The sequence below is a fragment of the Nicotiana tabacum genome, chromosome 7 (assembly GCF_000715075.1).
Source record: "Nicotiana tabacum cultivar K326 chromosome 7, ASM71507v2, whole genome shotgun sequence".
NCBI lineage: Eukaryota > Viridiplantae > Streptophyta > Magnoliopsida > Solanales > Solanaceae > Nicotiana > Nicotiana tabacum.
Genome location: NC_134086.1, coordinates 11,658,101 through 11,729,611, shown reverse-complemented (window position 1 = coordinate 11,729,611; position 71,511 = coordinate 11,658,101). Strand labels below are relative to the sequence as shown.

General features: G+C 34.9%; 4 protein-coding genes across 10 annotated transcripts; 2 read left to right on the top strand and 2 right to left on the bottom strand.

Annotated features, from left to right (window-relative positions):
* Positions 1-36,800: 36,800 nt before the first annotated feature.
* Positions 36,801-42,023, top strand: LOC107790924 (N-alpha-acetyltransferase MAK3). 2 transcript variants are annotated; one of them, XM_016612897.2, is made up of 5 exons: positions 36,801-36,937; positions 38,733-38,971; positions 39,057-39,177; positions 40,415-40,470; positions 40,968-42,023. In XM_016612897.2, exons 2-5 carry the CDS (start codon positions 38,786-38,788, stop codon positions 41,211-41,213), a joined length of 609 nt encoding a protein of 202 aa, XP_016468383.1. In that variant the 5' UTR covers positions 36,801-36,937; positions 38,733-38,785; the 3' UTR covers positions 41,214-42,023. The 2 variants fall into 2 exon arrangements, with proteins under 2 accessions (XP_016468383.1, XP_016468384.1); XM_016612898.2 differs by having other exon boundaries at positions 36,822-36,937; positions 38,771-38,971; positions 40,968-41,540.
* Positions 42,024-44,546: 2,523 nt separating this feature from the next.
* On the top strand, positions 44,547-50,823 carry LOC107805066 (high mobility group B protein 15). 6 transcript variants are annotated; one of them, XM_075256939.1, is made up of 8 exons: positions 44,565-44,702; positions 44,824-44,860; positions 45,976-46,229; positions 47,354-47,432; positions 47,591-47,750; positions 47,826-47,951; positions 49,372-49,775; positions 50,163-50,823. In XM_075256939.1, exons 3-8 carry the CDS (start codon positions 46,063-46,065, stop codon positions 50,652-50,654), a joined length of 1,428 nt encoding a protein of 475 aa, XP_075113040.1. In that variant the 5' UTR covers positions 44,565-44,702; positions 44,824-44,860; positions 45,976-46,062; the 3' UTR covers positions 50,655-50,823. The 6 variants fall into 6 exon arrangements, with proteins under 6 accessions (XP_075113039.1, XP_075113040.1, XP_075113038.1 ...); XM_075256938.1 differs by lacking the exon at positions 44,824-44,860 and having other exon boundaries at positions 44,547-44,702; XM_075256937.1 differs by lacking the exons at positions 44,565-44,702; positions 44,824-44,860 and adding an exon at positions 44,964-45,437.
* A 2,664-nt stretch (positions 50,824-53,487) lies between these two features.
* Positions 53,488-55,798, bottom strand: LOC107805065 (ethylene-responsive transcription factor ERF062-like). Its single transcript, XM_016629045.2, has 2 exons — positions 55,283-55,798; positions 53,488-54,691 (listed from the first exon to the last, which is right to left on the bottom strand). Exons 1-2 carry the CDS (start codon positions 55,726-55,728, stop codon positions 53,893-53,895), a joined length of 1,245 nt encoding a protein of 414 aa, XP_016484531.1. The 5' UTR covers positions 55,729-55,798; the 3' UTR covers positions 53,488-53,892.
* A 3,623-nt stretch (positions 55,799-59,421) lies between these two features.
* LOC142161985 (uncharacterized) lies at positions 59,422-60,012 on the bottom strand. Its single transcript, XM_075218279.1, has one exon. The coding sequence runs from the start codon at positions 60,010-60,012 to the stop codon at positions 59,422-59,424; it is 591 nt and encodes a 196-aa protein (XP_075074380.1).
* Between the last annotated feature and the right edge of the window lie 11,499 nt (positions 60,013-71,511).

Genomic DNA, 71,511 nt, shown 5'->3' with positions numbered 1-71,511 from the left:
TATGAAAGTATATCGAACCAAGCACATAGCAAAGATTCCATAACTATATATATGGGGGGAAATCTTCTCAAAAGGGGGCTTCTTCTCTTTCTCTTTCCTCTCCTCTGTAACTTTCATAGTAGAAGGAAGAAAAAAGCAATCTCCAAGGGAATATGTAAAATGAGGTTTTCTCCACCGATCAATGGGAGGCAAAATGAAAAGCATCAATAAGATTGATCACCTCTATTTCGTCTTATGCATTATTTTTTAATTAGTTTATAGATCTGGAGTTTATTACGTTTGACTAAGATTTACCTTTTCATCTTCTTTAATTGATTTAATCAAATGGATTTCAATATCTTTTGGGTCAAACAATGATGGAAGGCATTTTTTTTTAGAAGAATAGTGCATTTAAGAAAAGCCGAAATGTTTCAACCAAAAGGCGGAAAATAATTTTTTTCATTTGTGGTGCAACTCATTTTATTACAATTATCTTAACTTTTAACTTTAAGTTATTTTGTCTGACTAATACTTAAATATTATTATTAATTTTTGAGTTACAACTTGGCTTAGATTAGATCTTCTGGAAGAATTTTAAATGGTGTTATCAAATCAAATTTTCAATGAAAGTTGATTATGACGATTTTTATCAAGTAATACATAGTAGTATTTAATTGATTTCTCAAATTGAAAAAAATCAAAAGATTGTTTTTGTCGTTATTAGTTTACAAAGTCAATGGAAGTTAGAGGATGTGATGACTATAAGACCCTAAGAATGGGACCCTACAAAATTTAGCCATTTATTTAAATAAATATATAAAAATAACAGATTGACAAGAATCAATGGCGAAAGTATAGGAGATGTTTCTTTCAAATTTGAAAACAAACAACAAAGATGTACGTAGGCCAAACCAAATAAAAAATTGAAGTGTTACATTTTACTTTCTTTGTTCCATTTTCTTTGTTTCTTTTCTTTCTTCTTCTAGTTTTGTGGTATACTAATTGCTTATTATATAAAAATAAATTTTATGGTCTCGAGATTGGCAAACAACAATGAATAATAATTGTATAACATGCTCTCCTAGATTACACTCTGTTAAATTCCGAATCTATAAAGTTTAAATCTTGACTTCATCTCTAGATTCATAAAGTTCGTGCTTAGATAGAGGTTTTTGTTTTTCCGCTTATGGAGAAATGATCCTGGGCAATGTTGTGCTTGCATTTCGTTTGAGGAAAACTCGATTAATAGACTAAACTTCCGTAATAATACTAGTTAGCTCGTTAAAAGTAACAATTGCCTAATTAATTTACTAAAGAAGAAATTTATTTTCAACGATTTCTTACAAATCATATTTTGATTAGATCCGCTTATTCCATGTTAAAAATATAAAATAAAAAAATAAATAAACAAAATGATAGTAATATAAGAATGCTAGGGCAAAAAACCATCGAGATGAAGTATACTTATATAAAGTGGTAAAATATGTGTGTCCATGTCTAAGGGCGGATCGATATTTTTAGATATGCGTATACGTAAATTCAATAACTTTTGCTTAAACATATAATTATATTTAAAAAAAACTGCTCAATTAGTAGCGTTGACACGTCACTTGCTCCTCAGCTCACTTCGATCGCAAAGACTTCCTCTTTTGGTGCATGTCTCTGCAACACAAAACTAGGATTTCGCTCATTATAGGACTTGATCAAACATTATACGACACGAGCTGACGACATGCATGTAATACTTGTATAAAAATAAGTATCATCATGATAAGGACATATTTTCTTGTTCATACGTCAAGGACTGATAAAGTTTTGTACGTTGTATCGAATTAAATCATATGTTCCACCGCTTATATAAGCATAGTTATTATTATATATTAACTTAAAATTGCCACAGAAATCGGCGTGAATCTGCCTATGTGACTTTATGTTGTACTGCAAGGGGAGATTGGAATCTACCACCCAAAAATAGACTATAGGAAAAGACAATATTGGAAATATGATGTTAGGCTAAAGTTGGTTTACCCACTACCGGTCGAAAGCGGTTTCATATTCATCGTTTTCACGCGATTCAAGCTTCGTCCATTAGTTTTCTAGATACCGACCAAACAATTTCCCTTTTTTTTTTTTTTTTTTCTATTGTTGATATTTTAGACCTTTTTTCCATCACAACTTCACAAGTCAAGCAATAAATACTTTACTAAACCGAGGTACTTAGGTTTTATTATGCACAAATTAAAGCGAAAATACATTTCAATTAATTGTGAACTTGTAGCTAGTAATAAAAGTTTATATATAAAATATTTGTATTTCATTTATTGTATTGATACAAACATCGGGTATGTAATAGCTCAAGCAAGAGCGAATTTACAGTGTACCGAGGATTTACGTGAACCCGTTGGTTTTCAATAAAAAAATGTGTATATTATGTGTATAATTCATATAATTTGTCTAAATACTACCTTTGTGAACCCATGGTTAGATTTGTTGTGTTGGTTCATTGGTTTAAGAAGCTAAAAATTTCCCCTAGGGACCAGGGATCAATCCCCAAGAAAGGGAGTTTTAAGTATCTTGAGTTTATTATTCAAGATAACGGGAGATTGACGAGGATGTCACACATTGTATAGGGGCGGGATGGATGAAATGAATGTTAGCATCTGGCGTCTTGTGTGAGAAAAAGGTGCCACCAGAACTTAACGACAAGTTTTACAGAGCGGCGGTTATACCGGCTATGTTGTATGGAGCAGAATGTTGGCCAATCAAGAACTCTCATATCCAGAAGATGAAAGTAGCAGAAATAAGGATATTGAGATGGATGTGCGGGCATAATAAGTTGGATAAGATTAGGAATGAGGATATTCGGTCTAAGGTGGGGGTGGCACTCATAGATGACAAAATGCGGGAAGCGAGGCTTAGATGGTTCGGGTACGTGCGGAGGAGAAGCCTTGATGGTTAGGAGATGCGAGCGGTGGCTTTGTCAAGTATGACAAGAGGTAGAGGGCGGCCTAAGAAATATTGGGGAGAGGTGATCAGGCAGGACATGGCGCGACTCCAGCTCACCGAGGATATGACCTTAGATAGGAAGGCTTGGAAGGCGAACATTAGGGCCGTAGGTTAGTAGGTAGTTGAGCGTTTTTCTTCCATGTTGAGGGTATTAGGCTAGTTTGTCGTGTCTTGCTTTAGATTGTTAGTGGTACTTGTTGTGTTTGTATTGTTTTCTGCAGTGATTGCCTAGTATCTTTCTATTATGCTGATTATTCATATTTCTCTTTCCATTTATTTTTCTGATTCTTAGGTTGTCGGTATTGTCTTCTTGACGTATGTGATTGTTATTGTTCCATTGCCTCTTTTCATCTTTGTGTGGAGGATCTTTCGGAAACAGTCTTTCTATCCTCTGGGGTAGGGGTAAGGTCTGCGTACACTCTACTCTCTCTAAACCCCCACACGTAGGATTATACCAGGTTGTTGTTGTTGTTGTTGTTGTTGTTGTTGTTGGACCAAGGATCAATTCCTGTTGAGCTCATTTATTCTATTTTTTTATACTATCAAACTAGTGGTGAACCCATACTCTACGAATCCCCGAGTTTTAAATCTTGAACTCGCTGTGAAACTTAATTACGAAATATTCTCTTATAAGTTATAATAGAGCTCCACACAAGACTATTAAGTATAAAAAAAATAAAACAAGAAAAATAAAAAAGAAAAGGATTAAAAATTATGAGTAACACTAGCTTCACCGTCTATTTTCTTGATATAAATAAATTAAAGAATTTGACGGTCATTTCTCAACTAAAACAACCACCTCCTAAAAAAAATTTAAAAAATAAAATGATTTCGATTAGCCAATATTGTATACTAGGAGAAAAGTACTTTGAAAATTGATCACCTTGACATCAGTTTTTTTTTTAATCGCAATTACTTGATATCAGATTAAAAAATGAAAAAGTAACTAGCTTTAATATTGTTGATATTGTTGGAGCTTGAACTATCCTCAGCTTCAACAACCACCAAAGCTAATAACGTAAAAAACAAATAAAGTTTGATTAATTTATTGAAAAGCCCATCAGGCAGCTCTGCGAAAAAGACGTTTGGGAAAGAAAAAGGAAAAAATTAAAACAAATGACAAGAATTTCAACAGAGTTAAGTGGGGTTAGTAGTTTTATGAAGTGAGATTATACTTTATCAACTAAAACTAATTACTTTTTCAAAGGGAAATGGAAAGTTAGGAGAAAATGACTTCACAAATTGCATTTTTCCTTTTCAAAGAAAATTTAATTTCTCTAACTCTTGACTCATGTGGCACTAAAATGAAATACAAAGCATCAACAAGGGTTAGTGGTGGAGTGGTAAATACTTATTCATCCTTAATCAGAGATCTCAGATTCGAGCACTAGATATAGAGTCATGCGCCTTTGTTAGGAAGCGCATTATCCCCTAATGTAGAACTTCTCGGCGTGAATCAACATTTAATCGAGTTTTAATACATATATATGACACCGGAGAAACAAAAAAATACAAAACCAAGAGATAAATTAAAAAAAATTGTTGGACAATTACTTAGGTTTGAATATTGTCTCCTTACTAATAGATAAACAATCAAACTTTGCCATCAAACATTAAACCCTTCAAATTGTTAACATGGTGGAGCCCAAACGTCATATTTTGCCTTGTGTCATGATTCAAGAGTACAGTTGTGCCTTACATCTGTTTGATTGCAAAGCTGTTTATCTTCCTAATTTGCAAATTTTTATAAAATAAAAAAAAACAAATTGCAATTTTTGCATTCGAGCAATCCACCCTTTATATTTTTAACTTGCAACTACCCCCTCATCCTCTTGATAATAAGATTCAAATCCCATAACGACTTGTTTGGATATTTGTTATGTATCGTATAGTATTGTATTGTACTGTATCGTTTTGATGTATATAATGTTTGGATAGATTATATTGTTTTTCCATCGTTTCATAAAAACATTTACCAACAAATATGAAAAATAAATTTACAATATAATAAAAAAAAGGTAAGGTACGAGGTAGTATTATTATATAAAAAGGTAGTATAAAGGATAAATAGTATTATTCAATAATATGGAAAGGTATGATGAGAGAGAAAAAAATAAGGAAACAACGCGACCGCACCAAATTGGTCGTTCCAAAATATTTCGACATTATGTAACGATGGATTTAACGATACGACACAATAAAATTTAAGTAACAATCAAAACAAACGTTGTATTTAAAGTAACTATACGATACGATGTTAGGTGTATGGTCATGGATTATCTACTCCTCTAGAAGTGCGATAGGAGTCTGTGCATGGATTGCAAGATTATACCAAGCGAGAATCTGACAACTCAACATAAATTATTAGTGATAGACTTAGAGATCGTGAGGAAGATGAGGAAGAGGGTCGTGTATGGTCAACCCAAGATCAGGTGGGTGGTGTTAACGAGAGGCTGGAGGTTTAAAGACAGACCCTAGAGTCTAAGGATTTCATGTTGAGGAGGACCAAAATGGAATACTTGGAGTGCAAATTCAGCAACGGTACCCAGGAAGGGGATATGGAGGTGAGGCTTGATACGCAAGTCATCCCCAAGAGAAATAGTTTCAAGTATCTTGGATCTACAATACAAGGTAACAAGGAGATTGATGAAAATGTCACGCATCGTATCGGAACAGGATGGATGAAGTGGAGGTTCGTTTCCAGTGTCTTGTGTGATAAGTGTGTGTCGATGTGACTTAAAGGTAAGTTCTACAAGGTTGTAGTTAGACCGACTATGTTGTAAGGAGCAGAGTATTGGCCGGTCAAGAACTCTCATACTCAGAAGCTAAAAGTAGTTGAGATAAGGATGTTGAGGTAGATGTGTGGGCATACCCGGTTGGATAAGATTAGGAATGAAGTTATTCGGGAAAAGGTGGGAGTGGACCCTGTGGAGGATAAGATGCGAGAGGCGAGGTTGAGATGATTCGGGCATGTTAAGAGGTGAAGTATAGAAGCCTCAGTTAGAAGGTGCAAGTGGTTAGCCTTAGTAGGTGGCAGGAGGGGTAGAGATAGGCCTAAGAAGTCTTGGGGAGAGGTTATTAGGCGGGACATGGCGCAGCTGGAGCTGACTGAGGACATGGCCCTAGACAGGAGGGTGTGGAGGTCAAAGATTAGGGTAGAAGGTTCGTAGATGGTCGAGTATTTCTCTTTGTTTTACTCAGTTCGCTAGCATTAGAGTTAGTATGTTATCTTTTATCCATTGATGGCTATTACTACCTAGAGTTTGACTGCATTCTTGAGTTCAAACTTATTTCATCTTGTTGTTATTCCTACTTGTTGCAATTACCTTTTCTTTTTTAGTCGTTCAGAAACAGCTTCTTTGCCTTTTCAGGGGTAGGGGTAAGACTGCATACATCTTACCCTCCTTAAACTCCACTTGTGGGAAATTATTGGGTTTGTTGTTGTTGTTGTTGTTGTTGTTGTTGCATTGGGTTTGTTGTTGTTGTTGTTGTTGTTGTTGTTGTTGTTGTTGTTGTTGCATCACGTAAAAGTTTGGTGAATAAAGTTATCTGATATATATGATGGTGAGAGTTAGGTTGTACCTGATGAAACATTCGAAGTGCACGAAAATTAGCACAAACACTAAACGAAAATAACTCTAATTTTTCAAAAGTGGAATTCTTCAACATTTTGAGAAGGGTATCTTATTATTTTATCTACTACTACTAACAAAATAGTAATTAGTCAAATTAATTCTAAATATATTTGTCATCGCAGTTGGACAAATGAAATATCAATTGTAATCGAATTCTTTTTTAGGTGAGATTTGAGAGGACAATTAAATCACATTCCCAATACTAATGACAAGATATTTGGAAATAATTTTCCAATATAGATAAGACATAATTTTCCAGACATTCTTGTGGAATGAATAATTCAATTGATTGAAATTTCTTGATTAGAACTTAAGAAGTCATTTCCAACTATTAAAGTTGTCAATTTAATCCAATAAATTCCAATAAGTCATTACCTTATCCCTTTCCTAGCTAGTGCTTAACAACTTCAAAAACTTTGATCATTAAAATCAATCATTTTTAATTTTTAACATAGAGGAGCCCCCAATTCATGTTTTTGCCTTGTTTTTAGGTTTACAGATGTCACTCCCCATCTGTTTTTATTGCACGTGTTTGGCTAGGTTAGGCAAGTATTGGAAAAGTTTAAAAGTGGTCCTTTCAACTCACCCCCTCTACTTTGTTAAATAGTCACAAGACTCACAACCACTCCTAATTCTCCCTTACAACACTAATAACATACTCAATATGATTTCACAGGTGCGTTCCGGTAAGAATGGACTGTATGGAGACTTTACTCCTATCTTGTATGAAGTAGAAAAATTGTTTTTGATTGAAAATAATTTTCAAAATAGATTTGAAAAATACAAGAGTAAACTACTTTTATAAAAATACTAAAGAGAACGGAAGTACTGACAACAAAAAATAATAAAGATAGCCAATCCTTAATGTATGGGGCTAAGTTAAAAGTAATACCTTAACTATATTTCTTAGCATTTTTGGTCCTTTATATTTGTCAAAATTGAGCACTTTTGATCTTCATCAAATATTTAATAAACTTTTACTGTTAGATTTAACGAAAACACAAAAATATTATGAAAAAAATAGAATGTAAAAGAATTTTCATGTTCCCTCTTTTAAATAGAAAGAAAATTCAAAAGGAAGAGAAGACGGTGTCAATGGGAAATTTAGGGGTTGACTAATATGAGAGGTGAGGTGACATTAAATTCAACCTGAAAGTTCGACCAAGGGCAGCACACTATTGTTGAGGAAATTGAAATGAAAATGCACACATTAAATCGAACCGACCAAAATACACGCTCTTTAATTGAGAGCCTATGTAATGTTCAAAGTGAACACAATAGTACATAGTTTTTAGAATAATAGGTGTAGATTCGATTTTACGGTGGAAACAACCTCTTGCAGTAATATAGGATAAGGCGGCGTAAAATAAATTCTTGTGGTCCGACCTTTCTTCGAATCCCGCAAATAACGAAAGTTTAGTACACCGGGCTGCCCCTTAGGTGTAGATTCGATTTTCGTTATTCTCTTTCCTCCCCATGTAATACGAAATTTAACCCAAAAAAAGGGTATTGAATAAAATATAATATCTTGCCTCGTGGTACACTAATATATGTTACTTCATTTAGTAGTGAAGGCAAAATTCAATAAAGGTGTTCAAAATAGTTGGCTATGTAAGTGTGTTCAAAGTCTAATTTTTTTTTAATCAAGAACAAGTAATAATTTATCTTATACGTAGTATAATTTTTCGGCGAAAGGTGTTCAGTGTGCAGGAATGTAAAAATTGCAGGGGGCACCCTATTTGGTCGCCCCCATTTAACCTATACCCATTTTTTTTAAAACTTTTAACTTGTACCCACTTTTTAAATAACTTCAGCCCCTTCGTGTTCTTCTTCTTCTTCTTTCTTCTTCTTCTTCTTCTTCTTTCTTCTGCTGCTGTTGGTGCTGCTATGAAACTTCAGTTCATGGGATGATTGTCATAAATATGGGCTATAAAATTGAAAAGTAGGAAGCCCAATTATTCTTATGAAATATTTCCTATTTTATCTTCTTTGGATTGGATTGTGCATAGATAGATACTTTATTTTGTGTCAACTGATAAATTAGCAGCTGAAATGAACAACTCCTGGAGTATAAGACAATATGCTAGAAAAGGTGACAATAGAGCAATGGACAGTGTCACAAATTTAACAGTGAAAAAGGTTTATGGTAATATTTCTCAAGAAATTCCAGGTTGCAGTAGAAATTATACAGTTCCTGCTATTGTTTTTTCAACTAAAGGATATGCAGGAAATCACTTCCATGATTTTACTGATGTGTTAATTCCATCATTCCAAACTTCGCGATATTTCAGCAATGAAGTTCAGTTTCTGGTCACTAACATGAGGTTGTGGGGGATTAACAAGTATAAACCAGTGTTACAAAAATTATCAAAGTATGCACAATCCAATCCAAAGCTAAGGCAAAACAAAAACTTCAGCCTATATTATTAATTAATAGCTAAAGCAAAACAAAAATTTCATCTCTAGAGTTGAAGTTCGACAGTTACAAAACAAAAACTCTGAAGTTCTCCAGTTACAAAAACAAAAACTTCAGCTCGCCAGTTACAAAACAAAAACTTCAGGCCCGTGTACTAGAATGCTGAAGTTTTGCATGATTGCCTTTGCTACTTCAGCCCCGTATGCTAAAGTTATGCGAAAAGCGGGTATACTTGCAATTTTTTTTGCAAAGCGGATACAAGTTAAAACGTGACACAAAAAGCGGGTATAGATGCAAATGCCCCTGCAGGAATGCTCAGTTTACAACATTTAAATTCAAAATCTCATGAACTCTGAACATTTACAAGTTTTATCTGTCAAAAGCCCAACAAACAAAAATTGAACTTGCTTATGCCCAGCCCAACAAACAAAGCAGTACTCCGTAAAAAAGTGGATTACTCTGGGAAAATAGGAAATAATCTGATTTACAACTGATAATTGAAAATTAATCACAATTTTAAAAGTAATTAAAATCTAACACTTTTCATATAAAAACAAAATCTGAACAAAAACATCCTCAAAAATCCGGGAAAATTTCAACATAATATGCTGAGAGTTTATATGCAGGAGCTCCATAATCCAGTATATTATGCTAAAACTTCTCGTGTTTCAGCTAGAGTATTTTAGTTTAGATTTTACCTCCGCATAAAATAGTAGCTATTTTTTAATAACTTTGCAAATGCTTGCTATTTTTCAATTACAAATCTAAAATTGGCTAGCCCATGCAATTTTTACGATAAAACTAGCACCAGATAAAAAGTCAATTTCCAGATTCACATGAATTGACAATAAAATAGAATAGACATAGCATAACTAATGTCGACTCAAGTGTTGTTGCTCCTGCTTGAATATTTTTCGGCAGATAAATATGATGATTCAAATTAGAGTTAATTTCGAATAATTTAGCTCTAAAAGTCTTGCGATAATCAACTCTTTTTAGTCATAAGCTTTAAGAACATTTCAAGTATCTTAACAGAAAAAAGTGTTGCTCATTATTTTTTTACCAAATACAAATAATTACTTATTTTTTGTTTCAGAACTTTTATTCAAATATATAATTGTTTATTTATAAAATCATATAAAGCTTAGTGTATGAAGTGGCTCTCATTCAATTAACCCAAAAGGGCTTCAAGTTGTTAATATTACGGCCATGCTTTTTGTAGAAAAAAAAAAAGGAATTATTTGCACCGCGTGACCTTTTCTTAAGATCACTGTAAATTCTATCTCCAATAATCCAATTGACTAAACCTAAAAATAATTGAAGTATAATTACTTTTTTTAGAAAAACTACATATTATAGCCACTGAAGGAGAACCTTGATGTAACGGGTAGATAGCGTTATCTGATATATATATAATGGTGAGAAGTAATTTGTAATCCGATAAAACTGTTGACGTACATGTAAATTAGCACAGACACCACTGAAAACAAAATTAGGCAAACAATGATAGGAGTAGTAGATTTTAATTTTTCGAAAGTGGAATTCTTCAACATTTTGAGAAGGTTATCTTATATTTCTCTCTACAGTACTACTTACAAATAGTACTTCTATAGATAAGACATAATTTTCCAGACATTCTTGTGGAATGAATAATTCAATTGATTGAAATTTCTTGATTAGAACTTAAGAAGTCATTTCCAACTATTAAAGTTGTCAATTTAATCCAATAAATTCCAACAAGTCATTACCTTATCCCTTTCCTAGCTAGTGCTTAACAACTTCAAAAACTTTGATCATTAAAATCAATCACTATTAAATTATTAACATAGGGGAGCCCACAATTCATGTTTTTGCCTTGTTTTTAGGTATACAAATGTCATTTGCCATCTGTTTTGATTGCACATTTGTTTGGCTAGTTTAGGCAAGTATCGGAAAAGTTTAAAAGTGGTCCTTGCAATTCACCCCTCTACTTTGTTAAATAGTCACAACCACCCCTTCCTTCCTAAAATGTGATATTAAAGACGAGTTAACTTTTATATACTAACAGTGTGTTATAAATTATCAAAGATTGTGGTGGGATGGATATAATCCCTTTATATTTAACCGGAAATCTTATGTTTGAACCTTTGAAAAAAAATAATGATAGAAAGTGATTCCCCCTTTAATGACCTTATGCGGCACGAATCTGAATTAGTCGGAGCCTCAATACATATATCAAAGTATTTGAAATTACACTAATAAGTTTTTTACACTATCAACGTACATACGATATTATAGTCATGGAACTGTAACACCTCAGACGTTAGACAGAGTACCACATCGACAAAACACAATAGGGATGCGAGGTATATAAGTTAATAAGTTTTAGACTCCAGTGATGCGTTTTAAATCCGAGAGGACCTAGACTTAAAGCGGATAATATCACTAACGAATTGAACTGTTACGTAAACTTTAGGAAGTGGAAGCTTCAAAAGTAGAATTCTTAAAATTTTTGTGAAGGATGTCCATGCAATAGAAAGTAGTTATTGATTCTTGATTTGCTTCCAGCCCATTGAGGTAGGTCCAAATCAACCTCAAATCAGCGGGATAATTCCAAGTAAATATGGTCTTTTCTTCGTCGCAACTTTTAAACACAAAGAAAATTCAAAAAGAAGTGAAGAAAGAGTCATTAAATGAGAAGATTTTGGGGGTTTGAGTTGTATGAGAGGTTACACTAATTTCTACTTGAAAGTTCGACCGATAACAGCTCAATATTATTGAGGAAATTGAAATGAGTTGCACACATTAAGTAGGCATATGGACATAAAATTTATATTTTTTGAAAAATAAATAGTATGTGGAATTAAGTTGAAAAATGATATTTGAAATTTGAAATTATGTTTGGACGTGTATTTTACTTGAAAAATGTTATCGTTTTGTGAGTGGGGAAAAATGTTTTCCTGAATATTTTGAAAAAGTGGTTTTTGAAAAACTCTTTTTCAAAAAAATTCCAAAAATATACAAAATTTCATGGACAAACGCATTTTTTTAAAATATCTAAAAAAAGGAAAACAATTTAATGGACAAACGGGGCCATCCAACCTGTCACACCCCTTTTTTACAACTAATTTCACTAAACCCTCTTAAATAAATAAAAAGATTTGAAGCTCAAAAGGGTTCCAATTAGAACGTGACAAAAAATTGTGTTCAAAAGGAAATAACTCAGAGTCACCACATAACAATGTTTTCGGTGTGCCAGGTCACCATTTCTAAAATAATTTTCCTTTTAAAACACTTTGGACTCCAAAACTAAGTCTGCACCAGCGATTTGGGTAAGGGGGTTCATTTGACTCAGGGAGCACTCCCCAAGTCCCGTAACTAGTACGGTTGCGTACTTGATCTAATCAGATTTTAAAATATTCGAGTTGAGGTAATAATACACAAAAAGAAAATAAACAATCAAAAGAGGCTGGAGGTCGTCCCCCCCCCCCCCTCCCCCTAAATGAAAGAAAATCAAAAGAAGAAAAAATAAAAATCTAAATTATCCTACGCTATTTCTTCTACGGTGTTCGTCACGGCCTCCAATTACATTCACTTCGAGACATACCCCTGAAATAAAATATATACTAATCCCTCGGGGCATTCCCCGGATAAATTTAACTAAGGGAACGACCTCTCGCCTCGAAACTAACAAACTCCTAAGGCTTGCCTACCCGAGTGTTGTCGGCCTAAGCATGCAACTATCAACCCCACATAGATAAAAATAGAAATCAAAGTTAGAGAATTATCTAAAACCCAACAACTCAAACTTTTGTCCAAACCCCCATGCTTGTTTCCTTTAGAGACCAATTCCGCAACTAAGTATCGCACACTTCAGACATCCAAATCATGTTGCTTTAATTTACTATTCAAATTTCATACCGGTAACTTCGATTTTAAGAGCAAACACGAAGAATCAATTCAACAAGACATCTTCACGTTAATTTAAGGTGGATAAACAAAGCAACTAATCAAATATTCACAAGAACTAACTAAATTGCGGACTGGAGAAGTAAGCGAAGCAGAAACGGACCTTGAAGGATGAATATTCACTCCTTGTTATGTAAAACAAAAGCCAAGTTCCAAAACAAACAATATTCCGACAGACAATTAATGGGAACCTCGATCCGGTGACAGAAACTTGGACTGCAACTTCAAATAGCAACAAATCTGACTCTATAATGACTCACTGGAATCCCATCATTTCAAAAACCAAATCCGCATCCAAAAATTAAAAATGGAAAGAGGCTATTTTCTATATGTTTTCTGATTTTTTTTTTAAAAAAAGGACTATTTTTGTATTTTTGCTTTTCTGAATTTTGGACTAAGAAAGACAATCAAAACTCCCACTGCCTCTCCATTTTCCTCTCTGTTCGTGCCTTCTCTACTGTATCTATACGTGTTTTTTTTTTTGGTTTTTTGGTTGGTGAGGGTTGGCCGGCGGCGTTGTGAGGGGGATCGATTTTTTTGTTTTGACACTGGCTGGTCCGACCTTGGAAGATTTACAACAGATGTTGGCTTCTTCTACTTAGGGTGGGTTGGTTGATTTTTTGGTGAAGAAGAAGAAGAGATGTTCGGCGGGTTGAGGCTGAAATGGAGGGACGGCTAGGAGGGGTCTGCTATGGCGTTTTTGGGATCAAGAATAAGAAGGGTGTGTAAGGGTTTTTGGTGGTATGTTCTGGGTCTCTTAAGGGTGCCATGGGTGAGGGGTGGGCGGATGTTGCTGCTGTCTAGGGTTGGAGATGTGGTGATGTTGGCTTGTGTTGTGGTGGGCGCTTGGAGTGAGGTCAGTAAGCAGCAGTGGCTGCTGGTTTTTGGCGTAACAAGAAGAAGAAGAAGAAGTCCGTCGATGGACTTTTCAGGGGTGGTGGGCACTGTTGCTAGTTAGGGTTGGTCTTGTGTGTATTTGTTTTAGGTTCTCGGAGAAGATGAAGAAGGTTTTAGTCTTTTATGTACTAAAGTAAGATAAAAACATGGGCTAAGGTTAAATTGAGCTCTAAATCTACCAAATTGAGCTAGGAAAATGCTGAAAACTTAATTTACTTTTAAGAATGCTTATAACAAGGTATAAAATAACTCTTAATTGATTTTAATAAACTATTATATTTAAAATAAAACTAAAAATTAAAGTTGAAACTATTTTTGGTATTTTTAAAATTATAATAAAAATGGGTAAAAAATAATATTCTTCTAAAAATACTTAATACCTTAATTAAATAGAGAAAAATGAAATTATTTTTGTATTTTTCAATTTTGTGATAAAAATAATGTAAAAGAGTCAAAATTAGTTAAAATAACTATATTAGACCTAAACTAAGTATTTAAATGCTAAAATATGTAAAATCTTTGGGAGGGTCAAAAATCACATGTCTACAGCTGCCCCTCTTTGACTGGAAATACAAAGTATTTTCAGACAAAGAACGACTAGACAAGTTTTTTGACCCATTTGGAGACCAAAAACTAAGAGAAAGGGGGATGTGACCGAGCTTTGGTATCTGAGCTGCCTACATATCCTTGGCTATAAAGGAATCAGACCACGTGTAGCTCAGATATGAATGAGGGGATGGAGTATACTGAGGTGGAGAGCCAGTTGAGGTGCCGTTCCGTTGAGGTTCCGGTCCGCGGTCCTGTTATTACATCAAAATCAAAAAATGAAAAAGACTAACTAAGCCTGTCAACTATGAGTTACAAGATTCCTATCTATAAGTCTTCTGAAGCTTGATCTTGAGTCTTGAATGGTTCTTCATGCAGACTTTAGATTTGAACCTTGACGCTTACTAGTTGCAGGTGCTAGTTCATTCTTCTTCAGTGTCACGACCCAAAATCTCACCTGCCGTGATGGCGCCTATCGTGGAACTAGGCAAGCCTCAACTCAACATCTCAACATAGTAGAACACTTAAATAAAGGCTGAAGCAGTTAATATTAAAGAAATTCTTTTTTAAAAAAAAATAGAATATAACTCCAAAATTACTATACAATCCATCCCCAAAACCCGGTGTCACTGAGTGCATGAGCATCTAAATGATAACAACATTTGACTGATAAAACACTGTCTGAAAATATAGAACAGTAGAATATGAAAGGAAAGAAGAGTTAAGGTCAGCGAACGCCATGCAGCTACCTCAATAGTCTCCTGAGTCTGACTCCTCAATCAGCAACCACCATGACCAGAAGTGTCTAGATCTGTACACGAGGCACAGGGGGTAACGTGAGTACACCAACTCAGTAAGTAATTGATCATAGGCTAAAAACTCGTGTTTTAGTCGTAGTAACAACACTTTAATTATTATATTTTACAAATATTTGAGCTTAAATGATTATGAATTATACTAAATTCATGATTTATGCCTTGCAGGAAGAGTTTCCAACTTAAGAATTAATTCGGGATGAATTTGAGTAATTTGAGGCTTTGAAGTCTGAGTAAAAGCTAAATAAATTAAGTTGGAATCAAGTTGAGTAAAATGGCCGTAACTTTTTTCTCAGAACTCCGTTTGGGCTCCATAATATATTGATGGAAAGCCATTTAAAAGGGCTACAACTTTCATGTTTTGAATTTTATAGAGTTCCCACTAGCGCGGTCAGTAGTGTGCCTAGACGTGCGGCCGCGCTAGTTGTGCGCGTCCAAGACAGAATACTGGGCAAACTAGCGCGCCCAGATGCGCGGGCGCGCTAGTCCAGTCCGGAAAATCAATTATTTGGGGGCAAAATGGGAAATTTGAGAGGATCCACTCAACTTACATAAAGTAAAGCTCCATTATTGAGATAGGAGATCGGATTTTGAGGGAGAAAAAGCCATAGAAGAAGGAGGAGCTTCATCTTGGAGCTAAGAAAGGAGAAGAAGAACAACATCTTGGAGCAAGGATTCAAAGAGTTCTTCTAAACTTTCTTCTATTTGTTTGTTTATATTATGTTTAAGACTTTTATTGTTGATTTTTATGTGAATATGAGTAGCTAAAAACTCTAGTATTCTTGGGTCATGGATGTTAGATGATCTTGTTGTTTGAAGCTTAGATTGAAGATCTTGAATTTATTGTTATGGGTTATTTATTTGATTCTGCTTCTAATTATTTTACTGCGTAGCTAACAGTGAAATATTATTTACGAATCTTGAGTTAAACTTGAAAAAGGAAATTCTTGATTGCATATAGAATCAAATAGAGCAAGATCTGGATCCTGGGCATCGGGTGAAAGATTCGCAATTAAGATAGAACTATACTTAATTGCCTTGCTTGGTTGAAAAATAGGAGTTGTAAATGCATTCTTGCTAATATTAATACCATAGACATATAGGTATTAGTTTAACTTGAATAAATGCATAAGAACTCGAAAGATTCTTATGAATATTATTAACCCTATAATCAATAACCCGGATAATTCAATAAATCAATCTTAAGCTAAAATAGTAGCATGATCTCTAGCAAGTCCATGACCCTGGAATATCTTTACCAAAATTGTTATCAAAATATTGTGTAATTGGTGTAGTAATTTTGTGTTGAATTATTGTGCAATTATTAAGTAAGTTGTAAATTGGTTCTTTATATATTTTGTGATAATTTAGCTTGAATTGATAATTGTTTGAGTCTACATCAGTCGATAAGTTGATCACAATTCCTCGTGGGAACGATACTTTACTTACTACTATATTACTTGTCGATCGCGTGCACTTGCGTGAGTGTTTTGGTCGCAACAGTAACAGAAATAAATAAGGAACTGAGAGGTAGTGACGAGCTATGCAAATACAGTTATCTCATTAACTTTCAATAAGAATAGCCGTACTTTCAATTTAACAGTTTAAGTCTCATCAGTGCGTACTCAAATAACCCAGATATCAAATATTCCATAAGTATATACTACAAGGATAAATAACAACTAAGAGCAGCAATTAACTGAAAACAAATATAGCCTCTCAAGGCAACAGTTACTCAGCTCATCTCATAACTTAAAAATCTCAGTGGAAATAACAAAACCAAATCAGTAATTTATTCCAAACATTTCGTAAAAAAAACTCCAGTTCCAATGAAAGTTCAAAATATTTGTTTAATATTTTTAATGGAGGCTCGGTATAAAGATGAGTGAAGACAGAAATTTCAGAAAACAAGCCCCTCGGGTAAAACATCACACGTATGTATGTATATATAGCCCCTCGGGCAAGCCTCTCAGTCCCTCATGACTTAAATCTCATCAATCAGCACTCACACTCAGCAGGTACCTCATAATAACCGCTGCGGCGTGCAGCCTGATCCATATATATATATAGTCGACTGCGCTCACCGGGGGTGTACAGACTCCGAAGGGGCTCCTTCATCCCAAGCGCTATAAACTGCACAGACAACTCACGTGCTATAATAATATATGGATCCGCACGGACAACTCACATGCTGCACGGACAACTCACGTGCTATAATAATATCTCGATCCGCACGGACAACTCACGTGCTATAATAATATCTGAATCTACACGGACAACTCACGTGCTATAATATAATATCTGGATCTGCAAGGACAACTCACGTGTTGCACGGATAACTCACGTGCTATAATAATATCTAGATCTACATGGACAACTCACGTGCTATAATATAATATCTGGATTCGCACTGACAACTCACGTGCTATAGTATCAATAACCTCACACTTAATCCCTCGGCCTCACTCAGTCATCAATCTCTCCAGTCTCTTGGGCTCTCAGAAATCATTTAAACGGCCCAAACATAAGTAATATATATCAACAATGAACAGTAACAAACGGAGGCATAATAAGCAAGAAAAGTTATGACTGAGTAAATTAACAGTTAATTCAGCAAGTACATGACCTCGCAGGTTTCAACAGTGATCACATAAGGCCTAAACATGATTTCTAACATGAAGCGTAGTCAATTTCTATGAAAACAGAGGGAATATGTATTAAATAGCAGGCCAATTAATTCTACAATCTCGTGGGACAGACCAAGTCACAATCCCTACGGTGCACGCCCACACGTCCATCACCTATCATGTGCGTCACCTCCAAAATAGTCATCCGACATAATGTCCGGGGTTTCATACCCTCAGGACCAGATTTATAACCGTTACTTACCTCAATTCGAGCAAAATCCTACTCCGCAATGCCTTTTCCTCTCAAATCGAACTCCGAGTGCCTCGAATCTAGCCACAATAATTCGATTCAATCAATAAAAATTATAGGAATTAATTCCATATGAAATTCTACATTTTCCACTAAAAATCCGAAATTGCATTAAAAATTCGTCTGTGGGGACCACGTCTCGGAACCCGGCAAAAATTACGGAATATGAACCCTCATCCAACCACGAGTCTAACCATACCAAAATTATTAAATTTCGATAATATTTCGGCCCCCAAATCCTTAAATATATCCGAGAGGATTTTCAAACTCTTCCAACTAAATTCACATATTTAATGCCAAAACTAGTAATAGTTTCGGGTAATCTAACCAAAATTAAGTTAAGAACACTTATCCCGTTATTTTCTCTAAAAATCTCCCAAAAATCATCTCTCCCCGAGCTTCAATTTGGTAAATATGGAAAATGGGATGAAGTCCCATTTTCAGAACTTAACATTCTGTCCAGAATTTCCGTAGTTACTATTCATGCATTTACTGTTCATGGGACTGTACACGTTACTGTTTACGGTTACTGTACATGGTTACTGTTCACGACTACTGTTCACGCAGGTGCGATCACTGTTCAGACATGCGAAAAATGTAGAAACTGCCCAAAATATTTCAGCAGCCTTTTTATATCCGTTAACCTTCCGAAATCCACCCGAGGCCCTCGAAACCTCGACAAAATGCATCAACCAGTCCTAAAACATCATACGAACTTAGTCGAAATCTCAAATCACATCAAATAACGCTAAAACCGCGAATAACACCCCAATTCAAGCCTAATGAAACTAGGAACGTCCAACTTCTATATTCGATGCAAAAACCTATCAAATCAAATCCGATTGACTCCAAATTTTGCACACAAGTCATAAATGACATAACGAAGCTATGAAAATTTTCAAAACTGGATTTTGACCCCGATATAAAAAAGTCAAATCTCCTGTCAAACTTAAGAAATCTTTAGCCTTAGATTTTTTTAAATTCCCTTAAATGGCGATAATTTGATCTAGGGACCTCCGAATTCGATTTCGGGCATATGATCAAGTCTCAAATCACGATATGGAACTACCGGAATGATCAAAACTTTTATCCGGGTTCGTTTGCTCAAAATATTGACCGAAGTCAACTCGGTTGAGTTTTAAAGCTCTAGTTCACAATTTAATCCATTTTTCATATAAAAACTCCAAAATATTATACGGACTGCGCACACAAGTTGAAAAAATATTGATAGTGTTTTTCATGGTCTTAAAACACCGAGATGATTATTTAATTTAAAGATGACATTTTGGGTCATCACATTCTACGCCTCTAAAACAAACGTTCGTTCTCGAACGTACTAAGAATTATTCTCAGGTTACCAAATTGATGATTTTACTTCTATACAAATATTCGCGATTGATCCCACATTACCGCATTCGACATAAGTCTGAAAACACCATTTCAATTGAGATTATTTCCTTTGAATATATTTGTAAACTTGAAGACCAAATTTCTTACACTCCAATCATTTCCAGAAAGGTCCGATTTTCACGGGAACACACGATATTAGTCTCGACTGGCTATAGCAACTCGTGCTTACGCACCTATCAAATACGGGGTATTACATTCTCCCCCACTTAGGGCCATTCGTCCTCAAATGAGAAGTAGAGAATGTCCTTAAACACATAATGTAACTTATCTCTTTCTTTGCACATCTCAATATCCCAATTTTTCTAACTCCCAAATTTTTCAGAAATTTCGGCAGAGTCTCCCCTGTAATTGGGCATATCCACCTGCCAGAGTAACACCAAAACAACTCCTAACAACATGTCCACAACCCAATAAAGCACCACAAAGTATATATTAATAACACTAATCTCCGCATTACAAGCACGACATTATCACAATGATATTTTGACATGAAACACATCATATGTATGACCATAACCACGTCTCTGGTCTTAATAGTTGTTCATGAAAGATTACAACATCACCAATTAACCTCATGTTAACAAAATCTCGTTTCAAACCTCCAATTTACTAACAACGAGGCATGAAGATCTCATAAATACTTACCCGAATTAACGAGTAACAATTTACATCCCCCGGGTACTCACCTCGTAGTCTAAAACTCAATAATTACAATACAAATATGGCAATTATGCACAAAGATATTCATACAAGAATTTTTTATTTTTTTCCAAATAAGTCTAATAGGCATGACTCTCTATAAGTACTATAGTACAAATTTTTTATTTCACAAAGGGGGCATTTAAACACATAATTTTTTTTTCTTTCACCACAAGGACCTCGTCCTTATATAACATCTACCACAGCTTGTAGCCCTGTTTAAATATTTCACATAATATAAAACACAAGGATCTCATCCTCAACTCTGTACCACAAGTAATATGCACATCGTGCCAAATTGGAACATTCCATTTTCTTCCTTTGAATAATTTTCCGCTTAACAAAATCACAACACATAATGATAGACATAGCTATCTCCATCGAATCTCCCAACAGGAGTATTCACATAAGTAGATTTCATAATTACGAAGTTCACTCATAAGTGGAGCACAATAAGAGGACTTGCCTCGATACTCAGAACCGAATCAAGTTAAGAAAATTGTTACTTTATAATAATTCGAGACCGTACTTGTAACGACACCATCTGGTGTTGCGACCTCAGCCATACCATAGAAAATATATCAACGGGCTGGGTCTCCACCTCTAACATCCTGACCCCTACCTCTGGCTGGTCATTTAAGTGGAGTAGTAACTGTAATGGGGTACGTAGCCTGAGTGTTTTGATAAAATATGTTTCTCCCAAGTCTAGGACAATTTTCCCATAATGTGTGTAGTACTATCACATTCATAACAATCCCTTTGAGGGTTCAGCTGCTCATACTGAGTCTATGCTAGATAACTGGAATAACCATTATACGAAGCTTGTGTCGGTAATGCATTAAAAGAACTTACTGGAGCATCCTGAGTAATTAGATATATTGACTGGGCTGGCCGGCTACCCGTGCCCCTGTCATAATGATTTGTAGTTGTAGAGTAGAATCCGCTAAATCCTTTAAAACCTCGAGACCTCTTGGTCTTTCGTTTTTTTCCCTCATCCAGAACACATTCTAACATTTTGGCAATTTCTACCACTATCCGAAATGAAGCATCAACCTGTAGCTTCCCGGGTTTTACTAAATTTCAATATTATAATTGATTCCTTTAATGAGTCTGTGGACTCGCTCTCTGGATTAGAAACCAAAGTAGGAGTATGACGGCTAACTTATTGAACCTGATGACATACTGTGACACTGTCATGGTGACCTGACACAACCGTTCAAACCACATATACCATATATTACAGAGAATCTGGGAGACAAACTTCTTCAAAATATTTCTGAGAACTGAGTAGTGTAGGTGGTGTTACATTGGCTAGTCTGCCCTCTTCATAGGCTTGCCAAAAACATCGGCGGCTAATTTTTTATTTTTTTGCTATGTTGACTCAACACTGCTGAGCTAACATATTTATTCGTATACTCTTCAATTCTTATTTGGGGTAACTCTTTCCCCCAATTATGCACAACAATCACAAAAGTATAGCTCCATCAAGATAAATCTTGGCACGAACTACATAGTCCAGAAGATCGTCAACCACTGTACTTCCTTTGAAGCACCCAAAATCTGCAACCTTGACTTCCACACTGAGCAGACCTTCTATAAATTTATAGTTGTTTTTCTAACTCCTTTGATACTGAAGTATTGGATAATTAAAGAGGCAGACATACCGTAAGTCCCAACCTTATCCCCTGCATGTCTCAGGCCTTAATTATGCGTAAATTATTGGGGAGCCTTTCAGTACCATATATATATACATTTCAGGTCAAAACTGATATATCACATGATTATTCGATCTATTCATTGATAGTGGACATCTATATTTTGCGCGAAGTCATGGGTCACAACGTCCGATAATCCACAATGCTGACCTTTTAACTCATATAAATCAACCAGACGTCAAGGTCCATTGCACCCCTGCATAATTCACTGGATGATCTTCTCAATACATCCGCATCTTCAGACGGAACTATAACGGGTCTAGTAAATACCTAATCTTTCCACCACCTCTTGGCGAAACCCGTCATCCGAAACACAGTAAAATTAACCCCTATTTCTTTCAATTATCCCCATATTCTGCAATACTTCATGGCAGCGGTTCAGAAAATCCTGTAGGTCCTTAGAAGGTGTACCACTGAAATGGACTGGAAATAGCTAGGTAAACTTATCCAATCTCAACAAAGCCTCAAAAGACAAGGCAGGTCTGTCATCGGCCCATTCCACAATAACTGGTTGAGCTGCCCCAACTGGATGAGATTAAGCTAAATCCTTCATAAGCTAATGCAACACAACCCATCTAATTCCTCAAACCATTTGCAAATCTCGCATTCACTTTCGTAATAGTCAAGCCCACTCTCATAAGCAATCCAAACTCAAATTGCAACACATATATTTCACTGGTAAAAGAGGACTCTGCCAACCAACAACATAAGGATCACACAAACTTCAGAACATCTCGTAGGAGATAATCCACTTGCTTAGCCTCAAACTGGTATCTCTCTATACTTTTCCATAATCATAACTATTACACAATCACTTAACCCCCCTCCGAGTCTGAACTCATAACACAACATGAAGATTTACTCCGCTCCACAACTAAACTACACGAGAGGTCCTTCAATACACCCATAGCTCGAAGCCATATGCCAACTCAATACAGAAGTCAACCACCTAATAATCCTTGCTTCATCCTCAGCAAACTCTTCCCGTCACATTCGAACAATTTGAACATATCTCGCAATTAAATCATACTCACCCCTAGTCATCCAGTCACAAATCCTACCAGTAAGGACACAAATGGACATATAAGTCCCAAATACACGTGCTCACACAATCGAAATCTCAATACTCAAGTCATAGACAAAACCTGGCCTCAAGTCCTCCAAACTGGCTCAACATCACACACAGAAATCACATCTCGCACCTTATCCAGGGAATCACAAGCTGTCAATGCATAACAGATACCGAGCGCTCATGTGCGCACACGAATGCGTGGAAGGAATTTAAGGAATTACGCTTTAAGTTTAATCAATATCGCACGATAAGAATTCAAGAATATGGAATTTCCTAAAGGGTTCTGCAGCCTCTCGAAGATAAGTACAGACGTCTCCGTACCGATCCGCAAGACTTTACTAAACCTGCTCATGACTCGTGAGACCTATGTAACCTAGTGCTCTGATACCAACTTTTCACGACCCAAAATCTCACCTATCGTGATGGCGCCTATCGTGAAACTAGGCAAGCCTCAACTCAACATCTCAATACAATAGAACTTTTAAATAAAGGCTAAAACAGTTAATATTAAAGAAATCCTTTTAAAAAAAATAGAATATAACTTCAAAATTACTATACAATCCACCCCCAAAACCCGCTGTCACTGAGTGCATGAGTATCTAAATGATAACAACATGTGACTGATAAAACACTATTTGAAAAGATAGAATAGTAGAATATGAAAGGAAAGGAGAGTCAAGGTCAGCAAACGTCATGCAGCTACCTCAATAGTCTCCTGAGTCTGACTCCTCAATCAGCAACCACCGTGACCAGAAGTGTCTAGATCTGTACACGAGGTACAGAGGGTAATGTGAGTACACCAACTCAGTAAATAACAGAAATAAATAAGGAACTGAGAAATAGTGACGAGCTATGCAAATACAGTTATCTCAATAACTTTCAATAAGAATAGCCATACTTTCAATTTAACAGTTTAAGTCTCATCAGTGTGTACTCAAATGACCCAGATATCAAATATTCCATAAGTATGTACTACAAGGATAAATAGCAACTAAGTGCAGCAATTAACTGAAAACAAATATAGCCTCTCAAGGCAACAATTACTCAGCTCATCTCATAACTTAAAAATCTTAGTGGAAATAACAAAACCATATCAGTAATTTAATTCCAAACATCTCGGAAAAAAAACTCTAGTTCCAGTGAAAGTTGTTCAAAACATTTGTTAAACTTTTTTAATGGAGGCTCAGTATAAAGAAGAGTGAAGACAGAAATTTCACAAAACAAGCCCCTCGGGCAACCCTCGGGCAAGCCTCTCAGTCCCTCATGACTTAACTCTCATCAATCAGCACTCACACTCAGCAGGTACCTCATAATAACCATTGCGGCGTGCAGCCTGATCCATATATATATAATCGACTGAGCTCACTGGGGGTGTGCAGACTCCGGAGGGGCTCCTTCAGGCCAAGCGCTATAAACTGTACGGACAACTCACGTGCTGCACGGACAACTCACGTGCTGCACAAAAAACTCACGTGCTATAATAATATCTGGATCCGCACGGACAACTCACGTGCTGCACAGACAACTCACGTGCTATAATAATATCTGGATCAGCACGGACAACTCACATGTTGCACGGAAAACTCACGCGCTATAATAATATCTGGACCCGCACAGACAACTCAAGTGCTATAATATAATATTTGGATCCGCATGGACAACTCACGTGCTGCACGAATAACTCACGTGTTACACGAACAACTCACGTGCTATAATAATATCTAGATCCGCACCGACAACTCACGTGCTATAATATAATATCTGGATCTGCACTGACAACTCACGTGCTATAGTATCAATAACCTCACACTTAAGCCTTCGGCCTCACTCAGTCATCAATCTCTCCCGTCTCTTGGGCTCTCAGAAATCATTTAAACGGCCCAAACATAAGTAATATCATATATCAACAATGAACAGTAACAGACGGAGGCTTAATAAGCAAGAATGTTATGACTGAGTACAAAACAACAATTAGCAGCTAATTCAGCAAGTATACGACCTCGCAGGTCTCAACAGTGATCACATAAGGCCTAAACATGATTTCTAACATGAAGTACAGTCAATTTCTATGAAAACAGAGGGAACATGTATTATTCCATAGTCTCGCAGGACGGACCAAGTCATAATCCCTACGGTGCACGCCCACACGCCCGTCACCTAGCATGTGCGTCACCTCCAAAATAGTCATCCGACACAATGTCCGGGGTTTCATACCCTCAGGACCAGATTTATAACCGTTACTTACCTCAATTCGAGCAAAATCCTACTCGCAATGCCTTTTCCTCTCAAATCGACCTCTGAATGCCTCGAATCTAACCACAATAATTTGATTCAATCAATAAAAATTATAGGAATTAATTCCATATGGAATTCTACATTTTCCACTAAAAATCCGAAATTGCACTAAAAATTCGCCTGTGGGGCCCACGTCTCGGAATCCGGCAAAAATTACAGAATATGAAACCCCATCCAACCACGAGTCTAACCATACCAAAATTACTAAATTTCGATAATATTTCGGCCCTCAAATCCTCAAATATATCCGAGAGGGTTTTCAAACTCTTCCAACTAAATTCACATATTTAATGCCAAAACTAGTAATAGTTTCGGGTAATCTAACCAAAATTAAGTTAAGAACACTTACCCCATTGTTTTCTCTAAAAATTTCCCAAAAATCGTCTCTCCCCGAGCTCCAATTTGGTAAAAATGGAAAATCAGAACTTAACATTCTGTCCAGAATTTCCGTGGTTACTATTCACGCATTTACTATTCACGATACTGTACAGGCTACCATACGCGGCTACTGTTCACGCAGGTGTGGTCACTATTCACACATGCAAAAAATGCAGAAACTGCCCAAAAAATTTCAACAGCCTTTTTATATCCGTTAACTTTCTAAAATTCGCCCGAAGCCCTCGGAACCTCGACAAAATGCATCAACCAGTCCTAAAACATCGTACGAACTTAGTCGAAACCTCAAATCATATCAAATCACGCTAAAACCGCGAATCACACCCCAATTCAAGCCTAATGAAATAGGAACGTCCAATTTCTATATTCGATGCAAAAACCTATCAAATCAAATCTGATTGACTTCAAATTTTGCACACAAGTCATAAATGACATGACGAAGCTATGAAAATTTTAAGAACTAGATTTCAACCCCAATATCAAAAAGTCAAATCTCTAGTCAAACTTAAGAAATCTTTAGTCTTAGATTTCTAGATTCCGTTAAATGGCGATAATTTGATCTAGGGACCTCCGAATTCGATTTGGGGCATATGACCAAGTCCCAAATCACGATACGGAACTACTGAAATGGTCAAAACTTTTATCCAGGTTTGCTCAAAATATTGATCGAAGTCAACTCAGTTGAGATTTAAAGCTCTAGTTCACAATTTAATCCATTTTTATATAAAAACCTTCCAAAAAATTATACGGAATGCGCACGCAAGTCGAGAAATTATTGATAGTGCTTTTCATGGTCTTAAAATACCGAGATAATTATTTAATTTAAAGATGACATTTTGGATCATCACATTCAGCTTTTCGGATCAAAACCAGGCACACCATGCTTGTGAATTTAGTCATGTCTTGAGCAATCCACTTGTCTCAGCTGCTGCATTTTGGATTCACTTACCTTTTCTTTTGTTTTTCTTTTTCTTTTTGTTTTGTTTTTCTTTTTTATTCTGGATTGAGATTACTTCTGTTGATCATCTCGGACTGTTGACTCGCATTCTTATCGAGAGCTTCTGCTACTTCTAACTTGAATTGGATTCTGAAATGACTTCCCTTGTTCTCCAAGTGGGTGTCTGCTATTGACTTGAAACTTGAAATGACTCTGAAATGAACTCTGAAATGTCTTCCCTTATTCTCTAGGTGGGTGTCTGCAATAAAAACAACAAAACAAACAAAATTTTCTGCCCCAGTTTGCACTAGAAAGATTTGTGAGTTGTTAGCAAAACTATAAATCACCTATGCTATTGATGCAATGATGAGAGTAAAACTAAAGACTTGACTGGGATGTGCATCTCCGGTGAATAAAACCAAGAATATTTGACTAGCAAGTGCGTCTGCTAAGAATAAAACCTGAATGACCCAGACTAGGAAGTGCATCTCCTAGATTTAAGATTGAGCTTGAGGAAAACTATAAACTAAGCTTGACTAAAGTAAAAACTAACCCTATTCTCCAGGTGGGACCCCTGATTTCAAGAAAACTAAAGATTAATAACTTAAGAAAACTAAAAATCTATCCTAGGAGAAAATTCATCAGACTAGGTCTTCTATCTTAGGAGAAAAATTCATCAGACTAAGATTTTGATCCTAGGAGAAAATTCGTCAGACTAGGTCTCTTATCTTAGGAGAAAGATTTGTCAGACTGAGATTTCGATCCTAGGAGAAAGTTCATCAGATAGGTCCCTTTTTGTTATCTTAGGGAGAAAATTCATCAAACTAAGATTTCGATCTTAGGAGAAAATTCGTCAGACTAGGTCTCTTATCTTAGGAGAAAGATTAATCAAACTAAGATTTTGATCCTAGGAGAAAGTTCATCAGACTAGGTCTTCTATCTTAATAGAAAGATTCATAAAACTAAGATTTTGATCCTAGGAAAAAGTTTATTAGACTAGGTCTTCTATCTTAGGAAAAAGATTTATTAGACTAAGATTTTGATCCTAGGAGAAAATTCGTCAGACTAAGTCTCTTATCTTAGGAGAAAGATTCGTCAGACTAAGATTTTGATCCTAGGAGAAAGTTCATCAGACTAGGTCTTCTATCTTAATAGAAAGATTCATAAAACTAAGATTTCGATCCTAGGAGAAAATTCGTCAGACTAGGTCTCTTATCTTAGGAGAAAGATTTATCAGACAAAGATTTTGATCCTAGGAGAAAGTTCATCAGACTAGGTCTTGTATCTTAGGAGAAAGATTCATCAGACTAAGATTTTTGATTGGGGGAAAAATCCATCAGACTAGGACTTTCTATCCTAGGAAGAAAATGTGAAGAGCAATGGCAACATTTTATGCACACCAGCAACACAGGTAAGGGAAAAGATTTGAGAAACTTCCCTTTGTCGTCTCTTCTCTTCTTTTTTTTTCGTTCTTTTCTTTTCTTCTTTTTTTTTCCTTGTTTTTGAACCAACTTGCTTGCACTGCTTTGTTCCTGCTTCAAACAAAGAAAACTTGTGAGTTTAAATGTGGTGGTTAGTTTGTGGCCTTGACCTTGAAGGCGACTACTTCTGCACTTGCCAATATAACTTTGATTTCACCTTGGAAGACTTTGCCTGTTATCGACTCCCATTTTCTTTCAATCCTTATCACAGAAAACACCTTTGCTCCATTCGATCCCAATATCCTCTATTTGTTGTATTTTGCTCATGAGTTGACATTTACTGAACCCTTGCACTTCACATGAATCCCAAAGCATGTTGATTGTTACCAACTCAATGCGCATACCATTTTTCCCTGACTCATGCCACTTTGATGTGCTGGCCAAATTCGTTTTGCGCAATTGAAAAGCTGACATCAAATTTTGAAGTCATTTCTCACTTGTTCTGACCAAACAAACTCAAGAAGGGATTCAAACAAAATAAGAGGAATAAAATAAGGGACAAGGGAAAAAGATGATACCTAACAAGAAAATTACAAAGTAGAAACTTATCAGATGTGGATACCAACTCTAATGACCATGACATGCATTTTTGGATTAAGTGGCCTAATCTTTCAAGCAAGTCTAATATTCAACTCTTGTTGTACCTCTTCGCTGTGAAACTGGGCTTCAACGCTTCAACTGTCCTATTTGATCCACAATCCTCAGTTGACTTGTGGTGCCCTAAAGGGTTTTCGCCATCAAGCCTCTCTCATTTTTTGCTTTTTTTCTCAACTCACAGTCGCCATCGGTGCCCATGAGGGTTTTCACCGATAAGACTCTCTCATTTTATCATTTTCTCTCCTTGTGCTAAGAACAAAGTATTACCCATGATGCAAGAAGATCATACTTTCACCACACACTTGATTTGACATCCTTAAAGATTGGTCGGAAGATCTTTCTTCGGACCGTAATGTAGGCTTTTGGACAGGGTTGGAAAGAAAAGGTAGCATGAAGGCTCAAAATAATTTAAGATGAAAGGATTCAAATTTACAACTTTTGGAATCAGGCCTTTTGGCAAAACCAAAACTTCTGCCCCAGTTTCTTGGAGTCTGAGAATTTTTTTTTGAATTTTTGCTTTGATGGGATTTTAAAGAAAAACTACCCCACTCTTGACTTTGGGGATTATAAATTATTTTATTTAGTGTGACCGAACTGTAAGGCTACCTACGTATCTTGAGGTGACAAGAATCAGGTCGAACGTAGTTCAAACACAAAGTTAGACTATTTTATTGTTTTCTTTTCCTTTTCTTTCTTTCCTTTTCTTTATTTCCTTTTTTTCTTTCCTTTTTTTCTTATTTTTTTCTTTTCTCTTTTTTCTTTCCCTTTATCCTTTTTCTCTTTTTCTTTTCTAGTTCCCAACTTTGCTTCTGATTCTAAAAGAGGGGTATAAAATAAAATAAATTAAGGTTCAAAAGAGGTAGCAAAAGATTAAAGTGTTTGGGTAGCAGAATAAAATGTCTTCGTCATACCAAACTTTTAAAATGCCAAGTACAAACGTGCAATTGAAGATAAGCAAAGAAATTATGCAAAATATTTATTGATGGCATCATCACAAATAGAAAGTGCAGACAGGCAATACCTTTGTACCAATGAATGATCCTTGCCAGTTCGAAGCAGACTTGACTCAACCTTATATTGATGTGGAAGAATGCATTTCAGCACTAACTGATTTTCCTCAAACTGCTTGAGAGACATTTCCTTATTGTATGCTCTCATCAACCTCTTGATTTTTCAGACTAACTGCCTTAGTTTCACTCAATTTAAGCTTCAGGTCATCTCAGAATGCATGAATCTCCACTTGTTTCCTCAAATACCTCTTTTATCATGTTTAAAACTGTGTCATTGCTTCATGATTAAACTAACTTTCAAGACCAGGCTTAGAATTATGTATGCATGTCATGTCACTAGAATCAGGATGAAAAAAACTATAAAAGGAAAAGTAACCTAAACAAAAACTGACTGGAACTAATAGAAAACATGAGATTGCATTAGACGGATGGTGGAGAGGGTTTGAACAAAACAAGCAAAATAGACATGTGTTACAACTCTGGAACAATCCTAAATAACACTAGACGAGTTACTACCACTAAACGAACTAGGAAAATAAGAAGCAGAATGGTTTGAGCCAACAAGACAATGTCCGGATTACAACCCTGGAATAACCCGGACAAATATAAATGACAACAAAATAAACCACCAAAACTCCTCCCTGGCTAGCCAGGAAGGGAGTGTCTTTCCAATCACCAAGTTATACATCTTAGCCACTAGGTTGCACATCGAAATTATTGGGACCTTCACCAATTTCAATATTATTAACTTCAGTCAGCAAGTTTCCAAGAGGATTCTTATACTCTGTGTTACCACGCATCTTCCCCACAAAGTGTGCTGACCCAGGTAAATTTGGCTTCCTAAACTTGAGCAGGGTATGAGGTTGTTTTGGCTGGTGAGGCATGAAAAAATTGGGACGGAGTGCCGGGCTAGGAGTTGTAAGGGGTGAATCCTGGGGCGTGTTGAAGGGAAAGATCAACGGTATTGGGCATCTGGGCTTAGGACAACGGTGGAATGGAGGCATGGTTTTCTATATAGTTGGTAGGGAGTGAAGGTGGAGGATGCCCTCCCTGATCCAAGACTGATACATTTCTACCATCTGTTGTTTCAACCTTTGGACCTCCTCTTTCAATTCATATTCCGACTCCACAAACTCCCTCGACAGGTCAACAACTCCTGAGTCCAAGTCTGTGTTAGCCATGGCTACCTTACTCGTTGACCTTGTGTTGTACGGGTGACTCGCCAGAATGCCATAAACTAACCACCTTCTTTTATGATAATAATTAAAGTACCGAAGAGGGCAAAACAAAGCCAACATGTTAGTGTGAGGGCATTTATCAAATAGAAATATCACATTGCGTGCAATGCACCTAGCAACAATTAATAGTTCTAGAATGACTTCGAGGGTCACAAGGTCACTTGGCATCATCCCAATTTTGTTCATTTCAACCTTCTCTTTTCTTTCTTTTTTGGCACTACTTGGCTTGCTCATTTTCCTTCCTCTCTTTTTCTTTTTAATTGTCACTCTTTTCTTTCCTCTCATTTCTCACATCCACAATTTCATCTCTTTTTTCTCTCTCTTTTTTTTCAAAAGAAAATAGATCGATCGAACCCTATATAGGTTGCCTACGTATCATGTCCCTCATGAATCAGATCAAGCGTAGTTCTTGAGAAGTAATGGACAAAATAAACTAAGAAAGAAAAATCTTTTTGGGATTTTTCATTTAATACTTTTTTTTTTTGGATTTTCAAATACAAAACAAGAAGTACTATGACAAAAGACTCGACAATCTTAACTAGACTGACAGACTCGATACTACTGTACAAGACTAAAAATTAAAAGACAATATAAGATAGATTAAAAAAATAAAAAATTTCCTCAAGCAACTTGTGTATGCAATGGTCTTGACTAGAATGGTCCTGGGTTATTTGTCATGCTCAAACTCTAGCAAATTGCTCCATACCTGAATGGAAAAAATAAGATCAAATAGAGTTAGTGACTCAAGACACATGTGACGCCACGACACTTTCTATTGGATACATGCAAGGTATGATTAAGGCTATTTTTGCAAAATGACCTACGTAGCCAAAATGTGGCTACTAGCGCAAACTCAAGAAAGATGACCTCAAAAACATGGACATACCTCCCTAAGGCTTATATGAATTCAAACTCTCAATAATCATGGCCCAGAATTAATTTGCAAAAATGACCCATTTTGCAAAAACTGGCTGATATGGCCAGAAGTGGCCAAAGATGCAAACTTAAAAAGGACGGACCTTAAAGTAATATGACACCTAGTTGCGAACTCAAGATCCTAAGACATGGGTAATTGAACCACTTTACGAAAATGATCCCATTTTGCAAGAATGGCTAGTTTGGCCAAAAGTGGCTAGACATGCAAGATTTAGCTAAGACCCCACAAAGCCAAGAACCTAAGATTCACTAGGAAGATCGGACCCTATGTGGGTTGCTTACGTATCACGTCCTAAAAGATGAGAATCAGGTTCGCATAGTTCGGGAAGATTGGATATGGGAGAAAACTTAAAAAATGACGCTAATTTGAAAAATATATATTTTTTGTCTTTTTGAAAAATGATGGAAAATGTAAAATCTTTTTGGATTTTCTTTTTATTTTTTGAATTTTGGAAAATGATGGGAAAGTGTAAAATCTTTTTGGATTTTCTTTTTCTTTTTTATTTTCTTTTTGATTTTTTGGAAAATGATGGGAAGGTGTTAATCCTTTTTTTTTTCATTTTCATCTTTTTTTTGGTCCTTTTTTATTGAAAAAGTTGTGAAATAAAAATATAACTAGGCCCTACTTGCTTCATTTTTCACCCTTCTTTCCCAAACATCGGTCCGCCAAATGACCTTTTTACCCTCAAAGATGCAACATGTATCACATAGGGAAGATTGAATGTCTTTTTAGGCCACGGGCCCATTTTTGACAAAATTTGGATAGGCTTCCTACAAAGGGACACGGTGTTTGGGACCAAGCCCTACTAGATGTAAATGACATGATGCAAATAAAAGTGACCTAAAGGCTGACCTAAGTTTGGGGTCCAATAACAAGGAAATTCGGGGTGGCACGCGGTCGATGGCGGCTGCTCTAGCTGTACACCCACTCCACGCTCTCACGCCACCCCCTAAAGACACGGGTGACTCACAAAAAGGTCGTGTACGCTCAAACGTACTCCGGAAGAATTGTTGCAAAAGAAGACTCATGGTTATGCAAATGATGACAATTTATAAAGCAGTAACACATAAAGGAAAAACTGTAAATAAATAAGCAGCTAGCAAAAAATAAAACGACATAAACAAAATAAAAATCAAATAAAGCAAACAAAACACATAAGAAACCTCAATCGAATATCCTAAAAAGCCAACAAGATCAAGTACTAGCTCGAACGTGCAACTCCCCAGCAAAGTCGCCAGAGATATCACACCCTCTTTTTTACAACAAACTTCACTAAACCCTCTTAAATAAATAAAAAGATTTGAAGCTCAAAAGGGTTCCAATTAGAACGTGAAAAAAATTGTATTCAAAAGGAAATAACCCAGAGTCGCCACCTGACAATATTTTTGGTGTGCCAGATCAACGTTTTTAAAATGATTTTCCTTTTAAAACACTTTGGACTCCAAAAATAAGTCTGCACCAGAGATTCGAGTAAGGGGGTTCATTTGACTCGGGGAGAAGGTGTTAAGCACTCCCCAAGTCCCATAACTAGTACGGTTGCGTACTTGATCTAATCGGCTTTTAAAATATTCGAGTTGAGGTAATAACACACAAAAAGAAAATAAACAATCAAAAGAGGCTCAAGGTCGTCCCCCCTCCCTTAAATGAAAGAAAATCAAAAGAAGAAAAATTAAAGTTCTAAATTATCATATGCTATTTCTTCTACGGTATTCGCCACAGCCTCCAATTACATTCACTTCGGGGCATACCTCTGAAATAAAATATATACAAATCTCTCGGGGCATTCCCCGAATAAATTTAACTAAGGGAACGACCTCTCGCCTTGAAACTAACAAACTCCTAAGGCTTGCCTACCCGAGTGTTGTCGGCCTAAGCATGCAACTATCGACCCCACATAGATAAAAATAGAAATCAAAGTTAGAGAATTATCTAAAACCCAACAACTCAAACTTTTGTCCAAACCCCCATGCTTGTTTCCTTTAGAGACCAATTCCACAACTAATTAAGTATCACACACTTCAGACATCCAAATCATGTTGCTTTAATTTACTATTCAAATTTCATACCGGTAACTTCAATTTTAAGAGCAAACACGAAGAATCAATTCAACAAGACATCTTCACGTTAATTTAAGGTGGATAAACAAAGCAACTAATCAAATATTCACAAGAACTAACTAAATTGCGGACTGGAGAAGTAAGCGAAGCAGAAACGGACCTTGAAGGATGAATATTCACTCCTTGTTATGTAAAACAAAAGCCAAGTTCCAAAACAAATAATATTCCGACAGACAATTGATGGGAACCTCGATCCGGCGACAGAAACTCGGACGACAACTTCAAATAGCAACAAATCCGACTCTATAATCACTCAATGGATTCCCATCATTTCAAAAACCAATCCGCATAAAAAAATTTAAAATGGAAAGAGGCTATTTTCTATATGTTTCTGAATTTTTTTTAAAAGGACTATTTTTGTATTTTTGCTTTTCTGAAATTTGGACTAAGAAAGACAATCGAAACTCCCAGTGCCTCTCCATTTTTCCTCTCTATTCGTGCCTTCTTTACTGTATCTATACGTATGTGTTTTTGTTTTTTTGGTTGGTGAGGGTTGGCCGGCGGGGTTGTGAGAGGGAACAATTTTTTTGTTTTACCGCTGGCTGGTTCGACCTTGGCAGATTTACAGCAGCTGTTAGCTTCTTCTGCTTAGGGTGGGTTGGTGATTTTTTGGTGAAGAAGAAGAAGAGATGTTCGGCGGGTTGGGGCTGAAATGGAGGGACGGCTAGGAGGGGTCTGCTATGGCGTTTTGGGGATCAAGAAAAAGAAGGGTGTGTAAGGGTTTTTGGTAGTTTGTTCTTGGTCTCTTAAGGGTGCCAAGGGTGAGGGGTCGGCGGCTGTTGCTACTGTCTAGGGTTGGAGATGTTGGCTTGTGTTGTGGTGGACGTTTCGAGTGAGGTCAGTAAGCAGCAGTGGCTGTTGGTTTTTGGTATAACAAGAAGAAGAAGTCCGACGATGGACTTTTCAGGGGTGGTGGGCGCTGTTGCTGGTTAGGTTTGGTCTTGTGTGTATTTATTTTTAGGTTCCCGGAGAAGATGAAGAAAGTTTTAGTCTTTTATGTACTAGGGTAAGATAAAAACATGGGCTAGGGTTGAATTGGGCTCTAAATCTACCAAATTGGGCTAGAAAAATGCTGAAAATTTAATTTACTTTTAAAAATACTTATAACAAGGTATAAAATAACTCTTGATTGATTTTAATAAACTATTATATTTAAAATAAAACTAAAAATTAAAGTTGAAACTATTTTTGGTATTTTTAAAATTATAATAAAAATGGGTAAAAAATAATATTCTTCTAAAAATACCTAATACCTTAATTAAATAGAAAAAAATAAAATTATTTTTGTATTTTTCAATTTTGTGATAAAAATAATGTAAAAGAGTCAAAATTAGTTAAAATAACTATATTAGTTAAAATTACTAGAATGGTCTTGCTATTTTCGTTTTCACGCATCAACCTCGTTAGAAAGTGAAAGTTGGCTAGCTGTCGTTATATATTTGGCGTCACCAACCATGTAGTCCACAACGTCTTTCACTGTATCGCATTTGCCGGGATTGAATACCATTTCTTGAATGATCGGCTTCGCTCGTTGGCAGAACGCCTTATGTGTATGTCTATTTTTTCTTAGTAATGTTGCAAGTTTATTTTTCAAATTTTTTGTGCGTGACATCATGAAACGATAATAAATGATACAATCTATCCAAACGTGATATTCATCAAACAATACAATACAATACAATATAATACAATATAATACATTATGAAATAGCATGTAACAACTCTCCAACAAGCTGTTAAGAAAGCTCTAAAACAGTCTTTTGCATTTCAAATGTGAGATACAACTCTCTAAATTTCTTTCAACCTTATCTGTCAAAAGCCCAACAAACAAAATTTGCACTTGCTTACATATCCACCCAACAAACAGAACAGTAAGCCTTAAAGAAATAGGGGGCAAAGTGCATAGATAGCCATTATCAGGGATGTTATTTAGAGATTAGTCAGTATTTATTTTGTTCTAAAATTCTAAACTAAAAATCTTAACTTCAGAAAAATTCAAGATATTTTTGTCCTAAAATTTTGAACTGAAAAATTAAAATTCGTCATCTCTACAAAAAATAGGTAACTCTAGCACCACATAAAAGAAATCAATTTCCAGATTCATATGAACAGAAATAATATCGATATTATGAGGATTTATCATGAACTGGTACATTCTATACTGGCAGTCAATCTAAATACGTAATTGTTTAATGATAAAATCATATTCAGCACGTATAAAGCTTAGTGCATAAAGCGGCTTTCATTCAGTTAATCCAAAAGGGCTGCTAGTTGTTAAAATAATATGGCCATGCTTTTTGTAGAAAAAAAAGGAATTATTTGCACAGTGTGACCTTTTCTCAAGGTCACTCTTTAAAATCTATCCCCATTAATCCAGTTGACTAAATTTTGCCTAGAAGTAATTGAAGTATAATTATATAGCCGCTCAAAAAAATAGTAGCCAGTAAAATATACTATATTTTTTGTATATTGATATATAATATACATACTATAACATGTATATTTTGTGTATATATTTATTAGTATATTGGCAAGCGAATAAACTTATTTTTGGTGGATTGATCAAATGTGTAACTTGTCCTTATTTTTTTAGACAGATATAGCCATAAAGGGACATTTCTGCAAATGCCTCCGAAAAAAGAGTATCTCGAGTTAAAACGTTCCTCAAGAGGGCCAGGACAAAACCAAGCCCAGTTATAAAGGCTTTTAAGAATGCCCCAAATGCAATCAAAAATTGAAACAAAAATTTAAAAAAAAAAAAATCGAAGAATTTGCAGAGCTCTTTCTTCTTCTATTGTCTCTCCCATCAGTTTCCAATGAGCTTATGAGCTTAGCTTTTCATCATTGAAGTAAAGTAAGCTCCTTTTTAATCCCCTTTTCTTTTCTTGCATAATTATGTATATTTTCCTATTAGAACCCCCCCCACCCCCCCTCCACACACACACACACAAAAAAAAAATTGGGTTCTTGAAACAGTTTTTTTTGTTTGTTTATGTCTTTTGAATTGAGAAGTAGATTCTTTAAAATGAAAAAAAAAATCGAGTTTTCATTTTGTTCTATGGTTTTTCTTTTAAAGAATGAAAATTTGTAGATTTTTTGCACTTAATTCAAATGAGTGAAGCTATAATTAGTGGTTTTCAGTAATGAGGAAGAAAAAAAAAATGTAACTTTCATATATAAAATGATCATTTTTAGTTCATTTGTGGTGTTAGAATGCATTGCTTAGGAAATCTTTGATATGTAGTTTAATTTGTATCTTGTGTTGTTTTTTTGTGTTTGAATAGCATAGTTGAAATCAGAGGCGTACCCAAGATTTTAAGGCGACGGGGCACAATTTTTGTTCAATCAGTGCCCTCTAAATACTTTTAGTGTTCAGGGTGCCAAGTGATTTAATTTAATCATTTTTAAGGTATATACATATACATATACAAGACTTTTGACGAAGTTTACGGGGTCCGGTGACCCCTCAATATAATACAAAGGTCCACCTCTGGTTGAAATTGAGTAAACATTGAGAAAGCAAAGCGGTTAGATTAGTCTGAAATATATTTAAAGAGGGTTGTATAGGTGCCTGAGTTTTTTTATATGTTTGAATAGCATAGTTGTAATAGGCGGGCAGGTTTATGAGGTACCTTTGCTTGTAGGCTGGCCACCGATTGAATTAATACATGTGCGCGCAAGTTGGTTCTGACGCCACTATTATAAAAAGAAAAAAATAGTTTGATTTTTGCCTTAATTTTAATGATTTGCTATGAATTTTACCGTTCAAAAAAACATAGGGACTCCCTTTGTCTTCATAAGACCCTCACTATGTTGGATAGCTAGCGAATATGTTTCTTAAGTCTAGAAGACACGTGAAATGTGTGTATATACTTTATACTATGGTTTCTTGTGTGGTCTGTTCCCAAATAATATTATGTCCTATGGAGAGAGCTATAGAGATAGAGGACCATGAGGTGGGGTTCAACTAAAAACTGCTATAATTGGTAGTGTGTCAGGTAAATGAAATTCTCATGTTTAGAAATTTGAGTGTCACGACCCAAGTCCATGATACTTATTGTCCGCTTTGACCCAATAGACCTCACAGATTTATCCCTTGGTCTAATGCTATCATTGAGCCTAAAAGCGTGCATACCTTGTGACTTGTGTTGCGACTTGTAAAGCTCTTCACTTTCCTCCCATTCTGATGTGGGATTCGCCTAAGGTGTGACATGTGCACCTCTTCATCGGAAGCTTGCCAGCCTAGAAACTTGCCAGTCTTGCCCCTTGTCGGCCCACCCTCCGTCATGGGCGTCACATTGAGCCAATGAAAAATTTAAGAAATGGTAAGTAATAAGAGAAGGAAGCTCCTTATTATGGTTGCTTGAGGTTGAACTAAAATTGCATTATAAAACTTTTGTAACCGGATGGCAAGAAAATTGATGTTTGCTTTTCTTGCTTATCTGGAAAGAGAAAAGGTTGATGTTTGTTGAAAGTACCAAGTGTAGTCATCTTGTAGATATGAATCTTCCAATTCCAATGGTTGTTAATGCTGCACAAGAGTTTAATTTGTGATTTGGCTAGTGAACAATCTTTCCTATGAAAAACTTGATGCTATCGCGTAAATTACACTGGATTCCTGTGACACTCCTGCTATGTTTCTCTCAAAGGCACCCTACACACGGTCTTTATTTTGGATCACCGCCAGGTCTACCACTGACTTATGGAGACAATGAGCGAAAATGAACCACAATTGGACATCAAGGCATCGGAAATAGAGTATGTTAGCTATGGGGGTGAACATCATCTACCTCTTATCATGAACCTTGTTGATGAAGAGCTTAGTGAGCCCTACTCCATCTTCACTTACCGCTACTTTGTCTATCTTTGGCCGCAACTGTCTTTTATGGTACTCCTCACACTCCTTTGTTATCATAGTTGTGTTATATTCCACCAGGAGCATAACTCTTTCTTTGTTATTGAGATATTTGCAGGCTTTCCATAAGGGGAAATGTATAGGGACGGTGGTCTGCAAGATGGGAGAGCATCGCGGTACTTTCAGAGGTTACATTGCAATGCTTGTGGTTCTTAAGCCTTACAGAGGCAAAGGAATCGGTCAGTATTTTTTCACTTTTTTGTTAGATAAATTGATAAGGACCTTTCATTCATATTGCTGCAGTCTCTTCGAACTACGGATGATGTCTTTAATATGACACGCGTCCGAATCATGTACCTGATTAAGCCTATTGTGTTTCTTTGAGGGGCCAATGTGAAGAAGCAGATTGTATTTGTTTGATTGGGTCGACATTTAATCAGATAAAAAATACAAGGGTGGATGTCTAGGCTTTTTTTGGGTATTCTTTCAGCATTAAGAAATGAGCTGGATATGTTCTCAAATGTATTTCCTGTCGGCCACGGAGAAGGAAAATTAGAAAATAAGGTTTTTAAATGTGTTCTGAGGGTGCAAACTTCCTCACTCCTAATCTCCAGCAACTATAGAGCAGAGACTGCTCAAGTCTTGTTGAGTAGCTCTTATTTTTCTAATCCTTCGGTTATTTCTTTGAAAATTTAACACAAGAAATCTCTCTATTTCCTTTACTGCCTCCTCTTCCTGAGACACTCTCTTTGATTCCCCTTTCCAGTTTCCACATCGAAAAGCAAATTCTTACTGTGAAATTGGATGTGGCAGTGAGGTTACATTGGTCGAGACTGAGTCTTGATTGATTAGTTTGACTTTCCTTCATCTGGTGTTGTTACAGAATCTGAAAAAGAGGGAAAAGAAACAGAATATGTGTATGCACCTAGCACTATATTCAGTATATTAAAGAGCTAATATAGGAAAAACAATCAAAGGAGAAGTTCCTACTAGTAATCCTTGTTAAGCTGGTTTTCTGGGTAATTTCACCACTTGTTTTTTGTTTACCGTGCACATGATATTGTTCTTTTTGTCAATTGAACATTTTATAGCACTTTTTTTGGTGTACCCTTTTCCATTAAGTTTTCCAAAATGATTTTCCCATGAGGATGCCCTTGATAGTCCTGGTAGAATTTTAGGAACTTGATTGTGGCTTTTACTATGTAAGAAATATCATAATTATGACAAGAGGGGTTACTCATATGGTCAGCACTCCCCATGGTCAGCAGCCCCCACCTGCAACCCCAAAGTTGTGGGTTCGAGTCACCAAAGAGCAATATAGCTCCAACAAAGGGGGATCAAAGGGGAAGGGAACTAAAAAAAAAAAAAAAGAAATATGATAATTATGATGCCATTGACATTGTGACTTCATACATGCATATGAGCTTTTGATATAACATCCGATCAGCTACTGAGCCGTAGTATTTCATCTTCCAGCTACAGAACTTGTCACAAGATCTATCAAGGTGATGATGGAATCTGGTTGTGAAGAGGTATGTTACAACGTGCTGAAAACTTTCATATTAGCAACAACAAACCCAGTGTAATCCCACAAGTGGAATCTGGGAAGGTTAATGTATACTCCTACCTTAACCCTACCTTGTGAAGGTAGATAGGCGGTTTCCGATAGCCCTCGGCTCAAGGAAAACTTTCATATCAGCGACTTTAAGAATTATGTTGTGGGAAGCATAAGTAATTGCAGCCATGGTATCAGAGATGATCTATCCATTTTTTATATTACGAGCTTGAGTAAGCCATTCTTTGTGACTTGCCGCACATGATTAGAGCATGCACAATAGCTTGGTATTCTCTGAGTTGCAGTTCAACCATAACTATGTGTTCGGTGAATTTCTGCTGTTGGACCTAAATCTGACCTCTTAAGCTTTTTCCTACGTTTTTTCAAAAAGAAATGAAATGATAAAGCACCATACTATCATGAGTTAGCATCTAGCAATTATTTTTCCACTTAATTTTTTCGTATATTTTGTAGGTGACTTTGGAAGCAGAAGTTACAAATAAAGGAGCACTCGCTTTGTATGGTCGTCTTGGATTCATTAGAGCAAAGAGACTCTTTCATTATTATTTGAACGGTGTAGATGCTTTCCGGCTGAAGCTATTATTTCCGCGCTCAGAACCACAACCCTATGGTTCCATGGCTGCTACAGGCGATGAGAACCATGAGTATAATGAACACACACATTGTGGAGAGAATTCCCATTGCCACCACAGCATGTAAACTGAATCTTCTGATTAAATAGGTAACGTGTGCTACTTTGTCGCCAACTGCCAAAGAGACCACATTAGACCGCCTTTTTCCGTTATAATACCCAATTTTGGTACACATTTTTTTTTCCCAAGTTGTAGAAACTGAGGTCTGGCCTGTTGAAAAGTTTAGTCATCAATCACTTGATTAAGTGATGCATCTATGTACTCCACATTGCTTAATGAGTTGCTTCTCCCCTTAAAGCAGCAGGAAATTTTAGACAACACATTGGATTCAACTATTCATGAGATGTGATTATGTTCAAGCAGGACTCCTAGTTGGGAGAAAGTTACCTTTACCCGACATTTGTATCAAATCAATAAATGCATGACATGTGTTTCTTCCTCCTAGTCCGAAAGGGAGAAGACCATATTGCTTTGAAGTTGTTGGATGAGAATGGTTGTGCCTTCGGGTTTTTCCGACAAATGCTATCCGAGCCATGCGTCAACTAGATGGTTCTCACTGTTTCTATTTTCTTTCCTTGGGGTTTGGGGTGGGGAGGGGGGGGGGGCAGATGCAACAACAACAAAAAATTAGTAGAATCTCATAAGTGGGGTTTGAGGAGGGTAATGTGTACGCAGACCTTACCCCTACCTTATGAAAGTAGATATGTTGTTTTCTATAGACCCTCGGCTCAAGAACAACGAACGGTTGCAGATTTAAAAATGTTACTTTTAACATTTAGAAAGAGCTTAAATTTTATGGAAATTCTTACACCTGTTATACATATTCCCAAATTTTGTAGAACATGATAAATATCATTGGATTGGATCTCTTTTCCAACTGTCCAATTTAATGTTTTCTCTGTTTTTTTTCTTTCTTATTAGAAGGTAAGTATTTTAATTGTAAGATTCGAACTCGTGACACTGTAGTTTGAATAGTGATTTCTTGATTATCTATTTTTTCTGGATGTTATCATTCTATATCTACTTTTTGAAAATTTTGGGCTTTCTGCAGCATCATGTGGTTGCAGTCTCATTGCAATATGGGCAGCCCCTAGCCCAATTATCGACCATAGTAACTTCAAAGCCCATCCTAATCTAAGCCATTTAAAACTGCACCAATAGTCACTTTTAAGCCTGGTTTTTAAAATATATTCATAATTTACAATTATTTAGTTTTTAACCAGTTCACTCAAACTTCAGGACTAAATATCCTGATTTTATGTATTGTGAATTTTTTGAGCTACTAAATTGAAATTCAGTATTTAGTGTCCTAAATTTTTGAGCTGCTAATTTGAACTTTAGGACTTTTAGGATTAAGTGTCCTAAATTTCTGAATTGCTAATTTAAAATTCAGGAGATAAGATTCCAGTTTTTGGACACAATTTTCGAACTTTTGGACACGATTTTCTGAAGGTTAAGTTTGAGCGAATTGGCTAATTTTTTAAAATATTGTAAACTGTGAATATTTTAAATTAAAACTGTGAATGTACTACATTTTTTTATGTTCTAAGGGGTCGTTTGGTTATGAAGCAAATAATGTAGAGATTGTAAAACAGATATTTGTGATTCAGTGTTATAATATAGGGATTATAATAAGGAATCAAGCATTATAATTGATTATGTGGAAACAAAAAATAAAGTCAAATATTGTATTAAGAATGTTATATTTTAATATGTAGATTATTCTTTTCACCGCTCCGAACTAAATGTCACCTATGTAGGCTTGCTTTTTGAGAATTTGATATAAACTGTTGAATCCCTTTAATATAAGGAAAGAGTTTAGTATATTTGTACAAAGGATTCAAAAGTTATTTTACGACTTAAGTTCAAATTTTAAATTATGATATTTTAGTAATTTTTGAAGATCTTTTGTAAAATTCTGGGTCCTTATTTGTATGCTTTAATGAAATTTTCTAGGAAAAAAATATTTCAATATTTCTTTAGCTTAAGGAAAAAAAAAATTAATTAGTTGAGTTGCCACGGTTGAATGAATTGATACCTCATTAATATGTGGTTCTGTTTTTCTTGAAACTTTGTCAGAATATTAAGTGAGAGGTCCAGAAAAAGAGAAAATGACAACCCCTTTTTCCAAAGTTATAGTAATAGTTGTTTGGCCAAACTTATTTTTGGCCAAAAGTGCTTATTTTTGGCCAAAAGTGCTTATTTTTGGCCAAAAGCACTTTTGGCCTCAATTTAAGGTGTTTGACCAAGCTTCTTGAAGTAAAAAAGGTGTTTTTGAGGAGAAGCAGAAGCAGTTTTGGAGAAGCAGAAAAAAGTAGCTTCTCTCCAAAAACACTTTTTTGAGAAGCACTTTTGAGAAAAATACACTTAGAAGCAGTTTTTTAAAGCTTGGTCAAACACTAATTGCTGCTCAGAAGTGTTTTTCAAACTAATTAGCCAAACACAAACTGCTTCTCACCAAAAGTACTTTTGAGAAAAACACTTTTGAAAAAAAACACTTCTCAAAATAAGCTAATCTTTTTCCACAGTTATAAGACTTATTCAATTGTTTAAATGCATATAATTAATATATTACCTGTTATTACGGCACTCATCTCTCTCTTATATCCTTTGGTTATTATCTTCTTAATTTTATTACTATTATTTTTAAGAAACCATTTTCTTTAACTACTTGAATAACATTACGTGATATCATGGCTTTAATTTTTTTTGGTGGCACTAACAATATAACAATTTTTATACCATCGCGTTAAGATGACCCGTAACAACAATTAACATATGTAATAATTTATAAAAATGCAGTAAATAACTTGTTATAATCTACATTGATATTAATTAAATTTATGTGGTAGTATATATATTTTGAAGATGGTGATGTTGAAGATGGTGATGTTCGAACCAGTTTAGGTGCATCTCATCTATTTCACCGAGTACCTGCTACCTATTACTGACCTCCATAACGGATATGTCCACTAAAATTTAAGCAGATAAAAAGCAAATTATTTTAGTATATTTTCTTAGCCACTATATATAGAGAAAACATTAAGTCATTTTATATGAATTTAATGTACCAAAAAAGTACTATATGAATTAAATCCGTGATCTAATATGTGCCTTAAAAAAAATGTTTTCATATAAATATGTGGCTATGCACGTAGAGAGAGAATAAAAAAACGTGCCGCTCCAAACGGGGCATATACAAGAACCATAACTGCAATTCTATGATGTTTAGGATTTTTGAAGTAAATTTCCTTAAATACCCTTTTATTTCTTTGTCCTATATGTAAACCAATGAGGGCAAAATAGTCATATAAATTTTCATGGCTTTTCAAGATTCATACATTTCTGCATCATCCTCTCATCATTATAAAACTACCTCACATTTTCTTAGTCTCCATTAATATTAAACCAACAAGGTTACAAGAAGAAAATATTAAACAATAGAAAAAAACCAGTCCTTTTCATATTTTTTTTATAAGGCTTTATATTAAAAAACCACTTTCCTTATTCTGTCTCATTTGCTAGTAACATATCAAATCTCTCTTACTGTTTGCTGGTAAGTTTTCTTTGTTATAATAATAAAGACTTGATTTTTATGACTCAGTAAGGTGTATTATTTCATAAAAATGATTTCTTTTTAGATTATAATAAAATACTTTTGTGTTGTTCCATGCAAGGTGGATAAGAGAACAGTGTTGATGTTGAAATCTCAAGGTGGGATTTTATGTATTGTTCATTCTGCAAAAGGGCATATTTTATTTGGGGGTGGTGGGATGGGGGTGAGGTGGGGTGGGGTTGGGGGTAGGTTATGTCCCACCAACCCTTTTTTAGTTTAGGTCATAAATCTTACTTTCTGAGAACTGTGTCAGAAAAAGAGGAAAGAATAGAGCTTTGGACTTTGTTATATATGCAGATATATGGGGTTCTTGAAAAAGAGTACTAAAAATCAATTACATGTCATATCTTTAGAATGTCAGAAATAAAGATTTTATAGTAATTTTATAGCATATGTATATAGATATATAATAGACCTAGAGAAGAGGGTTGTTTATGTATGTATCTGAGATATTTATGACCTGAGCCTAAAAGGGTATCTCTGCTTTTGAGATTTCTGAAGCTTTGTATAGGTCTTCTTGTGTTCCTATATTTGGTGCTCTGAAACAATATTCATGGCTGTTACAGCTATGGTTGTGTACTATTATATGCTTTTCTTGGGCTTTGAGTATTTTCCTCTGCTACTTGGAGTTAAAGGGGTTGTTGTTATTCACTTCTTTCCAGTGGCATTTTCATGGTATACACTAACCCCCCCCCCCCCCAAATTGTTGTTGGATTTAGTATTACTTGTTCCTATCCCTTCTTTTTCTTACTATGTGTTGTTGTTAGTGCTTGTCTTTTCGTGTGTCGGGTCTATCGGAACAGACTCTCCTCACGGTGGCCTAAGGCTTGCGTACACACTGAACTCCTCACCCCACCCCCATTTGTGTGATTGCACTTGGTTTGTTATTGTTGTTACACTAACCCCCAAACCCCACCCCACACCTCCCCTTTGTGTTTCTGGTTTTGTCTGTTTCTTATAATCTTTTTGGATCTTCTTGCATCTACTATTGGATTGTATATGACTATTCTTAACTGGTTTTGGACTCATTAGTCTTATTTTCTGGAAATTTCATCTGACTAGTTTTTGTCTGTTTGCTATCACAAACCTTTCACATGTTTAATTTTGACCTTAAGGTTATATGAGATTAAAAAATTGAACTCTTTTTGTTGTTTTCTTGATACTTTTGCTGGCATTTTAGCTGTTTTCTTAATTATATTTGTGTAATCTGCAGCATAGAGAAGAATCTTGGGAAAACAAGCATTGGAGTGATTGAAGTTTGAGGGTTGATTTTGTAAGTATGTTATAAAAGAAGTTGAAAATGGCATCCTCTTCTGCTGAAAATAGTCCAGTGCCACTCAGAGTAGCACCCCCAAATTATCATCCATATCCACCTCCATTGGCTTCATATGAAAATGTTGTGGCCTCTCCTCAACTTTTTATGGATACTTTGCAGAAGTTCCATGCTGCTATGAGAACCAAGTTCATGTGAGTTTTTTCTTCTTCTTCTTGGCTTATTGGAACCAATGCGTAATTGGTAAAGTTGTTGCCATGCGACCAGGACGTCACGGTTCGTGGAAATAGGCTCTATATAATAGACCCTTGTGGTCCGGCCCTTCCCCGAACCCGGGCTGCCCTTTAAACTCTCCTATCTTACCCCACCCAGCCTGTATCTATTTATTTTTAAATAATGGTAATGTAGGAGCAGATTGCGCGCATGTGGATAATTTCACTAGTATATATACCTTCCACCAATACAATTATAGAGCAACTTTGCACCACTTAGGCATATTGAAAGAAATCACCAAACATATTTTGCCCCTGTTTGAACTTGCTTTCCCATGATTTTGCCCATTTTATTAAAGGTGAGGTGACACCCTTGGGTGCCCCCAACCCTGTTTCTCTTTCCTGTCACATGCTGTGCCTCCCTGCCATATGTTGTTTAAATATAAAAAAATAACTGGAAATATCTTTTTTAAGTTGTTTTCCGGCCTAATCTTGAGGTGTGATGTGATCATATTGCCTACTCGAAAATGGTAGATATGCTTTAAGTTGTTCTCTGATTCATCCTGATCATGCTTAAATAGAGATTCTTTTTTGCTCAAAGCAAAGCTCGTCGGAGCTTCTATTCTGTGGCGGAGCTATTTATGGTGAAGGGCTTCAATTGAACCCCCTATACTGGAAAATTGTACTGTGTATAGGTAAAACAAAAGGCATGTATATATAACTTGTCGAATCCCCTTGTATAAAGAAATTTTTAAGTGTCGTGCTTGTTTGAATTTCTGGCTCCACCACTGCATCTATTGATCAGTTAGCCCTGGGTTTTCTCTGAGCTCCAATGAGTGGTCATAACATCCCATTTAGTAGGCATTTCACCTAGTTTCCAGTGTAAAATGCTCGATCAGGAATTTTATAAGTGCTAAACGGTCTGCTAACCTTTATGCTTTCCTTATGCAAAATACTCTACCAATCTTTCAGACTTTCCTTGCTAAGTATCAAATGTTTCAAACATGAAATATAATGCCATAGGCTTCTCTGTTCTCATCATTACTCAAGTTTGTATAGTTCACTCGGTTCATTCACTAATGCTTCTGTTGGTTGTGATTTTTCAGGATCCCTGTTATAGGGGGGAAACCGTTGGATTTGCATCGCCTCTTTGTCGAGGTAACTACTCGTGGTGGTATCGCAAAGGTAATAGAGCTTGATATAACTCATTGTGTTCAAACTTTTGGTGCTCTTTTCATTTATATTTTGTCATAAACGCCTTGGATTCATTGAGTTGAAATCTTTGTTGAATCTGTATCTGTTTTGCTCTTCTTACAAGTTGGATTTTTCAAATGAAATTGCAGGTTCTAGGGGGAAAAAGATGGAAAGAAGTAACAACAGTTTTTAGCTTTCCTTCTTCAGCCACGAATGCTTCATTTATCCTCCGGAAGTATTATATTTCATTGATCTATCACTACGAAAGAGTCTACTATTTCAAGGCGAAGCACTGGACCCCTTCTCCTGGTTTGTGTAAACTCTTGCATTAATTACTTAGTTGCGTCGAGGCTATCTCAATTATAAAACATAGATATCCTGCAGATGTGTTGCAGCAAGTTTCACATGCTGCAGCTCCACCACATGGCTTGGCCGGATATGTGCTTCCATCACCAGAAATAGAAGCTGCCACGCCCAAGTTGCAGATGATAGAAACAACATTTCCTGAAGGTTGCCTACTTGTCCTTGCACTTGTTCTCACTCCTCTTTTTTGTCTTTGCTTCCTAAACATGTTGGTAAGAGCTATTCCGAATCTTTATGTCATACTCATAGTCCATCATTCATGTCTTTCGGAAACCTTGTAGTCCATGTATAAAGAAATTTCTGACGTCCTCTTTCGAGATCATCAAGATGATCCTCAGGAGAAAAAGGAAAATAGTGGCTACAACAACCTAGTGGATTCCCACAAGTGGGGTCTGGGAAAGGGAGGGTAGGATGTACGCAGCCTTACCCCTGCCCTGGGAGGGCGGAAAGGCTGTTTCCGACAGACCCTTAGCTAAAGAAAAGAAAGAAAATAGTGGCTAGTTCCAAGAATTTGGTGAGGCTTAAATCTCTTACATATAAACTTCTGTACGTTTTAAACAAAATCTATTTGTATGGAATTTCCATTTTCAGATAGAATAAAGTAGAACTAATCCATTTTGGGAGTGAGGTTGTCAAATCTTTGGACTTAGTTATTTGGTAAACATCATCAACATACTTGTTTCTTCTCCCAAATTCTTGCCTTTTATGCTATCATATCGTATAGATATTCTACTCCGTTTGTTATGGCGTTGACTAACTTCTTAGTCAGTTTCTATGATACTATCGTCAGTACGGACAGTGGAGTATAGGAGATGTATGGAGTGAAGGGATATGATCAACTCTAAGAAAAAGTCATTGCCATTATGAAGCGGACTTAGAAAGCAAATGTTTTCTTCTAAATGTATAGTAACACTGTGCTAGTCAAACTAAAGTTTCAAATTAGAAGAAAAAGTTTGTTACAATTACTGGACAAGAAACAAAAATTACTAGAACTGTCAACGAATTTGAATAATCCTGCCTGACAAATCTAAAGATGATTGATGCAAGAGCCAGGGGATGGGAGGTTGGGGTAGGTGGGAATGTTAGCGTCTCAAAAAAATTGTATCTACAGATTCATATGATAAGATGAGTGCTCATCTATATTGATAATTCTGTTTCATATTGAAGTAAAAATAACTTGAGAATGCTTTTAACTGTTCGATGGGGTTGGAAGTTCAATAAAGCTCCTACTATAGCTAACAAATAATGTGTATAATCTCCACCATGGACGTAGGCTTTATATATAAATGATACAAATAGCAACAAGTAAATTTTTTTGACATGTCTTGTGGCGTTGCGCTATTGCCTGTTGGTTCATGAGTTATTAGATTTTATACTGCAGGCTAATTGCAAAAGCTAAAAAGTATTAAAGGTGTGTGGTAACAGAATTGGGGCCCTTTTTTGTGGATTTCTGTTTGAGCGGTTCGTTGCTTTTGATTATTTTCAGAAATATAAATTTTTGGAAATGAAGTTCCTGTTGTTGAAGTAATGAAATATTAAGATCGAAATATTTCTTTTGTGCTTGCAGAAACTGCAGCACCATCAACAGGTTCGCCATTGTGTGGTGTCATTGATGGCAAGTTTGAGAGTGGATATCTTATCACAGTGAAGATCGGTTCTGAAGATTTTAAAGGTGTTCTATATCAGGTTCCAATGAACACAATGCATCAAGAGTTGCAAAATCAGAATCTACCTGTTTATAACACGGGGAAAGCAGCATCGACGGCAACTGGAGTAGTTCGAAGAAAGCGTAGGAAGAAATGTGAAATTAAGAAGCGCGATCCTGCTCATCCTAAGCCTAACCGAAGTGGTTATAACTTTTTCTTCGCAGAACAACACGCCAGGCTGAAACCTCTCTATCCTGGGAAGGATAGGGAGATTAGTCGGATGATAGGTGAATTGTGGAACAACCTAAACGTACCCGAGAAAATGGTAAGAACCAAATGATATACTCAATAATTTATATACGGAAAAGGTCCAAATTTACCCCTCTATTATACGAATTATCTCTTTACCCTCCGTTGTACTTTGGGCCATTCATACTCTTGCCGTCGACAAATTGTCTCGTATACGTCCTTGATTTTGACGGAGCTCCAGCATGGACTAAGTGGAGTCAACATGTCAAAATACTTTGGGGATATGGTTCTAATATGACCCTCTACGTTTAGTTATGAATGGCACCAAAGTATATAACTGAGAGTAAAATTAAGGTATTTCGTACGGTGCAAAGTCATATATGACCCTTTTTCTCATTTATATATTTCAAGACGTATGCTTGTTCGTGTTTGTTTCATGCTAACAACATCCTATGGTTATCAGGTTTATCAGGAGAGAGCCTTGCAAGACAAAGAACGATACAGATTGGAGATGGAAGGCTATCGCGAGAGATTAAGAACAGGGCAAGTGGTTAATAATCCGCTGCAAATACAACAACTTCCTATTGAACACAATGTCGATATGATTGATGTGCAGAGTGAACTACCAAGTGAAAACGGAAACGTTTCTTGGAGTCCAGAGTACAGACCAAGTTCCGATAAATGTGCGAAAAGCAACTTGGAGAACAGTGAAGGCACAAACCCGAATTTAGATGCAAAGGCTCCAAAGGCAACCAACAACGTGGGCGTGGAAGCATTGGGCGATGAAGAGGAATTCGAGTTACTTAAGAGAGTCGACATGGTTGAATGTGAGGATAAAGAAATGCAGGAAGAAGAAGAAGAAGAAGCTGATAAACAAGAACTTCAACATAGTAAGGAGAAAGTTTTGTTTTTCCTAGAAGATAAAACTTTATTACCAACTGTGGAGAAAATATAACATGGCATAGCTTAAGTTAACTTCCTAGAGATAACACCTATCTTAACTATAGTTACCTTTTGACTTAGTGATTATTTTGTTGTTCCATTGTCAAGTTTTTAGCATAGGTGGGACACAATTTGGAAGTATGAACCATTTTGATGTTAATGGCATGGGCTTACTTTAAAGATAACTGTCTTTTGTTCTTCAAGTGCTCTATGTATGGTTAAATAGGAGACTAATAGCCTGTTTGGCCAAGCTTCTCCACGGCGAAAAGTATTTTTTTCTAAATAACAAATAAGTGGTTTTTTTTTTACAAAGTTCAAGGTGTTTGGCCAAGCTTCTAGGAAGGAAAAAGTGCTTTCGACTAGAAACAGAAGTAGTTTTCGAGAAGCAGAAAAAGATAGGTTTTTTGCAAAAGCGCTTTTGAAAAAAAAAATACATTGACAAACAGTTTCTAAAAGCTTGGCGAAACACTGTTGTTCCAAAGTGTTTTTCACCGAAAGCACTTAAAAAAAATATATTTTTCAAGCTGATTTTAAAAGCTTGGACGAACAGGTTATAACACATGAAAATATGTTTTTCTTGCCTTGTGGGCAAATTATATTCTAAACGAATTGTCATGTATTATTATTATTATTATTATTATTATTATTATTATTATTATTATTATTATTATTATTATTATTATTATTATTATTATTATTATTATTATTATTATTATTATTATTATTATTATTATTATTATTTTTTCACTCATTTATCTATGTTCTTAACTTGTTTAAAAAATGTGCATGATGAAAGTTTTTCCCATGTCTCCCAAGCGGACCTACACTTATAGGTTTGAGGGGTCATCGACATTCGAAAATTTCAAAAAAAATCTATATATACTTGCAAATGTTCCCCGTACTAATCTTTATGAGCAGTGATTATAGGTTGAGGGGTCACCGACACCTGAAAATTTCGGCAAAAACTTTATATATGTACTTGCAAATGTCTCACGTACCAATCTTTATGAGCAGTAATAAATTTATATTGAATGTTGCCTCTGCAACCGTCGAATCCTGGATCCGCCTTTGCCATTAATCCAACAATGTTTTTTTTTTCTTCTATTCTCGTGGCTTTTCTATTGGAATTTTATCAATTATTCTATGTCATAAAAATACCGACCAACCAATCCTTTTTTTTTTTTTAAAAAAAAAAGTTTATACTATAGTAACTACTGATGTTGATATCATTTGCTTGTGCATTTCGACATGATTTAATTAAAGTTAAAGCTTTGTTTCAATATATCACAATTTGTCAACTATTTTCTTTTGAATAATTAAAAGACTTTTCTTATTTAGCTTAACCAGCAAGTTTGTACGTTGTCAAAGCTATTCTCTCGAGGCTAAGTGATAGTGTAAGAGCCATTACTCAACAATAACAAATTATTTGATTTTAATTAATTTATTTGGCCTTAATAGTCTTAGTGATATTATAATCAAGAAAAGTCAAAAGTCTTATGACCAAGGAAAGGAAAAAAAAAATTAAATTGCACTCTATTATTAGAAAATGATAAAGTCAACCCCTTGAGATAGGTTGAAAAAACAATAAGTATTTGACTTCGATTTTTATACTTTTATTTAAATAAGTAAAATTCCAAAGTAAACGAATTTAGCCCACTATGATAATGATGAATAAGTTATAAGTTGGAATATCATGGCTCATGACAATCCTACAGCAAATTAAACACTTTAGTTTCTCTTTCAACGCATGAAGTCTTTTCCCTCTTTTAGAAATAGGGGCTAGGGATTTTTTTTTTTAAATTATATTCTGACTAAGTATTAAGATTTATGTCGCGTAAGGTCCATTAAAGGGGAAGCGCTCCCTATCAGATTTTTATTTTTTATTTTTAGGACTCAAACTCAAAACCTCGAATTAAGGGTGAAAGGATCGTATTCGTCCACCACAACCCTTGATGGTCGATCGTAGTTTCACTTTTACTTCTAAGAACACAATAATAAGAAATTTGTTGAAAAATGGGTAACAAATAGGTTAACGACATCAACCAAGGCTTGTATTTGTGATGTTATGTGAAAAACATTATGGTACATTAATGAAATACTGACCTAGCAAACCATTTATAATAATTGAACCCCTTCCGTCGAAATTGGTTCTAATTGACATCCTTTTCCTCCCACCTATATATTAGTAAAAAAATTTTAAAAACTCGTAAGTAAAAGCCTAGTGATCAATGGAGTATAGGAGAACCTGAGATCTCATGTTTAAACCCGAGCGGAGGCACAAAAAAATACATTAGCTAATTTCTTCCTATTTATCTAAACTATAATGGTAGAGTTACATGGTATATGTATTGGTGGGAGGATACTATATAATAGTGAAATTAGTTGAGGTACGCATAAGTTTGTGCGGGCTCATAAAAAACAATGAAGAAAGTTACAAATTTGTCTTGAAAATAGGAGGCCTCCTCTTTTTTCTTAACAACGCGTATACTTTTTTTCTCGTATAATTGAATCTTCTTTTTATTGCTTAAAAAAAAACTATAGTGCTTGAAAAAGTTTAAAATATCTTTTTCGAACGTGGTGTAAGAATGATTGCAACTTGTAGTACTTTTCATATAATTTTTTAGTATCTCAATTTTAACTTTCATAAAATTTAAGTTAATTTAATCCAATTTAACTTCAAAAATTAGTCAAATTAACTTTTGAAAAGTAAAAAGTATTATATAAAATAAAACCGATAAAAATATGATTATAATATTAATTTGAGGTCATTGTCGGAATCGTAAACTTTAAATCCTAATTCGTCTGTCTTTTACAACCAACATTAACAACCGAAAGCACCAGTCTGATAAATCACACACAAAACAAACATAGAATCATTAAAAACAAAAATTACATGATGAAAAAAGATGCTGAACACCCTCTTGAACATGTACAGAAATCCAACCAGTGTCATATAAATCTTCCAAAAAATAAAAAACACCTAAGTATGCTCTTGATCTTAAAATATAATAAAAAGGGTAGTTCAGTGCACAAAGCGTCGCGTATTCATACGGGATTCGGGAAGGGCTGCACCCCTAGAGATGTGATGTAGACAGCCTACCGTAATGCAAGCATTAATGGTTACTTCCACAGCTCGAACCCGTAACCTATAGATTACACGGAGACAACTTTACTGTTACTCCAAGCTTCCCTTCTCAAATATAATGTTGGTCAAAATGAAGAGAAAAAAAAAACAATACATCTGTTGAAGGTCAAGATGAATCAGAAACCAAAAGTGCATCCCAAATCATGTCCATATCCAAAGATGGCATTCTACTTAATTGAACTCCATCAATATTATTTTCTGATAATAACCTTTCTTGATTAATATTCTTCACCTTTTTCTCAGAATTTTCCATTTCTTGATTCTGACTCATCACATTCTTGATTTTCAATGTTGAATCATCAGTAGCCAATACTACTACTTTTGTAGCTTGATCATGATCATTAGCCTTCTTTGTTTGTGATGAAATTGCTCGAATTTTCGCCTCGAGCAGGGCTGCTGTATTACCATTTATAGAATTTGCCTTTAACTGATTCTTTAAATGTGGGAAATTCAAATGTGCATAATCTCCTCTTAAAATATAAGCAGCAGTATCATAAGCAATAGCAGCTTCTTCAGCTGTATCAAATGTACCTAACCAAACTCTTGTCCTGTTTCTTGGTAACCTTATTTCTGCTACCCATTTTCCCCAGTGTCTTTGTCTTACTCCTCTAAATAACTTCCCTTGAGACGTCGCGATCAAAGAAGAAGAAGGAGATGATGACGATGACTTTTGATTACCTTGATTATAATGAAGTGATGATTTTCTTGACCCTGTTGTGAATTTCATTGGCTGAGTTTTTGTAGTACTAAGCCAATAGTCACTAAAACCTTTTGTGGTAGTACAATTTGTTAAAGTTTGATTCATTTTCAGCCAATTTGTTGTACTTGTTGTAGCTGCAGCTTGTTGCTGCTGATGAATTTGGCTTTCATCTAATGAAGACATTGGGAATATGGCAGCTGATGTCCTGACCAAAAAGAAAAACAAATATTTTGAGAGCTTGAACATACAGTTAAACTTCTTTATAACAGTATTTTTTGTCCCGACATTTACTTGGTCAAAATAGCGAAATGGTATTACAGAGAACATAATATAAGATAACATGAAAAATCAGTTCCAGAAAAACTTGGTCATTATCGTGACATGTTATACAAAATGACTGTTATAAAGTTATTTGAATGTATATCATAATCATAATCGCACCTAACTTATGCAATCTCTTCTTTTGTTAATGACTGTTAAATATGTACAGAACGCTGTTTGATATAATGAAGGCGAGCCTTGGCGTAACTGGTAAAGTTACTGCCATGTGACTAGGAGGTCATGGGCTCGAGCCGTGGAAACAGCATCGTGCAAAAATGCAGGGTAAGACTGCGTACAATAGACCCTTGTGGTCCGGCTCTTTGGTGGACCCCGCACAAAGCGGGAACTAGATGCACCGGACTGACCTTTTATATTTGACATTATATATCATAATCGCACCAACTATATATACACATATGGAAATAAAGGAGAAATTAGTGAAGAAAATGGAAATAAAGAAGAATTAGAGTCATACTTGTGGCTCTTGTTGTTTAGAGATTCTTCTGCCCTTTTTGAAATCTCTAAAATGGAAGGCTCCTTAAGAAACAATCCTAAAGTTGGGTAATTACTTGATAATGAATTTGGTGAAGAACATGTTTGATGATCAGACACTTGATTATGATGATGAAAAGATTCAAGAAAATTATTCAAAGGGATAATACTATTATTATTCCCTTGATCATTTTGAAGGAAATTAAGAGGAAAAAACTCAGAGAATTTTGTTGAAGAAGTTGAATCTGAACTTGAAACCAATCTTTCTTTCATATTGGGAAAAGAAGTTATAGAACTCTCATCATTTAGACCTTCCAGAATGTGAGGATTCTTGAAATATCTTGATAATGATTCTATGGCCACTTCTTTATAACAAGTTGGCAATTCTTTTTGGATTAAGGATTCTGATTTAAGAGACTGATTCTCCATTAGAAATCCAGTAAAGGTGTTTTAGCTAGATTGGTATGGGGGAAGAGGAAATGAGAGATAGAATTAAATGACACAAAATGTAGACATTGTGGTATATATATTTATTTTCAAGCAAGATTATACTATGTACTAAAGGCACTTTAAAGGGTTAATAGAAAAATAGGACCACCAACAAGGATTACGGTGGGATGGGTTAGGTCCTTTACGTATAATTAGAGGAGTCGGTTCGAGCCTAAAAATGGAAAAATTCCTTATAGAAAGCTTATAGAAAGCGTTTCTCCTTTTAATAGACAATAAACGTTGCAAATTCGGATTAGTTAAACCAGTGTAAATTTGAATTCGTCAGACCAGTATGTTCCGAACGCATAATAGGGCATTTAACAAGGAGTATGGTGGGATGGATTAAGTCCCTTCACTTTTAACCAGAAGCTTAGGTTCGAACCCCAGAAACAGAGAAACCTCTAGTATACAATACACACTGTAAATTTGAATTAGTCGGATCAATATAAATTCAGATTAATCATACCAGTATGTTCCGAATGAATAATAGGACGATCAACAAGGGGGTGTTGTGAGATAAATTAAATCCCTCCACTCTTAACTAAATGTCTCGATTTCGAACCTTGAAAATGAAGAAAACTCTAGTAGCAAGCACGCTTCCCCTTTAGGGGCCTCTACACGATGCATATTCAGTTGGTCGGACCCGTCTAAATTTGGATTAGTCAGACCAGTAAGTTTTAAATACTTAAATAAATAAAAAATAGGTTTCAAAATGTAGATCTGCTACATTTGGCTTGAAGAGCTCATACAAACATCATTCGTGCATCCCATTCTCAAATATTCTGTCTGATAAACCAATCCAAATGTGACAGCTCATGAGTTGTAGTGTTACCTGTCTTCTAAGGTTTAACAGGAGGGATGCATATTCTTCCATGATAGTGACTACATAAAAGAACCTCAAAAACCCTTTGCTTTAATTTACTTTATTCTTTTGGCATTATTTCTTGGTTTTATTAGCAAATAATCATGTGATTTTCATTAACAAGCACATGACCAATTTCTCTTTTCACTTTTTTTTTTGAGTACCCAAAATGGTATCTAAACTCTCTTTTTAACAAAAATGATGCTTCTCTTCAAGTTGGAAGGGAGTCTTGGAACAACAAACAAGTTCTCTTCATGTGACTTATAAGTCACGGATTTTAACTATGAAATCAATCATTGATACTTGTATTGGGGATACGCTGTCTGCATCACATCTCTAGATATATATCCAGAGGCAGATCTATGTATAACATCGAGGGATCACTAGACCCCGTAAATTTCGGCAGAAATTTTGAATATATATATATATGTGTATATATGTTAAAAATGGTCATATCTTTTGCTTGGAACCCTTTAGATCAAAACCGATGGGGACATTGATGGAGCAGTCCGCTCATGTGCCCCCCTCCACCTTTAAATCCTGAGTCCGCCTCTGAATGCGGCCCTTCCCCGGATTCTATGTAAATGTAATATACCTTGTGCTTCGAAGTGCCCTTTTGATGTTTCTCTTCAAATATTAGTTTTATAGTTTCCTTTAGCCTATATTTTAACTTAGTAACTAACCATAGGTTAATTAGGCATGTATCTTCTAGTTATTCTCTTTTGACTCATATAATATGTACCTTAACCAAGATTAGCCTAATCATTACCTCCAAATTATAGGAGGTAATATAAGGTTTAGTTTTTCTGCATAAGTTGTAGGAGGAAATCATGGCTGTCTTTATAGATCTAATACTAATGAAATAATTCTAACTTGGGCATCTTTGTACGTGTCTTTTGAGAATAGCATTGAGACACTTTACCAACTCGTCAATTCAGTCCAAATAAGAAACAAAAAGGTTAATATTATTAGTTATATATAAAGGGGTCATCATTCCTTTTGAATTACCAACCATATATCTAAAATTAAATATTTTAGCTCCAAATGATTAGTAGTCACTCATACTATTGGTAAGTTTATGTTATATAATTTGCTTTCACTCATCTACCTCTTCTAACTCCCTTTTCTTGCTACAGTAAACTGTAATTAGCATTTAGTTATACTATTTATTTTTTGAAATATTTTGAATTTTTATTTCAAGGTCTTTTCTCCTCCTTGTTGTTAAAAACCGCCATTAGAGAGCTCTGCACACGCGAGGAAGAAAAAGAGGGAATTAGGAAATTTTTCAACTGTATTTACTGTGCTAACTCAATCGGTTATATACAACTAATTGTGAAAACTAAATAATAAAAGAACCCCATTACTCCTAGTAATTACATTTGGGTCCCAATGATAACTAACTCCTAATCTAGCTTCTAATCCTCTAACTTCCAATACTCCCCCTCAAGCTGGAGGGTGGAGGATGTTCAATACTCCTAGCTTGTTGAATAGAAACTTATGCTGCACAAATGAAAGCCCTTTGGTGAAGAGATCTGCCTGTTGTTTTTTTGTAGAAACATATTGTGTGACCAAGGTGCCATCCTTGATACGTTCACGAACAAAATGATAATCTATCTCGATGTGTTTTGTACGTTCATGAAAAATGGGATTCACAGCTATTTGCATTGCTGCTTTGTTGTCACAGAATAGTATAACCTGCTTAGGGACTTGCACTCCCAACTCTGAAAATAACCCCAACAGCCATACTATTTCTGAGACTGCTGATGCCATGCTGCGATATTCTGCTTCAGCATTGCTTCATGAAACAGTGTGTTGTTTCTTAGACTTCCATGAAATAATGAATCACCAAGTTTGACTGCATATCCACTAACAGAACTTTGTGTCATTGGGCAAGCTGCCCAGTCGGAGTCATAAAAGACTGTCAATGTATCTACATTCCATCGCTTCAATAAAACTCCCATTCCTGGTGTAGCCTTCAGATATCTCACTACTCTAAAAGCAGCCTCCATGTGTGACTTCTTAGGTAGTTGCATAAATTGACTCAAAGTCTGGATTGCATAGCTGATATCTGGTCGAGTAACTATTAGGTAGAGCAATTTCCCTATCAGTTTTTGATACTTGTTTGCATCTGCCAAGGGATCTTTATCTTGTATCCCAATAGCTCTGTCATATTCCACACTTGTAAGCTTCTGATTGACTTCAAGTGGTGTTAAAGCTGGCTTGGCACCACTTAAGCCCAATTCAGAAATCAGCTACAAACTGTATTTTCTTTGATTAAGTAATATTCCATGATTAGATCTCAGCACCTCAATCCCTAAGAATTACCTCAGTTCTCCTACGTCCTTGAGTTTGAATTGCTGATACAAAGCTGCTTTAGCTTCATCAATCAAATTCTTATTGCTTCCAGTCAACAGCAAGTCATCAACATAGATGAGGATGATGACAATATCCTTGCATGACCTCTTAGTGAACATAAAATAGTCATGAGTGCTTTGTACAAAGCCTGCTCCCACCAATGCTTCTGTGAGTTTCAAATTCCATTGCCTAGATGTTTGCTTGAGACCATATAGGGACTTATTCAGCTTGCACACCTTCTGCTCCCACTGTAGAAATTATTTCCTTCCACGAAATCCTTGACCTTTACTTACTTGCATGGCTAAGGGATCTGACTTGTGACCTAGAACTCCACCTCCTGTACATTGCTGACTCTCATCTTGTGTTATGAGTGCATATGCCTGATTAAGTGTGTGTTCAGTTGTCTTCATTAAAATTTATCTAGGAGCTTGATCAAATGTATCATTTAGTCCATCTAAGAACTGCATAAGTCTTTGTTGTTGTAAATGAGTCATGTGTTCTTTAGATTTTGGACAACCACAATCCGGATATGGCACCAAAATATCATACTCAGCCCACAGCTCCTTCAATTTGGTAAAGTATACAGCCACATAATCTGCTCCTTGAGATAGCCTCAAAATCGATCTGTGCAATTGAAAAATCTGAACTCGATTTACTTTATCAAATCGCTTCTGTAGATCTTCCCAAACTGCATGCGCATCTGATGCATAGATGATACTACTAAGCAGATCTTTCGAAACATAGTTCATAATCCAGCTGTGCACTATCGCATTGCAAGTCTCCCATTCCTCATGGAGATTTTTCTCGAATGACTCTTTTGCACATGCTCCTGTTACAAACCCTAATTTCTGCTTGGCTTTGAGAGCAAGACTCATCGATCTACTCCACAATCCATAGTTCTCCGATCCTGTGAATTGAATCGGAATTAGAATCATTCCAGGCGTATCTAAAGATTGAAGGAAGAGTGGATGAGTGTGGTCGATTTTTACTGGTGTTTCTGCCGCCATTGACGCTTATGTAGAATATAAAACTAGAAATTGATTCAAATAAAAAATGAGAAGATGAATTGGATCAAACTGTCGATTAGTTGGAGAAAATTCCACAATCTCACGGATCAATCTCTATGGCTCTGATACCATGTTAAAAACCGCCATTAGAGAGCTCTGCACACGTGAGGAAGAAGAAGAGGGAATTAGGAAATTTTTCAATTGTATTTACTGTGCTAACTCAATCAGTTATATACAACTAATTGTGAAAATTAAATAATAAAAGAACCCCTTACTCCTAGTAATTATATTTGGGCCCCAATGATAACTAACTCCTAATCTAGCTTCTAATCCTCTAACTTCCAATACTTGTTATTTTGGTTGGTCGGAAAAAGAAGGCTTTCTTTGTTGAAATAAATTGTCGAGGTTTTTTTGCTTCCACTTCTTAAGATTTGTTACCTCTATAATTTGATTCTTCGTATATCGGCCTTCTTTGTTATCTCATGTATCGGGGTCTCGAAGACTCATTCTGACTGAAACAAGCGGAGGGTCCTAACCAACCTCCAAATATATATTTTATTTCAAAAAAGCCAAAAAAAAAAGATGAGTGCCTAGGCTAAAGGTTAAGAAAGTGAATGCATATCACAGTTCCATTCTTACTAAAAAATAATTAGACAAACTTAACCATTGCAATTTGAAAATCAAATTTACAGAGAGAGAGAAAGAGATTAATAATTCTAAAAAAGAGCAAGTTTTCCTTTTTTCTTTTTGGTAGTTTTGCTGTGGCCTTGTCATCTGGTGAATGTTATTTTAATAGCTGAAGCACATGGTATTGTCCAATTATAGAAATTTTTGGTTAACATTAATTAGGAAGAATGAGTTGATTAAAAGTCACGAACAAAGAGCAGCAGACACGAAGCCATGTTTTCTTTAAAGTTGCTTTTCCCTTTCTTATGTTTTTATTTAACATTTCTTATCATTTATTTTTTTTATAGAGTTTAAGTTTTATGCGCTGACAATTTAAAATATTTGTATGCGATCAAACTAATTATTAGATAACATATAATATTTTATAATAGATATTAGTTATTGGTGATCTAATAAAAAGTAACTAACCTACTATAACATAAGATAAATTGCATTAATTATAAACAAATACATTGTGAGCGTATATGACTTAAATTATTATTTTTTATTCCTCAAAATACACAAGAAAACAGATCAGAATAAACAACAGACTTGTACTGTACAATAACCACTGCTTTTGGAATTACATTACATAAATAAAAAAGAAAGGGCTTTTGGAGAGATCAGACATGTGGAATAGTGGAAGTAGCTTAGCTTGTCCAAGCAGTAAAATGACAAATCATGTGCACATCAGAGACAAAATTAGGCAAACAAAAAAAAAGACATACAATTTAATAAGCCTTCAATACTAATAATGATACCTTTAAAAAATTAATAATAAAACTAACACAAGGGCAGTTTGGTCTACTAAGCTCTCGCTATGCAGCAAAATATGATAAAGGGTTGGATAATATTGATCAGTCTATTGTACATAATTTTACCTTATATTTTTATAAGAGTCGTCGTGAGTTGGATCATATTGATTAGTCTATTATACACAGCCTTACCTTATATTTTTATAAGAGTCGCCATGGGTCAGATCATATTGATTAGTCTATTGTACACAGTCTTACCTTATTTTTTTTTATAAGAGATTCCACGACTCAGATTTGTAACTTGCTAATCAAACGATAACAACTCTTACCGCTGCGCCAACATTGCCCGCCAATATAATAAGCTTTCATACTGTCATCAAATAACGATGATACCTTTAAAAAATTAATAATAGAAATAACACAAGATCAATTTGGCGTACTAAGCTCTCGCTATGCAGCAAAGTGCGGTGAAGGGTCGAATCACATTAATTAGTCTATTGTACGCAGTCTTACCTTATATCTTGTAAGAGGTTCCACGACTTAGATTTGTAATCTTCTAATCAAACGACAACAACCCTTACCGTTGCGCCAAGATTATCCTCCAATATAATGAGCTTTCATACTGTCATCAAACGATGATGATACCTTTTAAAATTAATAATAAAAATAAATGAAGGACAGTAATTGGTGTGATAAGCTCTCGCTATACGGGAAGGGGGGTCGGATCATATTGATCAGTCTATTATACGCAAGTTTGCCTAATATTTTTTCAAGACATAGATTTGTAATCTTCTAATCAAATGACGATAACTCTTATCGTTATGCCAAGAATGTCCTCCAATATAATAAAAATAAACAATGAAGAAAAGATTATTAATCTTAGCCATCTATCTTACCATTATCTCCTTTCTCAGTTTCTCTAGTGTGAAGATAAGGATTTTGCTTGGTTGGACAGCTTTGGTTTACCTATCTTTAATGTTATCTTAGGTATAATATAAGACACTATGCCAGCACTAATTACATTATTAATTACTATATATTCTCATAAAGCTTCAACATAAACATGATTGTGTATGACTTCAACTGATGATTAACTGACTAAGCTTTTATCACACATGTCAATGTCTTGAAAGACAGTTTTTAAAAATAAATATTTCTATGACATCTACTACTTCTTGTCTTTTAAGGGGTAATTAGACAACTTAAAACCCATTGTTATATATTAGAAAAGCTTCAAAAATAGATAATAAGAGTAGCATCTTTTTCTGACTCTGAGGCTTTTTTATGTTTGGTTGTTAATTAATTGATGAGAGTGAAATATGTTCTCTCAACAAATATATTGTTTATTCATGATTAAGTGATAAATGTGCGTATAAAATATAAAGGTGAATCTAGGATTTAAAATTTATGGGTTTAATCCTAAAGTTTTCAGCATTGAACCCCACTATATTTTTAAAATTATTTATATATCTACTATTTCTTTTATTTTTAATGAAGTTTTACACTAATTTATGTTTCCCATAAAAAGTACTAGGTGCAGATAAATTTAGTACCAAAAGACTGCATTACCTCTGATAAAAGACATATATATTATATTTATTGATATGATGTAAACATAATACAGATAAGTAGAAGCCCGTTGTTATATCTGGCTCCAGATAGATATTTTTCTTTATTAATTATTAATTGTAGAACATTATATATATTTAGCATGGTATGAAAGTTCAAGAATTACATATAATCATGCTTTGTACTTTTAGGTGTCAATCATTTAGCACCTTCTTGAGAAATTGTCTTCTCATAGAACTACACATAATTGCCTTTACCCCTAAGATAAGATCCCAATTTGGCAAAGTATAAATAAGTATGTATTAATAAATTAGTTATAGCTATTTTGACAGCTTATGATTATATGCAAATTACAAAGAAACAACAGGTAGCATTGTCTGGTACAACTCCTTGGTCTACTTGTGACTAAAATAGTGGAGTACTAGTTTTCTTATTCTTATTTTTAAGGACTAAATGACGATGTATAAATTTTTTTACATTATGAGTATTTTATACTATATTTTATTAGATAATATATTTTTATTTTTTCAGGTTATTAATCTTACTTTTTATGAATAGTTAATTTGTAGTTATCATTTATGTGACTTAAGGAGGATGACTAACCCACTCAAGACAATAAATAAAAGCAATGGTTTAAATTCACATCGTGAAACCAGGACAATATGAAGATATATCGATAAATATGACAGCCGACGAGCCGAGTACTACGACTACAAGGGGAGAATCAAAGCTTCGTAGACAGCTTCACTTCCTCCTCGCTTTGTTCCGGCAACCAACTTCAAAATCTTTCACATTATCAATATATACAAGTTAGATTCTTTACATATTTTTTTTCATTTCTCTTTATTTTATCCTTTTCTAGGGTTACAATACTTTTCTCTTGGAGGTTAGGTTTTTTTTGGTTTCTCACTCTGTGTCCGATATCACACTAGAGCCCGACTAAATTCAGAAATGAGCCGAAAAATCCCATATTAGGAGAGTAAAGCGTTCCCTAACAAAAGCGACTCTATATTCAGGGACTCAAACCCGAGACCTCTGGTTAAGAATAAAGGAATAGTACTTACCACTCCACCGTAACCTTGTCGGTTCTTGGAAGTTAGTTCTTTCTAAGACAAACTCCCATTTGTTTCCTTTAAAGAATCCAATGATGGCTGCCCATGGATTCATATTATTCTTCCACATGACCCACCTCATAAAAGTGAGATCAAATATATATATATATATATATAGTGCAAAAAGTGAAAAAGAAATATATATGCATCCAAATGGAATCCCTCCTCCTTCAAATGATTCTTACTTTTGCTTTACATCACTTCTCTTTCTATTTTCTACCACACCTTATATTATACTTTCACACATTAAAAACAACTTGGAGAAACAAAGTAGAATATATTCACGTGCACTTCGTACGTAAGAAGTAAAGAAAATCCATCTAAAAATTAAATATTTCAAGATTTTATGTAACTATATCAAGCTATGTATTATTGTGGAAACAAATATAAATTACTTAAGCTTTGGGGAGTAAATTGTTACTGTAAAAAATATTTCCACAATCGATCACTTATACGGTAATTATATGTAAATCTCAATGGAATATATAAGTATTAATAGATAACCTGGTAAAAATAAAAATTAACCTGTTATCATATGTTAAAATTTAATGGCTGTATAAAAATTAAACAATCTTAATGTACAACTTAAATCTGACGACTAAGCATGCCTCAATAAATAAAAATAGATGAAATTTCTTTTTAGTTTGAATTGTCAAAAGAATATAACTAAGATTTGACAAACTTTTGGTTGAAAGAATTCTCCTTACACATATATGGGAATATTGTAGAAGAGAATTTATCTTTGTATTTTGTTCCTTCATTTTTTTTAATCAAAAAGGATTATATATATAAGGTTACTTTATGTTTGACTTAATGAGATTCATGAGTTTAAAGGCAATGTATATGGGTACGAGATTTCATTCATTGAATTTGTAGATTTTTGGTTAATATGAAAAGGTATAAGAATATCACATTGGAATTTATATGGCAAGAATTAATTAAGAAGTACGATAAAACAAACAATTTTTTTAAGACTAGAGAATATTTTACTCTTCAAAATAGAACTTTCCAGGATGAACTCGAAATAGTCAGAGTCTCAAAACGAATATGAAATACCGAATAAAAACTCAGGTAGTGTCAAAAAAGGCTGTGGTAAAATAGTATATACTCTTTTACTGTTGCCAAAAGTCTCGTGTTTGATCATTAGGAAGCGCTTTACCTCTCAAATATGAAACTTTTGTGTGTGAATTCGAATTTAATCGAACTCTAATATAAATATCGAGCACCAAATAAAAAAAAGATAAATGGTACAAAATTGTGTATGGCAAGTACATTTGGCAATATACGTAGATATACAGCAAGGTCTTTTTAAAGATTTATTAGAAAATATTATCCAAATTTGGTATGAAAACTAAGTAGTACTTTCCCAACTCCTTATATGAACAAACTATCATGACTTCCACCAACATGACTTAATTTTATAACCACGACTCCAAGTGCACTTTATGGTTGTTACTTTTTTGTTTTTTTGTCCGGCATTCGATATTTGTATTTGGATTCGACTAAATTTGGATTCGCGCGAAAAAATCTCATATTAAACGGTAAATCGCTTCTCCATACTCAGCGCCTCAAATTCGAGACTTTTAGTTAGATGAAGCGGCACTTATTATTCCATAACAATCCTTGTTGGTCAGGAGCGGAGCTAGAGGCCGAGGTGTGGTTTTGATCAAACCCAGTAACTTTAGTTCAACCTCTATATTTGTCTTAAAAAATTCATTTCATACATTCAAATTATTAATTTCGAACCTAGTAACTTAAAATGACTAAAATCTTGACCCCAAAAACTTCAGATTCTGGCTCCGCCTCTGTTGTTGGTGCACTTTATGATTATTATAATTTTAAAAAATTATACAAACATGATCAGTTTCCCTTTTCTGTTCTCATCATCTTATTATAACCTAATATAACTTTAATTAATTAATTAAACACTCATAAATTATGGGAAATATTTATGGACCAACCTTACAGGACAACCGTTAGTTGGCAGATAAGCTGAAATTCTGACAAAAGTAATTAAAAAGCAAATGGGACCGTGACACGTGTCGTAATTTTATGACTCGTAGCTAATTTAATTAATTCTTTTTGTTTACTTTTAAGACTCAACTAATGATGGATTTAAATTTGGACCACAAATATATAAAAGAAATACTAATATTTTAGAATTTAAATTCAATGTCATGATTTGTCAATCTAGCTGTTTAATTTAACTTAATTTAATCAGGGTGTCATATTCATTCTACCATTGACATTTTCATAATCCTAGGATAATTTTGTTTAGTTTAGCCATGTCTGTCCCAAACGACAAAAAAGGTTCTTATTAATAATAAATTATTATTAAGAATTAGATTAAAATAATCCAAATTAGTGTAACAACTCCATTTGTCGTTGAAGGTAGTTTAAGCATTTTATTTTGTTTTATCTTGAATTATTTATTCATAACTTTTATTTGCACGCCTGCTTTTATATACATATATAGGAGATAAATTAAAGAAGAAAAAAGTTAGGAAAGAAAATTAGAATATTTAGAAAAAGTGCAATCAAAAGTAATATTAAAAAAATAAAAAGAAATGAATCGAGTGTCTCGTAATCTGAGAGTAACTAAAGACCATAAATTAAATTAAGAAACATTACTCAAAATTGTTCATTTCAACTAATTCCTTATTTGAAAAATAAAAAGGAATATTAGAAATTTATCAAGTAAATATAGCTCCAAGGTAACTCAAACCTCTTCAAAAATGACTTGGCCAAGTAATTTGACATAATAGTTGTTCTATGTAATATATATTAATATAATTCGCTTCATATATATATGTTCAAATTTTCTTTTATTAACTTTCTCTTTTCACGCAAAGATTGATATAATTTCAGACGTTAATTAAAAATAAGCAATACCATGTCGAAAGTTGGTATTCTATCTTATTCGGAGTTAAATATAATTAAAAAATTTGAGAATACTACATAATTAATTGTACACCATAGTTAATATTAACGATGAAAACATTGATTAAGAACATAGATAATAGATAATTGCCTATAATGAGTGGCGTGGATTGCACGTTAGTTTAATTAGGAAAAGCATTAGCTAAAATTAGGACCACATTTGCATCTATATATAGTCTATCCTTTTGTTATTTTATGAGAAAAAATATTCTTTTCATATGAGGTCAGTATATAGATACAAAATAACTTTTTTTTTGTTTCTTCTAAAGACTATTTGAATATGTTTGGGTTGATAAAAGGAATATAATTTTCCACAACTTGAAATACACAAATAGAAATTAGCTAAGAAAACATATATTCACATGTCAATAATTCATTTTTGCCACAAATTGAAATAATTATGAAAAGTTGCATCATGAAAATGGACAACTAAAATTTTTTCATGCTAAATTAATTTTAAAATTAATATTGCCCGCTCTTGACTTTCACAGGTTACCTTCCACTTTCATGGATTAATGTTCAGTTTATATTAATGTATCACGTAATTACGATAAATTAATATGATTTGATGCATATATCGTATACGAGTACATTTTCATAAATATTCTTAAAAAAGTTTTTTCGAAAATAAGGTAGGAAAATGTATTACGTTTTGTCTGGTTTCCTTTCTTGTCCCTCAGCTAAAAAGAACGTAAAGATAGCACGAGCTAGCCAGTTTTCAGATTGGTTATTGAAAACTAGCCAGCGTTTACAAAGTCATTGGAAAATAGCCATTATTTTGCTGCAACACGGAAGGTTCCAACATAATATACTGGAGATCGGTGCACCTATGTATGAACTTCCAGCATATTATGCTGGACTGGTATATTATACTGGAACTCCAGTATAATATGCTGGAAGTCCAGTATATTATACTGGACTTCAAGTATATTATGCTGGAATATTTTTCCGGATTTTGAACAGTGTTTTCGTTCAAATTTATCTTTACATGAAAAGTGGCTAAATTTCGATTACTTTTGAAACTGTGACTATTTTTGAATGATCACTTGTAAATTTGGCTATTTTTTAATTTCTCCCCAAAAAAACGGACCAGTGGGTTTGGGCCAATGAGTGCACCAAGATTGGGCTGATAATTGGGCCTAAATCTTCAGGCCTATATCAAAATGGAATAGTCCAATATTATTCTTGTTTCTTTTTTTTTTTATTTAATGTTTTAAAATTTATTTTTTGTGATGTGTACATCTAAATTGACTTCTTAAGTGTGATAGTTTCCATGGATTTTGGATTCTATTAACTTCAGCATGAACATTTGCACTAAACTTGGTCTCATGACTAGATCTAGATGGTTGTTGGGGCATCAAGGAAGAAAGCTAGACCCAGGGGCGGAGCTACAACTGGCAACAAGTGACCAATTGAACACCGGTCATCAAAATATTGTTGTGTATATAGATCAAATAATACTTTTATATATTAAATTTTGAATTTAATTCGTGTCGGCCAAAATACTATCCTTCTTGAGATTAAAGTCTTGGCTGTAACGAAAAATTCTCAATCTTAGTGCTGCAAACTGTATATATTTTTTCCTGAAATGTAACGCTTTAAGATGTTTAACTTCAAGGATTAGTTATAAAATTAACGTCTTAGAAAGGAAAAAAAATCATGTCTGGTGGAAAAAGGCGTATATATGGTGGATTACCTTTATTCTCCTATCATCTTGGTTGCATGTTCTTTTATTCTCTAAATTGCTTCAGCTACAATTAACAGACTTGTTTTTTTTTTTTTGAGAAAAATGATATTGTATAACCGCTGTAAAAATAATAATCGAAAAATGTATAATTTTTTGTATATATATTCTTATATTATATACAAAAATTATATAAATTTTATACTCTTTTTAGACTACCAAATATAAATAGTTTCAGGCGCGAGCCAAAAGTGATAATACCCCTTGTTTTACTGTATTATTTCTTTTTTGCTTCAGTCATGGCTCATTTGCCTTCATTAAACTTTCTAGTAGTATAAGCAACATTTCCTATTTTCCTTGTACTTAAAGTAGGCGACAACATTGTCGTATTCGCGGTATAGTAGATAAAGTAACAACGGGTGAATTAGTCGAATTTGAAGAGGGTACAATATGTATTGCTTTGAATTTAGAATCAAATAATGTGGGTGTTGTATTAATAGGTGATGGTTTGTTGATACAAGAAGAAAGTTTTGTAAAAGCAATAACCCGTGAGGCTTATTTGGGTTGTGTTATAAATACCCTGGCTAAACCTATTGACAATAGACGTGAAATTTCAGTTTCTGAATTTCGATTAATAGAATCTATCATCTCGGGTATTATTTCGTGTCGTTCTGTATATGAGCCTCTTCAAACCGATTGCTTTTGGTCAACTTTCTCCTCGTATTAGGAGTAATTAACATCACATGTGGTCTGTTTGAATGTAACATGTATACTAAAGCATTTAACATGGTATATTATATATCATATTAAGATACTGCACATATTAGGTGAAGATTGTACAAGACTATATAAGGAGACAACAACACATTCCATCAATCAATCGGGCTAATCTAACATCCACGGCACAATATGGATATTTGGACTACAGACAAATATAACTTAGGTAGTCCAACATTAGTTTTTTTTTATTTAAAAAAAGGTATATGTATCAAGAATAGGGATAGCTTTGACTGTCTTAGGCAGATTCCCACGCGTTACGCACTCGTACGTGTCACGATCCAGATTTCCCATTCTCGGCAGTTGTGATGGTGCCTACTCGTGAAAGCTAGACAAGCCGCGTGTTATAGATTCATTACCTTTTTTACTTAGCCTTTTTAACAGATCAATATAATAGGTGATCAACAATGGAATCATTAAAAATAACCAGAAATGCAGAAGACGAAAACTTAATAGTTTAACCCAAACACTGATACATAAATCCGAGATACAACTCTACCCAGAATTTGGTGTCACAATATCACAGACTGTCTAGGAATATTACAAGTTAGGGTTCGAAAGATAACTACAAGTTGTTTCAGAAATACATTGATACCAATTGATATTCTAAACGTCAATACCACACAAGAGGGGGGGTGATTTGTGTGGTACCCAATTTTTCGATCTAGAAGAACCTGGTTCTTCTAGGTGTTCTAACTACTACTGTTACGGAATTAAAAGTACAAAAATAAAGAACACAGAGATTTTTACGTGGAAAACACCTGGCTCAAAAGGTGAAAAAATCACGACCTACTACTCAGTAGGATTTTTCCAAACATCCACTAAAATCACTGAGCCAAAACAGCATTTACAAAACCTCTTTGTAAACCTAAGGATTAACTCTAATCCCTGTGTAGCACATAGCCTCAGATGTTGCGACACCTTCAAGTTAGCCTATAACTTGAACACTCAAAGTACCTATTACAAATACTTCTATGAAAGCTGAAAAGGTACAACTTTAAACCACCTACTACAATTGAACTAGAATAAGAATAAACACAACGGAACTAGTTCTTCTATCTCGTTCAAGTAGCTTCAGGTGTGCACACTTAAATCTCACATAAATTGCTCGCAAAATTGCCTTGCTCGTTTCCTTTCAATTTAGTTTAACTTCTGCATATGTGCAAACCTGTAAAAGAGAACAATCACTATTATTTAATGAGTTAGTAATCAGAGTTTGATTGAGACTCAATTGCTGATCTTCCATCGAAGTTGAGTCCTTGTACAATACAAACTCCAACCCTATCCTTTATCCGTATTGTGTCCTCTTCCCATAAGGAGACTTTCTCTCCTCATCCAATATGCAACCTTTTCGATCAGTTTAGGAGATATTGCTACTTGATCACTGAAACTTATCTCCTTCACGTGTATCTCACATGTCTAGGTTGATAAATATTGTGCCTCACATGATGGACCTGGTCCATGACTGAGTTCATTTGTCATTCTTCAAAACTTTACCTGAACTTGGGCCAACAAATTCTCCCTTTTTGATGATGACAAACTCTGTGCTTTTACTAATCAAAGAACCTGTAGGAACTCAGCTTGACCATCAACACATTAACTTAGAATTTTAACTTATCATCAAGGACCAGGTTTAATTAGGTTATAAATTTCACATTATTCAGAATAAAAAGTAAAGAGCACAATATCTCTTCCCCCTTTTGGCATCATCGAAAAGTTGCATACATTGTGAATCCCAGATTTTAGTAATTACTCATGGCCACTTGGGCAACTGCAAGTGAAAACATGGATTAAATCATCAATAATCAACAAACATATTCAAACTATTACGATCAGAATCTTCATAGAACAAGAAAAACAACAGTTGTCATTGATAAGATATGTTTCCACCAACAAACCACAAAAAGAAAGAAAAACTTCCAAAACATGAGCAAAAAAAACAAACAGAAAAAGTCCCTAATCTGGGTCACTGGGGGTACTAGACTGGTTCAGAATA

Excerpts from the sequence above, each read along its gene's own strand:
- LOC142161985 (XM_075218279.1), bottom strand. The coding sequence starts at position 60,012 with ATGGCGGCAGAAACACCAGTAAAAATCGACCACACTCATCCACTCTTC.
- LOC107790924 (XM_016612897.2), top strand. The coding sequence starts at position 38,786 with ATGGAGACAATGAGCGAAAATGAACCACAATTGGACATCAAGGCATCG. Across the intron at positions 38,972-39,056 it reads GGCCGCAACTGTCTTTTATG|GCTTTCCATAAGGGGAAATG; the intron begins GTACTCCTCACA and ends AGATATTTGCAG. Across the intron at positions 40,471-40,967 it reads TGGAATCTGGTTGTGAAGAG|GTGACTTTGGAAGCAGAAGT; the intron begins GTATGTTACAAC and ends TATATTTTGTAG.
- LOC107805065 (XM_016629045.2), bottom strand. The coding sequence starts at position 55,728 with ATGGAGAATCAGTCTCTTAAATCAGAATCCTTAATCCAAAAAGAATTG. Across the intron at positions 54,692-55,282 it reads CTAAACAACAAGAGCCACAA|GACATCAGCTGCCATATTCC; the intron begins GTATGACTCTAA and ends CTTTTTGGTCAG.
- LOC107805066 (XM_075256938.1), top strand. The coding sequence starts at position 46,063 with ATGGCATCCTCTTCTGCTGAAAATAGTCCAGTGCCACTCAGAGTAGCA. Across the intron at positions 46,230-47,353 it reads GCTATGAGAACCAAGTTCAT|GATCCCTGTTATAGGGGGGA; the intron begins GTGAGTTTTTTC and ends GTGATTTTTCAG. Across the intron at positions 47,433-47,590 it reads CTCGTGGTGGTATCGCAAAG|GTTCTAGGGGGAAAAAGATG; the intron begins GTAATAGAGCTT and ends ATGAAATTGCAG.